The sequence below is a fragment of the Oryza glaberrima genome, chromosome 8 (assembly GCF_000147395.1).
Source record: "Oryza glaberrima chromosome 8, OglaRS2, whole genome shotgun sequence".
Lineage (NCBI taxonomy): Eukaryota > Viridiplantae > Streptophyta > Magnoliopsida > Poales > Poaceae > Oryza > Oryza glaberrima.
Window position 1 is genome coordinate 10,300,965 of NC_068333.1, and position 71,511 is coordinate 10,372,475.

Sequence of the window (71,511 nt, forward strand, 5' to 3'; positions counted from 1 at the left end):
GACTTGGGTTGGGCTGGGAACTTGGGGAGGAATTATGGACTATTTGGATGGGCCTTTTTAACTTCGGAAATTCTGACAAACTTTCCGGAATTTTTCCGACCGATTCTGAGTTCCGACGGAAACTGTTATTATCATATTCGATTCCATTTCCGAAAAAATATTTCCGTTTTCGATTCCGTTTCCGAGAAATTCCGAAAAAATTCCGACTGGCTGATTCCGTTTCCGAAAACAGGTCCGGAATCCGGAAAAATTCCGAACCGTTTTCACCCCTATTTGCGATGAAGTGAAAAAGAACTAAAATCACTTCATAGCAGCACTTATTAGTGTCGTTAATTCATGAGCCAATATGTCCGTCTTTGGAATCTGATCCAACAGGTTGGCCCACTTTCCGGCCAGTAGGACTCTATCGTCTAGAAGCTAATAGCAAATGGCATCTATTCTACTAGTTCGGCATACAGACCGCAATTTCATGGAGCAGCTAGTACTATTATAACCAAACCATATGGAAATGTTGGGCCCCACCTAAATGCAAATTCCTCTCGTGGCTTATCATTCAGAATAGGGTTTGGACAGCGGACAGACTGCAGAAAAGAGGTTGGGCTAATCAGCATGTATGCCCACTCTGTCGTACTGTATCGGAGTCAGCACTTCACCTACTCGCAAGCTGCAGACTCTCCAAAAGAATTTGGGCTGAAGCACAAAGGTGGACTGGTATAGACCTCCGCCTACAAGAATGGGGGAATGCGCAATGGTTGAAGACTGGTGGTACAAAATTTCGCGCATGGTGAACTGCCCAAGGAAGGCCCTTAAATCGATAATCATCCTGGTAGCGTGGGAACTCTGGTGCGAGTGCAATGCCAGAATTTTCAGACAAGTGGCATCTACACCTGCCACCATTATCGCAAAAATCAAAGAGGATGCGTGGGCTTGGATCGTAGCGGGAGCGACTAAGCTAACCGAGATTATTCCAGTGGGAGAGTAGGTCTTTACCTTTTGCTTTGGGCTCGAGTTCCTCGGGCTTTGTAAATAACTTTTTTAGGTTTGTTCTCTTGCTCTATCAATATATAAGAGGTAAAGCTTTTGCCCTTTCTTCAAAATCTTTGGCCAACTTCAGTAGGCTCTGTGTTGAAGAGTGTGTCATGGTAATGGTAAAGTTATGGGAGCATAATTCTTCACTAGGCTTTAAATTAACTGAAAGAGCCCAACCTATGCCATTGAGTTGGTATTGGGTCAACAATATTGCTCATTTCTATAATATGACTAGTTTCTGCAATATAATATTGAGTCGGATATTTTTCAAAACTACCCAAGACTCCAAGATATTTTATGTATTCAAGATTTCTTTCATGTAATTTACTTTTCTTACTTTTAAGAAATAATATTTTTGTGTGGCATATCAGAGAGAAAACCATCTACACAAAAGATAATAAGACAATAGTAAAAATATTTTGTGTAGCAACTAGTATTGGAAAAATGATTCACATAAAAATGACAACACAAAAGTATTGTATTTAAGACATACATAAACTCTATGTTGTATAAGGAGGCTTAAACACTACACCAGATCCTCACATCTCTGACGGGATACCTGTGATGGGCAATCAAAATGGTCACTGATGACCGTTACCTCTGACGGGTCATACGGGATGCCGTCATCGGTGAGGCATCCGGCTGCGACCCGTCACAGGTAACTAGTCACCTGTGACGGGTTAAAAATAGAACCCGTCACAGGTGAGGTTACCTCACCTCAAACGGGTTTAAGTCCTAACCCGTCACATGTGACTAGTTACCTGTGACGGGTCGCAGCCGGACAGCCCGTCAAAGGTGAGGTTTACTCACCTCAAACGGCTTTTAAGTCCCAGCCCGTTTGAGATGACATCTACCACTGTATATATATGTCTCCTCTCCCAGCGGGGCCCACATGAGGAGATAAGGCCGGCCGGCTCCCTCTTCTCCACTTCTGCTCTATCTCTTCCACTTATTCTCTCTATCTCTCCTCTCTTTCTCTGTGCCATGGCGAGGGGAGGCGCGGTGGCGCCAGGCCGGCTAGGGCGGCGGCGGCCCGGCCGCCAGATCCGGCAGGGGCGGGAGGGGATGCGCGGCGACGCCGAGCCGGTGGGGGCGGCGGCGGCGGCCCGGCCGCCAAATCCAGCAGGGGCGGGAGGGGAGGCGCGGCGGCGCCGAGCCGGCGGGGGCGGCGACGGCGGCCCGGCCGCCAGATCCGGCAGGGGCGGGAGGGGAGGCGCGGCGGCGCCGAGCCGGCGGGGGCGGCGGCGGCGGCCCGGCCGCCAGATCCGGCAGGGGCGGGTGATGAACCCTGAGTTCCTCTCGACACTCAAGGCTGTTGTTGGCCCGATCTTTCAGTGAGTTGTGATAACTACGATTTGGGAGAAACGTTGACGATCCGACTACAACCGTACGAGACGTTGTGTTGCGCCTTAGCGATCGATACACCTCTCCGTGGGTTGTTGATCTTGCCGGTGCAGATCAACCCTATTCCTGCAAGCAAATCGAAGAAACAAGCAAGAACAAGATAAAAGCAATCTGATATTGCAAATAGGAATTTAATACAAATGATAAGTTAGGGTTCCGAAGAACAAGCAGACGGACGGTCTAGCCGACACGCGCGCTGCAAGCAAGTAGCAATGGCTAAACTTTAATCTAACAAAACCCAAGAAACTCTAAAGGGGTACCTAATTATTTAAGGAGGTGGGAGGACGACCTAAGGGGACCCTAGGGTCGTGCTCCACCTGGTTGGGGCGCACCCCACATAGGCCCCACCTGGGCCGGGGTCCCAAATGAAGTTACAAGCCCGTAGGCCCATTATAGGCGACGCAGCACCTTGTTCCTGTGATTCCGGCCTCACGAGATGGAATTTAGAGAAGAGGCTGGATCTGTTGGAAAGAGGGCTCCGAGAGCTTTCCATCAAGTACTCACGGGCCGAAAACGGAGGTCGTATGCAGATTCGGTGGCCGTTTGAAGTCATCAGTGTAATAGGTGGCCGAATCGGATTCCTGCACTTGGAGTACTTGATCTCGATATCTTCTTGTTCATCCATGATGTGAGCAATGGTTGCATCCGTGGTAGCCATGGTCACATCATCCTCCCCTTCTTCACGGAAAACCGTCCTCGGTTTTTCCATATGGTGCTCTTCGTGTAGTCCATTTAAAACTACCTGTTTCTTCCAATCACAACAAGACAAACTCGAGATAATTTTGTTAGCAATAACATTTCTCTCTAGCTTGCATGTTTTATCCACATGTACAGGAGGTTCTAAATCTGAACAGATATAAACTCTATGCACCAAATATATTCCTCTATCATTATATTCACCAAAGAGATGAAAAACAGCGTTACTTGGACATGGCAAATCAGACTTAGCAAATAATTTCTCCTTCAAATTATCGAGCTCATGAAAATCAGCAAACTGAACATAGCCCAAAATATTTAAAGAAGATGTCAATTCACGTTCCTCTACTCTATTAGCAATGTGAACAACATGCTTAAAATCAGCGCAGTTAGTATTAACAACAGGAATAGCATGTTCATTCACTAGTTGTGGCATGGATATAAGTGAAGCATTATCGCACAACTCTTCTTTATCACAAGGAATAGCAAGTAAATCAACTTGTGACAAAGGCATCTCAGCAATTGATTCCACTAATGGTTGCTCTACTATAGCATGAAAAGTGGACAAGTGTAGCTCACCTTGAGAATACTCACCTTCATTTCTCTCAGCACCATTTAATTTACCTTGCGAACTTTCTTCAGACATCGCAGGTGCTTCATCCTCTTTCTTCTCAAGAATACCATTCTCCTTTTCTTGGATGTGCTGATCTTCCTGCAAAACGTTAGTAACAGGGGAGACAAAAGATTGCTCCTCCAATATTTGCACATCATCATTACATAAGTATATTGGGAATTCAGAAATAGGAGATAAATCACATTGGTCATGCATCCTCGCCTTTGATATGATCTGACTCTCAATGCTACGAGCAAGCATGAATAGGTGCCCAATATGATTATATGTCACATTATCAAGCAAAACCTGAATTTCAGAATTAAGCCCATTGAAAAATCTACGCATTGTATTTTCATTGCACTCTTGAGACCACTGTAGATGATACAGACCTTAAATTCATGAATGTACTCCCTAACAGTTCTATCACCTTGTTTCAGATGTTCTAATTTCTCCCGAAGAGTATATTTGTAATAAGAAGTCACAAAGCGTTTTCTCATCATGGTTTTCAATTCATCCCAAGTTTCAGGTTTATTACTAACATAAGTCCACCAAAAAAATGCAGAAGAGGTAAACTTATTACTAGCAGCCTTAATCATTTGAGCATCAGAAAAATCATATATATCAAATTCATTATCTACTGCTAGCTCCCAATCAATGTATGCAACAGAATCATACTTTCCATCATAGAATGGTAACTTAGATGCAACTTGTTCAAAATTATAGTCATGTACCTCATATGCATCACGTGGAGAAGTCGTCATATCTCGTCGAAGGTGTAGAAGTCGATGTTCTCGTATTCCCTTACGCAATCCTGCCATGGTTAGTAGCAAACAAGAAACACACACAAGAATATGCACGCTCCTATCAACTACTAGGTAGTGGTAGCTGAAATTTCACACACACTCAAGCTTTTCACCAAGCTCTTACAAGTTCTTACCAAAGCAAGTGGAATGGTGACGTACACCGACTCAACCAAGCACCCCAATGGAGGTTGGATGTATCGATGCCTTGGCAAACACTTGCTGTACGGCTGCAATTAAATCTGTGGAGCTCTAGGTAGGCTTAAATATGTAGCAAAGGAATAGCAAATGCTCAAATCAGAGAACGCAAAGTTGAATAATTGTTCAAAGTCAAGTACCGTGCTGGTCCTAAGCTAGAACGTACTAGAGACGCGAGCCTAGACACAAACGGTTCCACAAAATAGCATCAGAAACAACTCAAGCACACTCTGATGTATGAAAGCAAACTCAAAGATACAACTAATTTTTCCTTTTGCTTCTTTCTTTCCTTTTCTTTCTTTTCTATTTTCTTTTCTTTTTCTTTTCTCTTTTTTTTTCTTGGTGCGGCTTTTCTTCTCTTTTTTTTATGCACCTTTCTGCCTTTTTTTTTCTTTCTTTTTTTTGATTATTTTTTTTACCAAAAACAGACTCAAGGACCTCAATGTAAGATCACAGGGACTCAAATGTAAATATGAAAATTACAAGGACTCAACTGTAAAGTCCACACCAAAATTAAAAATTATAAAAAAATGGAATGCTGAATTTATGCCGGTTCCGTTTTTCCAAACAGATCTCGAAACCGACACCAAACGAAATTTCACCAAGGTGTTTGACACAACTCGGAACTGAGATAACGTGATTTGGAGAGGGAGGAGGGAGTCGGACTGTCACGGCGGTGGTGGGTACGGTAGGTGGGAGGGTTCGGCCTGGCCCTCCACACGTGGAAACCAAATCCAATCAAAAGAAAAAACTTTCCTTTTCTTTTCTTTCCTTTTTTTTCCTTCCACCCCACCGAATCCAAACTGATCTGCTATATTCCTCTATTCTTCCTCGCACACATGCACGGCACAGCCACCGAACAGAAGCTATGCAACTCAAGAACTCAAAAACTAACCGACAAAAACTTCTGAAAACTATGAAAATAGAATCGTGGCAGCGAGCCGATTCCATTTTCGTAGGTCCCGACGACAACAGAGACACGGAGGCGACGACGACTGTGGTATAAAACGTGACCAGAACTCGAAACTCTAAACGGACTAAACGCTAAGACCAGCAACACGACTCGACGATGCAACACAGATTCAACAAAGCAAAAATTGAAAAGAACAATGCAATGGCACAATATGCCTAGGTAAATGATACAATTTTTTTTTGTCTGGCTATTTTCTGGTTATAGGTAGAAGAAAACTCACCGAGAAACGAAAGCTCTAATACCACCTGATGAACCCTGAGTTCCTCTCGACACTCAAGGTTGTTGTTGGCCTGATCTTTCGGTGAGTTGTGATAACTACGATTTGGGAGAAACGTTGACGATCCGACTACAACCGTACGAGACGTTGTGTTGCGCCTTAGCGATCGATACACCTCTCCGTGGGTTGTTGATCTTGCCGGTGCAGATCAACCCTATACAAGCAAGCAAATCGAAGAAACAAGCAAGAACAAGATAAAAGCAATCTGATATTGCAAATAGGAATTTAATACAAATGATAAGTTGGGGTTCCGAAGAACAAGCAGACGGACGGTCTAGCCGACACGCGCGCTGCAAGCAAGTAGCAATGGCTAAACTTTAATCTAACAAAACCTAAGAAACTCTAAAGGGGTACCTAACTATTTAAGGAGGTGGGAGGACGACCTAAGGGGACCCTAGGGTCGTTCTCCACCTGGTTGGGGCGCACCCCACATGGGCCCCACCTGGGCCGAGGTCCCAAATGAAGTTACAAGCACATAGGCCCATTATAGGTGATGCAGCACCTTGTTCCTGTAATTCCGGCCACACGAGATGGAATTTAGAGAAGAGGCTAGATCCGTTGGAAAGAGGGCTCCGAGAGCTTTCCATCAAGTACTCACGGGCCGAAAACGGAGGTCGTATGCAGATTCGGTGGCCGTTTGAAGTAAGCAGTGTAGTAGGTGGCCGAATCGGATTCCTGCACTTGGAGCACTTGATCTCGATATCTTCTTGTTCATCCATGATGTGAGCAATGGTTGCATCCGTGGTAGCCATGGTCACATCAGCGGGTGGGGAGGCGCGGCGGCGCTGAGCCGGCGGGGGCGGCGGCGGCGGCCCGGCCGCCAGATCCGGCAGGGGCGGGAGGGGAGGTGCGGCAGCGCCAAGCTGGTGGGGGCGGCGGCGGCGGCCCAGCCGCCAGATTCGGCAGGGGCGGGAAGGGAGGCGTGGCGGCGCCAAGCCGGTGGGGGCGGCGGCGGCGGCCCAGCCGCCAGATTCGGCAGGGGCGGGAAGGGAGGCATGGCGGCGCCAAGCCGGTGGGGGCGGCGGCGGCGGCCCGGTCGCCAAATCCGGCAGGGTCGAGGGGAGGCGCGGTGGCGGACGACGGATTTGGAGCCGTGGCGCGGTGGCGGCCGACGGCGGGAAGGGAGGCAGCCGAGGCCCGACGGCGGCTGCGGTCTCCACCTCCGCCGCCTCTGGCGGCGACGCCTCCAGCCGCGCCTCCGCCTCCGCCCTCTGCCCTCTGCCAGCAAGTCCTCTTTCACCCATGTATTTTGTCTTGTGTTGTTCATATTGTTCCAATTGTTGCTACTGTGATTGATGATTCTGAGTCCTATGGTGATTGAGATTCTTGTGATTTTGTTTTGTTATTGGGACAACTGCGATGGAACAAAGAAGAATTGTGACGATTTTTTTGATTTGTGAATGCCAAATGCAATCGGTCGAAATGAATGTGATGGTAACCTAGGAGGACGGTGTTTCTCTTTTTTTTTCCCCTTTTTTTCACACCAGTGACGGCCCCAATTAGTTGGGCCATTTGAGGTGACTCTAACCTGTGACGGGTTTTGGTTGGGACCAGACAGAGGTAACTCTCACCTGTGACGGGTTTTAGTTGGGGGCCGTTTGAGGTGGCTCTTACTTCTGACGAGTCTTCACCCGTCACAGGTGACTCAAGTCATCAGTGACCACTAATCTCTGACCGGGAGCTGAACCCGTCAAAGTTGAGGTGCTGACCTGATCCAGTGTAGTGAAAAATCATGATGTTTTGAAACTTCTAATAGGATAAATCGAAGATCTTTTTTTTGCATTCTTGAAAAGTTGTCCACCCGGCTTGTAAAAGAATTGATAAACTCTATGCCAAATCATTGAATCTATGCATACAAATAGTTCTATACACAAAGATGCACTCTCAATAATAGAGAATTTAGTAAAGGTCATGTATTTATCATTGTCCTACGTTTTTTTAGTGTGTCCTCATTGGTGCGTGAGTGTTACTTGCGTGTAACATGGTGTGCACGAGTTTTCCACTTATTTTAGATCAAATTGGCGCCCTTTCACTTTTTAACATAAGTCACTAGGACTACCATAATATATTGGAACATAGATGCGTCATGCACATTTTAACATACGTGAGTTAGCAACAACGATGGTTTATTCAACAACTCATGTATCTTTGAATATATACTTGTCTTAAAAAATATTAAACCAAGACACTGTTTGATTTATAAAGCCCTTTTTAATTTGTAGAGAAAACATAGAAAATTTAGAGGATTTTAATCTTATAGAAAGCCATACAAAGGCATTAGAGCAAAATATTAAATCCTATCTATTTCTTAGAAATTCTTATGAAATGGACAATCTTGTACTCTAACAGAAAAGTTAGCAAAAGCTTCGATCATCGTATAAAATTTCTTGAGCCTATTTTTTTCATTGTTTCTTCCGCGTTTCTCATGTGGTTTATTCAAACTACCGTTCCTTTAGTTTTCTTTGTTTCGTGAATCTTCAGTTTGTACTTGTGCTCGTATCAAAATCTTGTATTCTTTTTCTATTTGTTTATTTTTTTTAATCCTGTGTTGCCTTAAACCCCATTTGGGCTGCAAAGCTTTGTTGGTTACTTTGAAATATAAACATGTCCTTATAAACTTAATTATCGTGAAATTCATTAGTTGTTTGTTCCCATCGGAGGTCGATACAGCGAAAAAGAAGGGGGAGGGCTAATGGGCGGGTGATCGTCCACAGCAATCGCCCCCGTTCCTCCCTCTAACACGCACATTACTTTCTTTCCCTACTGCACCGTAAATTTCCCAAAAAAAACTAGTTACAAAAAAATAAAAAAATAGAAAAATCTAATACCCTTAAAAATATATTCATGTGCATAAACTTTACACTTATAAATATATACCGTAAACTTCGTACGTATAAACTTTTATGTATAGAAATATTCTATATAGAAAATATTTAAATCCAAATTTAAATTTGAATCGGGTATATAAACTTTTAACCTATAAATTTTAGGTGCGTAAACTTTAGATGCATAAACTTTAGGTACATCTTATCTTAACTAATTAAAAGATTCATATTTTCCGATCGTCACCTCGTCCGTGCACTTTTTTGTCCGTCCCCCACCCCAAAAAAAATCCTAGAACACAAATACGAGTCTGCATCAAATTTGGATCCGAATCCTAGAGAAAACACTACTATATAAGAACACAAGAACAAGAACAACATTAACACAAGAACACAAGAAGAAAAGGGGAGGGTGTGCCACCGTCACAGGCACGCATGAACGCTGGCCCGCCGGCGGCTTCCCTCCCACTGGATCCTGTGGAGGGGAGGACGCCGCCGCCGGGCCGCCACTGCCTCCCCTCCCCTTCCGCCATATCCGGGACGCCGGATCTGGCACACCGGGTTGCCGCCGCCTCCTATCCCGCTGGATCCGACGGAGGGGAGGGCGCCGCCGCCGCCGTGACACCGGGCTGCCACCGCCTCCCCTCCCCTCCCGTTGGATCCGGGACGTCGGGTCGCTGCCGCCTCTGCCACCGCCTCCCCTCCCCTCCCATTGGATCCGGGACGTCGGGTCGCTGCCGCCTCCCCTCCCACTGGATCAGTGGAGGGGAGGGCGCCGCCCGTGCCCGCCGCCTCCCCTCCCGCCGTAAGGGAGGGCGCCGCCCACCACCGTCAAGCACCTGCGGGGTCACTGGTAGAGGGAGGGAGAGCGGAGAAGGAGAGAATGAGAGAAGGTGCGCTGGCGGAGGAGATAGACTGAGAGAAAGAGAGAAAGGATAAGAGCGAGCGGAAGAAACGAGGCACGTGGTGGGTGGAGGAAACGAGGCGCGCGGGTCCCACCGCTTTCTCGACGGACGCAAATGTAAAAATCACAGTGTGACTTTCAGGCCATATCCACCGTCTGTCTCATCTGACGGAGGATATTTCCCGCATGTGGTTCCTGCCTTCCTGGCCTCATTATTATTTGCTTGCTGATTCTAATCGAGGATTAATGAATCTAATTAAACAATAACTAGTAATCATAGACGTGCAATGCACGTTTTCCATGTCACATCTAACATCAACCTTACATTTTATGGTCTCCATACATATGCAGGATATTCATTTTCATTTAGTGATGAAATAAAGTTATCCAGCTTCATTTTATTTCCATTCTAGGTCGAAATGAAAAAGAAAAATACAACATATTATTGCATTCAACTAATAATACAACTAACAGTAAATAAATCGCTAAAACAAAGAAGAAATTAAACCTCATTTTATTTCCATACAAAATGAAGATTAAAAAGATATTCACTCATTACAACCAAAACACAAGTGCACATGGAATTCTAATGCGGCGATGAAATTAAAAAAAAAAACACCCTCTAAGGCATATTACTTTTTTCAGCGAAACCAAGGACAAATCAATTCATTCTGTGTAGAGAGACAAAAAAAATTGTATGGATACATGCAACCAATAAGTAATAAGATGGTTGCCCAGGTTCTAGGACATTTAAGTCTTAGATGTATGAAGAATACAAATATTCCCATCCTATTTGAAAAAAAAAAATCAGAAAACGAAATATGGATGGAGGGAGTACGACCTTACAACCGAGTGAAATTTGAATGAGACTAATGAGTTTCGAAACTAATGAGAATATAAAATTATAAATCAATGATTATTTCATATGACTCCAAACAAAAGTTCATCAAGATCACTTTAAATTGATCAAATGCTTTGAATTCTTTAGTTTGAACTGAATGCTTCTTGAACTTGAACGCCAATTCATATAAATGGGACCCATGTCAAACATCAATTTGAAAAATCCATAATTAAGGAACTTACTTAGATATCAACAAATGCTTCTTGAACTTGAACGCCAATTCATATAAATGGGACCCATGTCAAACATCAATTTGAAAAATCCATAATTAAGGAACTTACTTAGATATCTACAAATATTATAACTTACAAAGGTTGAAAATAGTTAGGAACAGGAAAAATTGAAATATATAGCAACCACATGCTTCAGACCTATTTAGCAAAACAATATGCTCTAGCATATTCCACTTTGAATGTCCTGCTTCACTTGGGCTGCAGAGAAGTGAAAAAAGTATATTAAAAACTATTAAAAGGTGGTTTGACCATAATTAAACAAATCAAAAGGCTAAGGCATGGATCAACATTAATCCGTTCATTTGAGTTTAGCTTCAGTGGTGTTTTCCAAAGCTTATAGTTACCATATCAGCCTACATTAAACATAATCATATACCAAGTCCCACCCCTACTATGTTTAAATTTCAAGTAGGGAACAATGCAATGTTCGACAGTGCCACTAAATTAAGTGAAGTGATACCTTCAAATAAATTAGTTCCCGACTGCAACAAACAAACTCAGCCTAAGTGTGTTCTCAAGCCAACACAAAGCACCAACCATAATATAAAATTCTAAGAATAATAAATACAATAGTTAAATCCATAAAAGAAAAGAAACATCAAGCTTGATTAATAGCAACCACGGACACACTACCCAGAAACTGTATCAAAACAAAGAAAAATACAGCTTCATACATACTACAGTAATACAATATCATAAGTTTTTTGCAACTAATTAAAACATCAAGATATAAAATCACTCTGACCTTGACAAGAGCTGCATGCTTGTCAAATAGTTAAAGCTTCTGTTGTCTAAAAAAATGTTTGTCAAACAGTATAATCACGACTAACCACTCTCATCATTCTAATCACCCATCACTCTAATCATTCGTGGATGAAATTTACATTTGTGGAATTTAATTTCTGAATTTAAAATTTTCTTCATACAAAATATTTTAGTTCCAGTCTATCAAGATATGGCTACTTCTAAAGATTTGATTCCCATTTGCTCCTATAATTTTCGGATATAGAATAATTCTAGTTATATATGATTGTCAGGGTTATGGATACCACATACCTAATAGTAATTGACTAAATATCGGCAGGACCCACCACATATTATACGGAAACTACCTTCGGATATAGGAGGAGTTCCGCATAAGGAAGGATGAATAGAGTTCTACATACTATGCAAATATATCCTAGTACCAATGATCCCCATTCTATGCAAATACCGGAATCGCGACATCAAACATCGACAATGATGAAACCTAAACCTGACTAAATAAGTAGAGCATGTTTATCCTGGAAGGACCCATGTGATATTTGTGAAAAAAATATTGACTTGCATTTAATTGTAGCATCCTGCATGCATGTGAAGGGAATATTTCACCATCATCCACAGTTGCAGCCTACATTGAAGAATGGGAAGTGCTAACCAAAAAGGAAAAAATGTTTCTCAAACGATGGGAAATTTTTACCGGTTGCACCTCATAACGTTGGTGTATATATTCACCATTTGGCATTAGATGCATTTGACCATTGCCAACAGGGACTCCTTGCATGCTACCGTTTGGTTCACCTATGGATGGTGTCAACTCACTGTCTGCAAGCAGTAAAAATAAAACTTGAGAAAATTTCAGAATGATTCTTTTTATGAAAATATGAAATTATTCCCTTAAGGTTGTGGGTTTGAGAACAACTGGGGCACATCACTGCAGCTAATTTCTTTGGACAGCATATGAATTCTTACAAGTTACAAAGACAATTACTTTGTAGCATTGCCAGCTAGTCGTGCATTTCATATAAAATATGACATCATCTCATACGAATTAAAAAATTATAGAAATGTCAAAGTTGAACAACGCTAAAATGAAAATGTTTAGTTGAACTAAGGATGGCAAGAGAGCACTTATATAATACTCATATGTAATGCAATATAGTGGTGACCTTTGTTGGTTGATTCACATTTGAATGTCAGGATATCATCGCCATCCATGTTTGCTCACCCATCTGCACCAACAACAGAAAATACCAATCATGTGTCCATAAGAAAAACACAAAGATCATCACCCATTACAGAGGGACGCAGATTGGAAAAAAAGCAAGCAAAGAATATATATTCAGAAATGCACATATAAACTGTTCTAAATTATAACTACCTGATATCCTCCCCTCTTCTGTAAATTGCTCCTAATTCTTACTGTATGCAGGTTAATATCGATTTGGAATTTCTAATCCCTAGGGGAAAAATTAAGGGAAAGATTTGGAAGATGAGAATCACCTTGATTTATGCATATTTAAGTTTGGTTCAATCATGCCTATTGCTGCTTGCCAGCTCCTTGCCCTCTTTGGTGAATTCCTTCTTGTTCAGAGCAAGATGCATTAGGCGCGCCAGGACTGTGTCAGTAGTTTCCACCATGGCCAGCTGTTGGCGATGACAACTGCGAGCAACATCATGGCACATTCATTTGCAGTAGATTTGCAATCAAAATTGGCACTAACCCAAGAGATCGCTAGGGTAAATACCTAGGGTTGGAGAACGTCTCTGGTGATCAACAAGGCTCAAGGCTGTCCGCCAAATGGGACGCGGAGAGGCACGCAACAGCGACCACACGGTGGAGTGTGCTGAAGCCTGCAGCCCTGGCGGTGAGGGACCCAGGCAACGGCAACAATAATCAAGCAGGCTGCGGACTCACGGTGGAAGGGCTCGGGGTTGGCAGCCTTGGTGGTGAAGTGACCAGATCCGCTTGGCCTTGGCAGTGGAGTGGCCCATAGTGGCGTCCTCGACGACGGTAGTGCTCAGGGGGCATCGAGAGCCAGTGAGGCCGCAGCCGTGCGAGATTGGGCAGCACGGCCGTCCGGCATTGGGCGCGGAAGTCAGCTGCTTGTGCATCGAGCGGAGACCACGGTTGAGGACTGAGCACAGGGGTGTCGATGGTGGAGTTGATGCGTGTCGAATCAGCGGCGGCGGCTAGGGACGACCTTGGCTCCGTCAGTGGCAGCGGTGGTGGATGGGAGGAGGACGCGGCGGACATGCCGGTGGTGGGTGGGAGGAGGACGTGGCGGCGATGGGGAGGAGGAGGACGCGAAGGTGGTGGGAGGAGGTGATGCAGCGGTTGTGGGTGGGGAGGAGTAGGACGCGGCGGCGGTGGCGGGTCAGGGAGTGGCAGGAAGGGGGATCGAGAGCTGAGTCTTCGCACGATGAAAGGGAACCCCGGCGAAAATCACGGTGGAGATAGGATAGAGTTGCTGTGGGTAGGGTGAAATCGCGGTGGACGGTAGGGATCAGAGCGATGTGGATGGACGGTAGGGATCATAGCGATGCGGAGGGATCACAGTGATGCGGATGGACGGTAGGGATTGATCCGGGTGATTTGACATGTAGGATTGGAGAGGTACAACTGTTCTTTTTTATATTAGTGTGTGTATATATATATATATAAAGTCAGACGATTCGCGTCCTTTCTCGGCTGATGAGCGTTTATTTAAAAAAAACACTCATAACTTACTATATATATCGGTATCTTATAAAAGATTTTCCAGTTTTTATTAAGAACCAGTATATATAGATATTTATATGGTTGGTTTTTGAGTTTATAAATATATTTATATTTGTATTTTTAATATAAATATAGATGTCGGATTTTAAAAAATCATGATCTACTACTCCTAGAAAAACAAAACTCAATGGACTTTTTATTTTTGAACCATTTTAATGCACGAGGAGTTTTTTATGTCTCAGCAAGAAGAGAAACAAATCTACCATCTGAATAGCCGATACATATAACAACATAACAAACGATATGCATAATCTGCACACCATTTTGTACACCTATCGAAAAAGCATTGATCGATAACCCATAAAATGTTTGAGGCGATTTTTCCACTCGTGCATGCATCCGTGAATCTCATCGACTAGGTGTGAACGGAGAAAACATGTGCAATCAGAATCTATAAAATGCAATGGATGCATGGTTCTAAGTGGGTTGATGGTCCGGTTAATGATAGGAAATGTTAAATAATATAGCTAGGGGTACTTGGCCCTGTTTTTCCTAGACTAATATAATTTGTGAGCACACTTTTAAACACCTTGATCGGATACGATCCATTTGAATGGTTGTACTCTAGCTTTACAATTAAATCAGACTAACCATTAGAGAACCCTCTTAAGCATAGCATATACTCCTATAAATAGGATATTTATATATGTTGATCAGTATGTTATATAGGAGTATAAATAGAATATGAAAATTCTAATTTATATTAATGAAACAGAGGCATCCGTTTAGGATTAATGAATCAGATTTCATATGTGGGCTAAAAACGTTTTTTCAATTCCTAACTAATTTCAGTTGTTTTTTCATTTACATTATTAGTTTTAGCACTATTTGATCCACTAAAATTTTTTTATTGTAACTTATAATTTTCTCTATATTAGATTATTTATAGCTAAATTTAAAAATGGGATTAAATTACATAACTTTATTATCGTTCCGGACAAAGTTATTTATTTGTAGTTGGAAAAAGTACGAATTACCCCCTGAAGTATTGGGTGAGTATGAATTACCCCCCTAAACCTGAAAACCAGTCATTTTTCACCCTCAACTATCGATACCGGATAACCCCCCCCCCCCCCCGAGCAGTTTTGTAATCGGTTTTTGTCTACGTGGCAGTCCAGTCAGCAAGTTTTTTATTAAATAAAGGATAGGGCCCACCTGTCATGACATAATATTCTCTCTCTCTTTCCCTCTCACCCCCTCTCTCTCTCCCGTTAGATGCCAGCGGCTGCGGCTCGCGCGCCAGCGGCAGAGCGGCGGGGCAAAGCAGCGGTGGCAGAGTGGGCGGAGCGGCGGCGGCCGAAGCATGCCGGCAATAGCGGGGCGAGCAGAGAGGAAGGAGGTGAGGAGGCCAGGGAGCGGGCTGAGGAGGGAGGAGACCGGCGAGGAAGCGTGGAGGCCGAAAGAGTCGTCGGAGTCATCCCCCAGCCGTCGCCGTCGTCGTTCGAGCTGCTCCCGCCGGAGTACGATGAGTCCAGGCTCCCCTCCGCTGTCCCCTCCTCCTGCCGCCTCGAGCTCCGGTGGGCGCGGTGGGGTGTGCGCGCCGACCTCCCGACGGCCCGAGAGAGAGGTATGAGAGGAGGGCACTTCGTCGCCCTCGCCACTTCGCCGCCCTCCGCTGCGACAGGGGGGCACGAGCGACGTCCGGCCCGCCGGCCACCGCCGCCTCTCCACCACGCCCGCCGCCTGCCCTGGCCCCACCACTCCCTGCCGCGCCCGCTGCCCGTCCGCGTGACACTACCGCCGTGACAGGGGGGCACGGGCGGCCGCCTCTCCACCACGCCCGCCGCCTGCCCCGGCCCCACCACTCCCTGCCGCGCTCGCCGCCGCGCTCGGCGCCCGTCCGCGCGCCGCTGCCGCTGTGATAGGGGGGCAGGGGCGCTGTCACGCCCGCCGCCCACCGGCCGCCACTCCACCACGCCTGCCGCCTGCCTCGGCCCCACCACTCCCCGCCGCGCTCGCGGCCCCGCTCACCGCCCGTCCGCGCGCCGCCGCCGCCGCGACAGGAGGGCACGGGTGCCGTCACGCCCGCCGGCCACCGGCCACCTCTCCACCACGTCCGCTGCGCCCCAACCCACCCGCCGCTTGCCCCGGCCCCACCACTCCCTGCAACGCCCGTCGCCGCGCTCGCCGCCCGTCCGCGTGCCGCTACCGTCGCGCACTGCCCGTTGACGCACGCCTGAGAGAGAGAAGGGGGAGGGGGAAGACTGAAGAGAGGTAATGACAGGTGGGCCCTTGTGTGTGTGTTTTTTTTTGCTGATTGGATTTCCACGTCGACGCTACGTGTATGCCACGTAGGAGCAAAACCGCTTAGTATTGAGTCGGGGGGGGTAATTCAGCCGGTATCAATAGTTTGAGGTGTAATGTATCCGGTTTTATGGTTCGGGGGGTAATTCGTACTGTCACAATAGTTCGGGGGTAAAACGTAATTTTTCTTTTGTAGTTCAATATTGTTGTTTATATGTTTATACTTTCTTCATCATTTATGCCCAACTATAGAATATCATTTAGGATTTTAATTTATGCCAATGAATATTATTTAGCACTCGTTGCAACGTACGGATATTATGCTAGTAAACTTAAAAAAGATAAACTATATGGAGAAAAAAAAAAGAAGAAAGTAGTGGGAAAAAATCGATCGCCCCATGCGAGCGCTAATTAGCGATCTCGAAAAGAAGCGCACACACATATGCCACGCATTGACGCATGGCACGGGACATTGACAACTGATGCCGTCCCGGAGACCGGGCGCGTCGATACAGCTAATACCCGACCGCAACGTGGCGCGCTGACGCTAAAAAAAGGTTGCGTGAAAACGGGAACGCATTTGCTTTCACAGTGGCGCTACGCTACTGTACGCGCAATCCCGTTCCCTTCCTATTGATAAAATAGGAAGGAATCGTCATCTTCATTAGCGTCCTCAGTAGTACTCCCCACCATCACCGCAGCACAGCAAGAGGCGTAGTTGCGCCAGCCATTCCCCCTTCCATTATTCATCCTCCACCTCAGTACAACTCCGGAATTCTCCATCCAAATCTCAACCATTCCACCTCGCGTAGTCGCGCCGCATCTCGCATCGGGGAGGGGGGAGGGAGGGGAGCAGGCGATCGATGGCGGGGAACGACTGGATCAACAGCTACCTGGAGGCGATCCTCGACGCGGGCGGGGCCGCGGGGGAGATCTCCGCCGCGGCGGGGGGAGGTGGAGATGGAGCGGCGGCCACCGGGGAGAAGCGGGACAAGTCGTCGCTGATGCTCCGGGAGCGGGGCCGGTTCAGCCCCGCGCGCTACTTCGTCGAGGAGGTCATCTCCGGGTTCGACGAGACCGACCTCTACAAGACCTGGGTCCGCGTAAGCGCGTCTCGCCTCTCTCACTCTCCGTGCACCCGTCGTCGCTGCCCTTGTTTTCGCTGATCTGCCCCAAAGTTTTCGCTAATCTCGCTTACTCTGCTTTTGTCTGTTTAGACGGCGGCGATGAGGAGCCCGCAGGAGAGGAACACGCGGCTGGAGAACATGTCGTGGAGGATCTGGAACCTTGCCAGAAAGAAGAAGCAGGTATATGCATGTTCCGGTGAATCGACAGATGAGCCACTTCTCTTATTATCTACTCCCTCGTCCCAAAAAAACAAACCCTGGTTGTCCTGGGTTTCCCTTCTCTTATATGAAATTTTTTTATAATTAGTATTTTTATTATTGTTAAATGATAAAACATGATTAATACTTTATACGTGACTTGTCTTTTTAATTTTTTTCATAATTTTTTCAAATAAGACGGACGGTCAAACGTTGGACATGGAAACTCAGGGTTTGTCTTTTTTTGGGACGGAGGGAGTAAATATTTTGCCCAGCATACTGCGCCTTTAATAAACATTTCTACGACAGTTACATTGTATAGTGACGCTGGTTTGACTGGGGGGAGTGTCAACTCTCTGCACCCTGGCCTTGGCATGGAGATTGTGTTAACTGCCGTTGGTAAAATACTGCTAGTTGTGGCCTTATGGGTTGTTACCATGTTAGCCTTTGTTGCATGCAGGGAATACTTCATGCTACTTGTGCTGCATTTGACTTGACTCTTCTGGTGGTGTTGTAGATTACCATGATAGTATCGTGGGTATCCACATTTTGTCTCAAGTGCCTGCTAGCTGTGTGTTATTATTTTTTTTTTTGCTGATTCTAGTATTTGCTAGAAAATCTGTCTTTTGGTGTATCTGGAGGAATTTCTCTCGTGCCAGAGAACACGTACATATCCCTGCTTGAGGAGGTACACTGTACAAGTGTGTATGTACAAGAGTGGAACTCCATTGTGTATCTTGGCGTTCAGGTTGAACGAAGTTGCTTTAGCTGCATTGATTGTTTATATATTATATACATCAAATAAAAACAGATTAGTTGTGAATGAAACTATATGCATGTTCTTGCCTTTCTCTAATTTATACAGTGCAGTTTTCATCCAAATAGATGGTTTCATGTCACTGCTTAAACTAGGGTACTACCTGCTGATGAGTAGGATTATAGTTGTCATGTAGTTAACTAATGTTTTTCTTTCTAGGTTTTCTAATGCAATTCATGATGCTTAAACCCATCACGTGCGACAATGTTATGTTATGAGAATGCTTTAGTGAACAGCTTGAACTGGTAATTTTTGCAGAATAATATTATCAACAAAGTTTTGAAAAAATATTAAATTAATTATTGTGCCTAGTTTTGACACCTACAATACTTTGATGGTTGAAATTCACCAGCACACATGCAAATGCAAAATTCCTTTGGAAAGGATGGACTATTTGTTACTGACATTGTTCTAAAAATTGTGCATCTAGATCACTCTATCAGATCTGTTACTGATAAAATTGCTATTTCCAACCGTCTCCATTATTCCACACTGAACTGACTAGACCTGTGTCTGAAACCATATTTCATCAAATTTCCGGACAAATCTAAAGTGACTTGACCTAATGGTGTACTTGAGTTTTGAGCAAAGAAGATAATTTCAAAAACGTTATTATTGTTCTTTATTCTCCAGCTGTAAATGTTAAGTGTTTCTGTTACATTAAAACTTGATAAAATTCCAGCATTTTGTTTCATTACCGAGTTTTAATTTGCTTAATACAGATTGAAGGTGAAGAAGCCTCCCGTTTAGCTAAACAACGTCTTGAGCGTGAGAAGGCTCGTAGATATGCTGCTGCCGATATGTCTGAAGACCTATCTGAGGGTGAAAAGGGAGAAAACATTAATGAATCATCATCTACTCATGACGAGAGCACAAGGGGGAGAATGCCTAGGATAGGTTCAACAGATGCTATTGAGGCATGGGCAAGTCAGCACAAGGATAAAAAGCTATACATTGTTCTGATAAGGTATGGTGCTAATTGTTCTGCTCTTGAGATGATATTGATCTTGGTCTATTTGTTCTCTTTTATATTCAAGGGCGTATCGTGCTTTGGTGCATGGAATAGATATAGAATCTGTCCATCAGTCAATTGGTTAGTGTTTGTATATTTTGTTATATGTGACCATGGACGTTTTAGCTTTATATTGTTCTTTTGCTAAGCTTTGTTTTTATTGTTCATTCATAGTTAATAGCTTAGTGCCTGTATTTATCCATTTCATCTGTGACCCCTCTTATATTTGGTGCTTTAGCTATCAATTTTGTCATGAGAAAATTCCTTTCTCATACTCTTAAGTAGTAATTATTATTCCGTAGAATGGTAATTATTTAGGCAGGATATTTTTCCTGCACTCTTACCTATAATGTCATAGGCCCAGATTTATAACTTAGTTTCAATGTATGCATGCGTATAGTTTCGTCCTTACTGTACCTAAAATGATAACAACTCACTTTCTAAGAAACATATGGAACCCCTAAAATGATAACAACTCACTTTCTAAGAAACATATGGAACCAACTGGTATGCATGGGCCATATGGGTCACTGTTTCCAAAATCCAAATTGTTCAAATTGGCTCTAGTGTTCCACCCAACCCTTTCCAAAAGTTGTAGTACTTGGCAGCACAAACATGGTAAATGGCTAGAACTGGCCCATCAGTACGCATTTGCATGCATCTTTTCATATTTTGAAGAGCACAGGTATATGCAAGACATGGTCGCTAAGGCTTGATCATGCTACATGTATTTAATACAGGATCAGTGCCTTTTTAGTTGAATTAATGCTGCTTTCACACTTTTCTGTAAAGAATTAGTAAACAAGTTTTACTATTCAAATATATTACCATTTCTTTTTCTGAAATAGGTTTTGTCCTTTGCGTGAATGAGTGGATCAAGATCCACACTCACGCATGCACAATACTGATAATAATGGAATTCCTTTAAGCCTCATGAATCTTGTGAATTATACTTCCGTCCCTGCTTGCATTGCTTGCCCTTTTTTTTTTGTTTATGTATTTCATGAGGCCTCATAACTACTTCAATCATCCTTCCTTTTCTGCCCTTTTATATTGCTATTCTCAAACAGTTTGCATGTTCCAGAGTAGACTGGTAGCATGTGATTATAATGCTTTAGTTTAGTATCTTGTGGAGTCATGGTTTGAGAAATGTTTGATTACCTCTACTACTTAAAAAGTGGAGTTTGTGTTGTGATTGTGTGGTCTATGCATAACATTGAAAATCTATCTTGGATGGATCTATGTTGGTACATGTGTCATCCATAGTCCATAGGATGGCCAATGGCCAGTTGATGTGGTTTGAATTATGTTTGCAGTTTTGAAGGCATGAACATAATTGCTTTTCCCCATCTCTGTGTTTATAATTTGTTTTATATTTATTTGAGATCAGTAGCAACATATATGGTGTTTTTATTTGAGATGCAGTTGCTGCATATTGGCTCTGTGCTTGCACTCGTATTACATAGTAGTCTGAGGAAGCTTAATGCTAATCTATTTGTTCTGTTGCCTGTTGTCCTAGGATGCAATGTGAGTCTAACATTTTAAAATTTTGACCTGTGTACATAAAAGCCTTTCAATTTGTCACATGGAAATGGTATTGATAAAAAGTAAGAAAAAATTGGTTCTCTATCATTGAGAGTTCACGTTTTTAGATTTATAGCTCATGTCTTGGAGGATTTATCATTGTCCAACGTGAAAAATAAAAACAAATGCAGTAAGTATTGTTTTTGTGATGTTGCTAGACTTTATAGCTATACCTCAGAAACCAGTTGATTTTTTATGTGCTTTTTCATGTGGACATTATTTGCATAAAAGCTTTTCTCCCTTTCTTTAATCATTGCTATTTTTTTTTGCAGCATTCATGGTCTTATACGTGGTGAAAATATGGAGCTTGGGCGTGATTCAGACACTGGTGGTCAGGTGCTTAAATGCGTCTCCTGTTTTTCATGTCAATGCTTTTGTGTCATCTTGATATTTGTGCCTGATTTTGTTATACCTGCTTGACATGATTGTTATTTTGTCTGCTGGTTACCTTCAGGTTGGAGTATATTCCAACAATGTTTGAGTTTTACTAATTAGTTGATTAACGTGCAGGTCAAATATGTTGTAGAACTTGCTCGGGCATTAGGTTCAACACCTGGAGTATATAGGGTTGATCTTCTGACAAGGCAGATTTCTGCACCTGATGTTGATTGGAGTTATGGGGAACCTACAGAGATGCTGAGTCCAAGAAATTCAGAGAATTTTGGGCATGATATGGGTGAAAGCAGTGGTGCTTATATTGTGAGGATACCTTTTGGACCAAGAGATAAATATATCCCCAAAGAGCATCTCTGGCCCCACATCCAGGAATTTGTTGACGGTGCACTTGTCCATATCATGCAGATGTCCAAGGTTCTTGGAGAACAAGTTGGCAGTGGACAGCTAGTATGGCCTGTTGTTATCCATGGACACTATGCCGATGCAGGTGACTCTGCTGCTTTGCTATCTGGGGCACTCAATGTCCCAATGATATTCACAGGTCATTCTCTTGGCAGAGACAAGTTGGAGCAACTTTTGAAGCAAGGGCGTCAAACCAGGGATGAAATAAATACAATATACAAGATAATGCGTCGAATTGAGGCTGAGGAACTTTGTCTTGATGCATCTGAAATCATAATTACAAGCACTAGACAAGAGATAGAACAACAATGGGGATTATATGATGGTTTTGATTTAACCATGGCAAGGAAACTTAGAGCAAGAATAAAGCGTGGTGTGAGCTGCTACGGTCGCTACATGCCTCGTATGATTGTAAGTACATCTGCATCAACTCTTTTCAGTTTGAATGCAGTTCATTGCTTTAACAATAACATTTCTGATGTTTATTGTTTTATTAAATTATTAGGCAGTTCCTCCTGGCATGGAGTTTAGCCATATAGTGCCTCATGATGTTGATCAGGATGGTGAAGAAGCTAATGAAGATGGTTCAGGTTCAACAGATCCACCTATTTGGGCTGATGTGCGTGGTTCCTTTATATTCTACAATAGGATATCTAGGAATAACTTTGGTGATGTGCCACATGAGATCCTTGCTATATTTACTCGCTATCTTGTTTGAAATATTTTCAGATAATGCGATTCTTCTCCAACCCTCGCAAGCCCATGATTCTAGCTCTTGCTCGTCCAGATCCTAAGAAGAACATCACTACACTGGTCAAGGCATTTGGTGAACATCGTGAATTGAGAAATTTAGCAAACCTTGTGCGTGAGCTTGTCTAATGTGGTTTGCCTAGTTGCCCTCATTCTTATTTTTCTCATTATCTAGTGGTCTAGTTAGTAATGAAGCTTCTATGTCCTTTCTAGGTGATCATTCTTTTTGTAGTATTTTTTATACTCTCTAGATGATGCTTGTTCTCTTCATTTATTTTTTCTGCAGACACTTATCATGGGTAACCGTGATGTTATTGATGAAATGTCAAGCACAAATTCAGCTGTTTTGACATCAATACTCAAGTTAATTGACAAGTATGATCTATATGGCCAAGTGGCATACCCCAAGCACCATAAGCAATCTGAAGTTCCAGATATTTATCGTTTAGCGGCAAGAACAAAGGTAGTCAAATATTATATCTTCATATGTTGAAATGTTTCATATGGTTTCTGCAATAAGTATTCTAGTGGACTCTTGACATGTGGTTCTTGAGATTAGTTGTATGGTGATCCAGATAAGTGTTGACAATAGGATTTATGATGAGCCATATGCATTGATAGTTACATAATTGTCATTTTGGATATTTGCTTCCTTTTACCTATCCCAGTTTTACTTTCAGCAAGGAACTGATTATGCTGCTTCTATGCTTCTTTATGCCAGCCTCAATCACATCTTCATGTTTGAACTAATTATTGTTTGAATCTTATCAATTTCAGGGGGTGTTTATCAATTGTGCTTTTATCGAGCCATTTGGACTAACCTTGATTGAGGTTATGTACTGCTGTGGGATTTCCTGTTGTTGCTCAACTTTATATGTGAATTAATATGCTTATGCAATCTTAACATCTTGTTGGTTGGCAGGCTGCTGCTTATGGTCTACCAATGGTTGCTACTCGAAATGGTGGGCCCGTTGATATACATCGGGTACTGTGGCCCAATCCTTATTATACATTTTTGCTGAAACTAAATGCTCCAGTTGTTGGTGTCATACATATTTCTCTTATTCTGATCATGTTTGTTTGTTCAGGTTCTTGACAATGGTATTCTCGTTGATCCCCACAATCAAAATGAAATAGCTGAGGCACTTTATAAGCTTGTTTCTGATAAGCAGTTGTGGGCACAGTGCCGCCAAAATGGTCTGAAAAATATTCATCAATTTTCTTGGCCTGAACATTGCAAAAACTATTTGTCACGGGTTGGTACACTCAAGCCACGACATCCTCGATGGCAAAAGAGTGATGATGCTACTGAAGTTTCCGAAGCTGACTCACCTGGAGATTCCTTGAGGGATGTTCATGATATATCTCTTAACTTGAAGCTTTCCTTGGACAGTGAGAAATCAAGCACAAAGGAAAATAGTGTAAGAAGAAACCTTGAGGATGCTGTACAAAAGTTGTCAAGAGGTGTTAGTGCCAACAGAAAGACAGAGTCTGTTGAGAATATGGAGGCTACCACAGGCAATAAATGGCCATCTTTGCGAAGAAGGAAACACATTGTAGTCATTGCTATAGATTCTGTGCAAGATGCTAACCTGGTTGAGATTATCAAAAATATTTTTGTGGCTTCAAGCAATGAGAGATTATCTGGTTCTGTTGGTTTTGTTTTGTCAACATCCCGAGCAATATCAGAGGTACATTCTTTGCTAACATCTGGGGGCATAGAAGCTACTGATTTTGATGCCTTCATATGCAACAGTGGTAGCGATCTTTGCTATCCATCCTCAAATTCTGAAGACATGCTTAGCCCTGCAGAGCTCCCATTTATGATTGATCTTGATTATCACACTCAAATTGAGTACCGTTGGGGTGGAGAAGGTTTAAGGAAGACACTAATTCGTTGGGCAGCAGAAAAAAGCGAGGGTGGTCAAGTGGTACTTGTAGAAGATGAAGAATGTTCATCCACTTATTGTATTTCATTTAGAGTGAAGAATGCTGAGGCTGTATGTTTCTTTTCGTCCTGTTAGCCACTTCTCATAGCCTTCTGATTTTCTCGGACATTTTGTAAGTTACCTGATGTTTTATGATTTTCATGTGTTTCAGGTACCTCCTGTGAAAGAGCTTAGGAAGACAATGAGAATTCAAGCACTGCGCTGTCATGTTTTGTACAGTCATGATGGTAGCAAGTTGAATGTTATTCCTGTTTTAGCATCACGATCGCAGGCTCTAAGGTCGACTTTCTTTGTTCAACTGCTCTTCCATTTTTTCTCCTCATGTTGCCATGTTCCTCATTGGAGCAAAATATTATACTCAGTTTTCCACTAAATAAAGTTTACATATAATTTTCATTCCGCAAAGTAAACAAGTAAAGACTTAGATAACATATATTTTTTATTGCTATATTTGGTCATATATACTCCCATCAATATTTATTTTTGTGAGTGTTAACATCATATACTCAGTTTTCAATTCTAAAGTTTGATCACTGTCTTTCCTGATAATAAATCCATAAAAATTAAATGTATAACTACATGAACGTATTTTTATGAAAATGTACTAATCATTTTTTTCATGTATAAAATCTAACCTTTTTGCATATAGTAGCAAGTTAAGATTTTGAGGATTAGCCTAAAGAGCGAAAATTAATCTTAGTGGAAATCTGTCACAAACAATATTTTGTTTGTTCTTGTAAGAGCATGTATTGTAGTCCCGTCTGAACATGCAAGCCATTATTGACTTTTCATGGTCCCCAATCAAAGACTTTGACAAAAGTTCTGAATTGTGCTTTACCAGTAAAAATAATAGGATTTTGCTAGACAATTTTAGTACTATTTGTTCTCATATACTCCCTCCGTTTCAGGTTATAAGACATTTTGACTTTGGTCAAAGTTAAACTGCTTTAAGTTTGACCACGTTTATAGAAAAAAGTAGTAACATTTTCAACCCAAGACAAATTTATTTTGAAAATATATTCAATTATTGATTTGATGAAACTAATTTAGTATTATAAATATTACTATATTTGTCTATAAACTTAGTCAAACTTGAAACAGTTTGACTTTGACTGAAACGGAGGGAGTAGTCAATTTATATGGTCGAGATACATAAATGATTGAAGTTTTAGGATCGTGAGTGCACAATTTCCAGGGTTACCATAGGAACTAACAGGGGATTCATATAAACAAAACAGAAGTTGGAATTGCAAAAAAATAGTTGTCTTGTAGTGTCGCCATAAAGTCTGAATATGTCTTTGAGAGCAATCGACCTCTCATATTTCAGCATGAAACTTATGCAGTATCATCTATCAACTTTGTTTTCAGCCTTTTCAGCTTCCCTATACTACGGATGTGACAATCTATGTTTGCTCTCTTGTAGGTATTTGTATATAAGATGGAGGGTAGAGCTGTCAAATATGACAGTGGTTGTTGGTGAAAGTGGTGATACTGATTATGAAGGACTATTAGGAGGCGTGCACAAGACCATTATTCTCAAAGGCTCATTTAATGCTGTTCCTAACCAAGTCCATGCTGCCAGAAGTTATTCATTACAGGATGTCATATCCTTTGACAAACCAGGAATTACTTCAATCGAGGGATATGGTCCAGATAACCTTAAGTCAGCTCTACAACAATTTGGTATACTGAAAGACAATGTTTAACTTTGAGAGGAATCAAGTAGGTATGCACACACACTACTATACTAATCTTGAACATCGTTTCACTATTTTGATTACTCAACTGAAGTAGCTTTTGAATTTCTGTAGACTTAAATTTCAAATTCTTCCTTGGTTGGTTGATCTAAATTGCCATTGCCTAGAAATTTCTCAACCGTAAACTTCTTAAATTTGCGATGTCCATCAATTAGAAATCTTGCAGTACCTTGTACTCCATCGGAGTACTTCATCACCATCTATAACTCTATATTAAATATATCTGTTAATTTTCAAGGGTTACTATGTGTGATTTGAGTGTACCAACCAGTTTAAACTGTAAGGGAAGGCGTGGTTACGCTTCAACAGTCTCAGACATATATGAGGCTGGGACTTTATCTAGAAATGGTACCAATATTTTTTTTTGTTATTGTGTGAATACACCCTATTATTTTTTGTACACCAATTATTTAAACAAAAACTAAGTTAGGAAAGTGGGCTATTTACTTGTACTCCAACAATGGACCATTTTGTTTTGTCATAGTGAGATTTACTCTTTCTATTCACAAATAGATCACATCCTAGAATGCATGTGGTCAGCTTCAATTCAATAATATATGCAAAAGTACTAGGATTTTATATGTCAAAAATATCAATTGTAGATTTTGTTATAAAAAAACCTTACATACATTACATTCTTACAATATTTTTATGTAGATATGATTTGAAAAAACAATGATCACATATAATATTTTTATTAGACTTAAAACCTTAGTTATCAATTATTACTCCCTCCGGTAAAGATAACTCGATGTTTCGACAGCCAAAACCTATCAAACTCAAGCCATTTTCTTTGTCCAAAGCATCAAATAATACCATCTGGAGGTAGTAACAATGAAGCTACTGATCCTCTGTCATGGGCGTTAGGCCAGGAGGTCAAGGCCCACGACCAGGGAAGAAAATTACACAAGACCCAAGTCCTTTACCAAGTCAAAAGGACTTCGTTACTAGCGTGGCACGTGTTATGTGGGAATCTCAACGCAATGAGTCTCTCTCCCAACACTTCTCTCTCTCTCGTTGAACCCCTTCCATTCTCAAACTATTCGGCGAGGAGTCGAATCGAGCTGTGGGTGCAGTGGGCGAGCAGCGTCGAGATTGCCTCATAGCGCTAGGCGAGCAGCATTCAGCTCACTAGCTCAGCCCCTACCACAACCACCACCACCTCAGGCTGGCATAGCGCGAGCTCTCATGTGACTGCTTTATCTTTGCAGGATAGTTGGGTACTGTTTTTTTTCTTGCTTTATTAATTTTTTTTGAGAAAATTGATCAATCCTTCAACAGTTACCTGCATGATGAAAATATGATTATAATTTCGTTAGCTTTTAAATTAATGGAGCCAATGGACTCTGCTGCTAGCCACCGTGCCCACGGCAGTTTAGTTGGAGCTCTAAGACGTTGCCTGGAGAGCGGCTTGCTAGCCATGTCTGTCATGACGGGCCTGACTTTGATGCTGCTCCTAGACTTGTGGCCCCTGCAGCCGGAGACGTGGAAATCGACTTTGGGTGTGACCTGGAGTCCTGGACACCTCACCAAAATCACAAAAGATGGTTTAGACACGGGAGATGGAAGAGAAGGGATGGGAAAGATAGGGTGTTGCTTTGAGATTCACACATAACGTATCATGCAAGCAGCGTAGTCTTTCGGACTGGATAAAGGACTTAGGTCCTGTGCAATTTTCTTCCCATGACCAGCCGAATACCTGCCCAGGTAGACGCTACCTGTGCGACCCCACGTAGTGTCGATTCAATTAGTGTATCTTTGTTAGGCGATAAGATTAGGTGGAGTCCTTAAGTCAATTGTAATCAAGGAATGAATCAAAATATACTCAGGCAACCTTTAGGCAAAATATGAATCTCTTGAGTTCTTCTCGCCAACCTTTAGTCTTCACTCATCCCAACCAAGCTCGGGTGTGTGGGTTTCCTACCAACCTTTACTCAGGACTCTTTATCCTCTCCTTAATATAATGATACACAGATCTCCTGTGTGTTCAAGGCAAAAAAAAAGCCAACGTCGTCTGGCTATCTTACCAGCGGTGTTTATCCCCCAATAAAACCTTGCCTATAACACCCATTATAGTGTTGTGGATGCCACAATTTGACGAAACTACTAATGTTGGCTTATTTGCATCATCTAAGATCTCGACACCCATGTATCACCTTAAGTTTAACGAAGCAAACAAATTAAGTATTTACAAGTTTTCATGCCTAAATAGCCCAACAAGATGTGAGGTCATCAGACACATCAGATGCTGGACAGAAAGGGTAGGATTGTGACGAGAGGGAGCTGGGCTATTTGTTTGCCGAGGCTGCATTGTGAGGAGTGCTCAGCGCGACTGAGCAGATTGCTTGGTACAGTAAAGAGGTCTCGGCGCTTTTAGTTCGGGGTTTGATTGATAGGAAGTTATGCTCTCAAATATACAGCTCTGCTTTTATTTTGTCACCTTCTGTTGTGTTGTCAATTATTATGCTTTTGAAATTTGAAAATCTAATTAGCTAGCACTTCTCAACTGAATGTCATCCAACTAGAACTGATTTATTTTATTTCATTTTATTTATCTAGTTATGGTAGTGCATGTTCTACATTTGTTGTTGATAGAACAAATAGTCCAACTGCAGTGGACACTGTTTATGATTTTGAACACAGTGCTGTCCGATGTGTTACATCCAGTTCTAGATTCGTTTTTTATGAGAGTAATTGATATTTATTTATGATCTATACGCCTATACCTAGTTAAACATGTATCTACTTCACCTACCTAAAATGGACCGTACTAATCTTAACTTTTTAAAATAACTTAATCTTACATGTATCTCTATCTCAGAGCAATATAACTTGAACTACAAACTTACTGGGTCTTAGCCTGCGGAACTCCTAAAATTCCTCCGCCATCCTTTGATGCAAGAGGATTTAATTTGGTTTAGTAGTTGTCTTTTGAAACAAAAAATGGGCCGTCACACAACGCTGAAACGGTTAATAATACTATTTGTTTGACTTATTCTAATTTTTTGCAGTTTCGAGTAGCATTTATTCTACGTGATCGAGATTGAGAAACGAGCAGTAGGGCTCCCTCTCTGCGGTTCTATATCATCTCACACGGCACCAATAAGCTTTGCACCCTGGTGAACATTGGGCTATCGTTCTATGGCCCTTGCTGCACAACCAGAGATGGGGGATACAGACTTGCTTCTGTTTATCCAATGTAAAACTGATGATGATGAGTTCTCTAACTGTATAGTATATCGCAATAAGGCCGGTGCTTACAGAAGGCACTGTGTGCGTAACATTGTTTTGTTGCTCAATCGGAATATTTTGAAGTATTGCTTGGGTCCGGTCGTCCGGAGACTCCGGATATGTTCACCTGTTTGAGGTTTCACCGTTTTGGTTGGTTCGTCTCAGCTCTCCTTCAGACTACTGTAAGTTCCCGACAAATGTTCACTGATATAAAAACCAAATACACAACCCTCCTAGGCCAAGCGGTTCATGCCTTCATGGTTTCTGTGAATCATATGACGCAGATATCCTCATCCCATTGCAAGATATATTTTTTTTAGTGAAAATTAACAAACTAGAAAAACCAAATTGAAAAACTATACCCTACAAAACACGTATTCTTTAGATCCCGTTGCAATGCATTCCAAGGGCATAGCCACATCGCACTATATTCAAATATTAGTATTCTACGATAACAAACAATGCGGGGATTTAGTTTTTTGTTTTGTTAACTAAATCTATGATAGCTGAACGGTCAATGCGGTTGCCTTTTTTTTTTTGGCCTTTTTTTTTCTGTCTTGAAAACTCATGTACTACCTCCGTTTCATATTATAAGACTTTCTAGCATTGTCCACATTCATATAGATGTCAATAAATCTAGACACATATACATGTTTAGATTCATTGACATATATATAAATATGAACAATGCTAAACAATCTTATAATATGAGACGGAGGAAGTATTTATCTATGCTTTCTATATAAGTGAGACCACAAACAGGCACTACGTCTAGTGACATCATCAAAATAGTTTTAACTGTTGGATCGACAAGTTTTTCAGGATTAACTGTTAGATAAAAGTCCCCTCCACTTCTTCACCAATTAAACAACGTCATTAATCACCACCCTATCTAAATGCTATATATTTAATCAGGTACTCAATTGGACAATAATACAACCAAGATATCATATCATATTTACTATTCCCAACCATCATTCAATCAATTTTATATACATATACTAATAGAAATATATGTATATACAAGAAAATAGATATGTTCTATTTTCTTGAGAATTGCTTAGTAATTTCCGCAGGAATCACTTAGTTCAATATATAGTATTGAGTGATTTAGACCTCTCTCAAAGAGAGATTCAGTTGCTCTTAGTAGAACAAGCAGGTAGAAGTATAACACAACTTGCAAAAGATTCTTGAAATATGCAGATAAGGACTCCAAAAGAAAACAGAAAAGCAATCTAGTCCTCGTTTCGCTTCTTCTCCTGATTCAGTGACCTAGACAATGAAGCCGACAACGGCTACGGCGAAAACGAGGTCGACTGCAAAAGATTGCATCGAGCCGCAATACAGGCCTTGCAAAATCGGATGTTGAAGTGAACTCTATGAATATGAGAACTTTCGGTCGAACCTTGGAGATGCCTCGTCGGAGACAAGGGCATCTATCAGGGTTATGGATAACACATGCCCAATAGTAATCGACTAAGCTCGGCAGGGTCCACCATATACCAAGTCTTATATGGAACCGCATCTCGTATATAGAAGGAGTTTCCGATAAGGAAGGACAAATAGAGTTCAAGTTGGAAACGACCAGGACTACTTGGATCGTATCCATATTTTTCTCTCTAGTTCTACTTGTCTATGGGTATAAATACAAGACCCCCTAGGAGGAGAGGGGACACACAAGCTAGAACAAACCAATACGCCGCCAAACATCGACATCAGAATTAGCCTAGACAGACCCAATTTGGTGCATGCGGAGGCCGACAAGGGGATCTAGCGCTACCTCTAATCTCGACGAGTTCGTACTTGAGGAGGAAGACTACCCTGTCGTCGACTATGTGTTGGTGATCCATGCTGCCAAGTCAACGACAGCTAGATAGGTTATCCCAATTATTGTACTTGTATGATTCGGATGAACAAAGAGCAACACCGGCTTCGGCCAATAGGAGTAGGGTTGTTACCTTCTTGTGAAGGGGCCCAAACCTGTATAAAAATCCTTGTCTATGTCTCTTTTACCTCAATCTCACATATACCCTGGTACCAACGACTCCCATACCATGCAAATACCATAGTCGTGACCTAAAATGTCGACAGTGGTGCGTCAGGTAGGGGAATTTTGGTGCTCCAAGGTTTTGATGAGATGGGTTCAAGAGATGGGTTCAAGAGATGGATTCTCTGACAACAAACTAGTCGACGACTTCGGTTGCCTTCAGGTGATCGAGAGATGCCTACTCCTGGTTTTCGACCAGTCGGTTGTAGTGATTTCTCTCCACCTATTAGTTCTCTTCAGGTGATTGAGAGATGCCTCCTCCTAGTTTTCGACCAGTCGGTTGTAGCGATTTCTTGCCACCTATCAGTTCTCTTCAGGTGATTGAGAGATGCCTACTCCTGGTTTTCGACCAGTCGGTTGTAGCGATTTCTCGCCACCTATCAGTTGTCTATAGGTGATCGAGAGATTCCTACTCCTGGTTGTCGACTAGTCGGTCATAGCAATCTCCCGCCACCTATCACTCAACTTCTATTAGTCTAGACGACGACTACAACTGGTCTTTCGACCAGTGACGTAGCGGTTCTCGCACCTCAACTCCTAGTGGTCGAGGTATGATTACAGCTGGTCTTCGATCAGCGGTGTAGCGATTCTCCCACTACCTCTATGATTTGTTGAATACAACTACACACTCGGTCTTCGCCTTGTGTGGTAGTGACCTCATCAACCCATTTGCATCAAATTCTATAAGTGTTTGTATGTGCAATATTTTTCCGTTGATCCCCTTTTCTTATATCGCCCTATCTTGAAGTCGTCCTATCATTCCTTTACGCTATTCTAAATGCATATTAACTAAGCCGTGTAATCGGGAATTGGCTTTCCCAACTTCATGGCTAGGGGCTAGGATTTTGTTAGCTTCAACTTGGTTTGTTATAAGATTTAAGCTGCCTTTGTGGAAAAATGACTTTTCCATAAAGACAGGTGAGGGCTAGGAAGTGCACCATACTCCAATTATTGAGTACAGCTTTAGCTAGAATACTCTTTTATTGTCACATGCAAATTCAATTTATTTTCAATTTTCAAATTCATATTATATCGTGTTACCCTTGAGCGTTCGCTCGGGGGCTATTTGTATCTAACAATTTGTTTTGAGTTTTGATTTCAGGAATGTCAGACTTCAGGGCTTTGTCGCGGACTTTACAACTACTCGATTACTCGAGAATGGTTGGTGGAGTTCGACAAGGATTACGGAATAAAGTAACGCTGTACCCGCCGAGACAAAATTTTCTGACTTCAATCCAAATTTTTGATTACGGCAAGATAAGGAATTAAGTCACATTCTCCTCACCTCCTCGGTTGTCCGAGAATGGTTAAGCGAGCACAAAAACTGATATTCCAAGGTCTTCGGTTGAGAGCATCAAGTCGATCATTTGCATTGAAGTCGGAGGCTTCTGTCAGGGTTATGAATAACACATACCCAATAGTAATCGACTAAGCTTAGCAGGGCCCACCATATACCAAATCTTATATGGAATCGTACCTCGTATATAAAAGGAGTTCCGGATAAGGTAGGACAAATAGAGTTCAAGTTGGAAACGACAAGGACTACTCGGATCGTATCCATATTTATCTCTCTAGTTCTACTTGGACAAGGGGACATCTATGGGTATGAATACAAGACCCCCTAGGAGGAGAGGGGACACATAAGCCAGAACAAACCAATATTCCGCCAAACATCGACATCAGATCCAATCTGGTGCCTACGGAGGCTGATAAGGGGGATCTAGCGCCACCTCTGATCTCGATGAGTTCATCCTTGAGGAGGAAGACTGCCCTGTCGTCGACTATGTGTTGGTGATCCATGCCGCCAAGTCGACGACAGCTAGATAGGTTATCCCAATTATTGTACTTGTGTGATTCAGATGAACAAAGAGCAACACCAGCTTCGGCCAACAGGAGTAGGGTTGTTACCTTCCTGTGAAGGGGCCTGAACCTGTATAAAAATCCTTGTCTCTGACTCTTTTACCTCAATCTCGCATATACTCTAGTACCAACGATCCCCATATCATGCAAATACCGTAGTCATGACTTAAAACGTCGACAACATCAAACCAGTAGCAACAACCCCACCGGAGATGATTTGAAAGAACGGCGCCACTTCATCGTTGTGGAGGAAGAAGAGTTCCCACCACAAGGCAAATCTGTTTGACATGTGGATCCAAACACCAGTACAAACCTCCATAGCAACCCTGCGAACAGCACAAAGCTCCGTTTAACTTCTTTCGAGTTGTATACAAAAGGGGAAGAAGAAAACCTAGAACGAGATAAACTCGATATATAATGGGTATAAACCCGATAGCACTTGGCAAACCGTGACATAATATAATGCATGTAGCTCTAGGCCAACCACGTCATAAAAATGATACCAAATTACACCTGACTTCTATGGAGAAAAAACCAGTTTAGAGAAGTCATGAAAGCATGCTATTGGCCAGTTTTAAAAATTACTGTGCATAGCAATGAATTTTAATAAAAAAGTTCTTTTTTGCAGCGAGCAAAGGAATTTTGAAGGTATTAGGTTAACACAGTGCATATATCACAAAAATGAGTATGCTTAAGTCCCTATACGACATACAGCTCCACCACACCTGAAAACTTGGGCTACAAACATATTTACCTTTCCCCAAAATATGTTCACCGATAACCTTAAGCGTGTAGCATGCATTTTAATCTACTCTCGAGAGACAAATCTCCCGGATGGTGTAGACTAAGTGCATCTTATCCGAGTGGCTTCTGATCCAAGTGGTTATTTCTTATGGGATATACCGAAGTAAATGTGATAATTGAATACTGACTAGTGCAAATACTCGGCTAGTGACCCTCGTGGGGCATAACAATTGATTGAAAGCTCGAGTGTAGGAGATAGGCTCATGGCCATGAATTCCTATTGGCAGTAGTAGAGGAAACATATGGCAAAGACGAGGTCACTCATAAACAGTAGCGGTGTCGGCCAACCATGAGGGCAAAGCTATCTGTTGGCGGTGACGTAAGAAACCAGCAGAGGCAGTAAGTGGCAAAGAGCCAAAGATGAGGTCACGCATCATTAGCGGAGGCAGTCTATGGTGAAGACGTAACCTCCCATCAGTGACACGACAAAACCAGACGGTGTAGAGGAGTTGTCACCATGAGTCCATGTTACTATTTTTAAACGACATCTTTAGAAATATGAATTCCTAAAGAAATATGAATTCCTAGCACGGATATACCATTGTAGCATTTCACTCGAAAGTATTCTAAGGTATCGTATTTATTCAATCGCAAGGGAAGATTTATAAAAGAGAGAATTCTGCTAATATCTTCGTACATACATATCCTTGCGGTGATTTTTCGTCCGACACCCCCTTCCCCCCCTAAAATCCCAGTCGGAATTCCATATCACACAAATAGAATCCCACATTGAGCACACCTCCTCTTCAAATCCCACATCATCACAATCGTCACAGGACCGCCTTCGTCCGTCGGCGGTGCGCACCAGCAGCCCCCGCCCTCGAATCCCAATCGCGAGCCAAAAAAAAGAAAGTCCGATTCAATCGCCCGTCCCCGTCCCCCCCCCCCCCCTCCCAAAATCTCACATTACACAAACCCCCCCTCCCTAAATCCCACTCGGAATCAGACAAATAGAATCAGAGACAAGAAAAACTGAAGCATATACACACAAATTTTATCCAAAAATTCCCATACAGCTAGATCGAAGGGGAGGGTGCCGCCGTCGCAGGTACGCCGGGCCGCCGCCGGCTCCCCTCCCGCTGGATCCAACGGAGGGGAGGGCGCCACCGCCGCTGGGACGCCGACGGGCTGCCGCCGCCTCCCCTCCCGCTGGATCCGGCGGAGGGAAGGGCACCGCCCTTGTTCGCCCCCTCCCCTCCTGCCGGGAGGGCGCCGTCGCCTGCCACCGCCCGCCACGGTCGAACCCTCCCGCAGCCCCATGGCAAGGGAGAGGAGGCGAGGGGCGGAGAGGCGTCGCCGCCCGTCGCTGCTCTCGGCCATAGCTCCCCGGCTCGTCGCGGACCACTGCCTTGGCATGGGGTCGCACGTAGAGGGATAGGGAGAGAGGAGGTGCCACGGCTGAGTCGCCGGCTCGAGGGAACGGCGTCGTCAGCTCGGGGGAGGGCGCTGCCGACTGGGGGGTACGGGGAGCAACGCCGACATGGGGGGAGGGACGGAGATGGAGGGCGCCTGCCGCTGAGGAGAGAAGAAGAAAAAACAAGAGAGAGACTGTATGTGAGAGAGAAGAAAGAGACAACAGGCACCGGATGAACCGATGAAGAGATAAGTCTGAGTATGGATCGGTGGACCAGTTGCTTGTTGTGCTTCCCAACCTCTCTCTCTCTGCGTCGCATCGGTTTGATCAAACAAGCCTACTACCATACGAGTATATATGGATCCATCCTCTTTACAAAATTATGCTCACTAAACAGGAATAATGTGATGTTTGGATCCAGTACTAGGGTGTGTTTAGTTCACGTTAAAATTAAAAGTTTGGTTGAAATTGGAACGATGCGACGGAAAAATTAAAAGTTTACGTGCGTAGGAAAGTTTTGATGTGATGAAAAAGTTGGAAGTTTGAAGAAAAATTTTGGAACTAAACTCAGCCTAAAATTTAAAATTTAAGTTCCTGTCACATCGAATTTCAGATCTTTTTCCTTCCCTATCTGCTCTACTTCTATTTATTTTCACTGTCTATATCTAGATATTTGACCTCAAATGCAATTGATAAATGGAAAAAATATTTTCTCTAATATAATTTTGAATTTTAATTTAATTTTTAAAACATAAGTTTAAAGTTTTCTTTATGTAGTTTGGTTTTCAGCATTGTTTTTTAATTCACTAATAACACATATATAAATGTTTTATCTGTAAAATATATTTTGATCGCTAATAAATCATTATAGCTATAATCAAATTTGGGCTCCCAATGAGGACAACCATAGATAGAGTACAAGAAAAATATAAGAAAAATATAATTTTGATATGCCACGATTTAGATGTGTCCATCAATTTAACTTTAGGCATTTTTATCTGGTAGCAACACGAGTATATTTTCACAATTACATTGCATAGAGTAATGTAATTGTGAAAATATAGAGGGTATTGGGGTACGTTGGAACGAGGATCTACGTAATACGACATCAAGCAAACGAAAGACAAGGATTATACTGGTTCAGGCCCCTTGATAGGTAATACCTCTAATCCAGTTTGTATGAGATTATATGATGGAAATCACAGATTACAAAGGGAATAATAGAACTCGATGATACCGATGAGATCGTAGTCGAGTTGGTTCGACTAGATCACCTGGTGACTTGGCTCCTGTAAGCTCCGGCTTCGTAGGCTGTGGTGGATGTGTTGGCAGTGAGATTCGATGCCTTAGGTCCTGCCCAGGGGGTCCCTTTTATATCGTGGGTCAGTTGATCTCCAAGTAGGACTCGAAGATATCGAACCCCACACGGTATGGCAAAAACCCAGTCTTGTCCGAGTAGAACTCCTTCCATCCGTGGATTCTGTATCTATTACGTGATAGATTTCCTTAACGCATACAGAAACTATCCGTATACGCGCTGGTATACCATATCAGTATACAACGTATATCCAAGGACGTAGGGTATACCTTATTCGTAACCCTGGCAGTAGCCCCTGACTTCTGCTTATATGAACTCATGCAACCGATCACGACTTCTGTTGTTGGAATCGTTGTCGTTCTCATCTGGTCGATCTCGGTGTGAGAACCGTAGAGACAAAGAGTTATCGACAACATCGTACAAAGTTCAACGGTCATGAGTGAATTTAAATTGAAGTCCGAAAACTGCTGCGCGTAACGGACCCAGAATTTTCCGACGGCAATCTCTCTCCTTTCCTTGGAATACGCACCGTCGGTAGTGGGCTTATTTAAAGGAGTTTTGGGGATCCATTTTGAAGTCCGTTTGCCACATAACTCTCCAGTCTTCAAGCACCCTTCGTCTTCTCCGCTCCCGCAGAGAAAACCCTAGCTTGCCTCTTTCACTTTGCTTTGTTCCCCGGCGATCCTCCAGCGACGATGGATCTCGACAAGTCCACCTCCACCACAGCGTCCCTGAAGAAGTTGCAGGACGACGACACCCTCCCTGCTCGCGGGACCATGCAGAGGGAGATAGGAGGTACTGAACTCGAACCCATCTTGGGCAGTATGGTTGCGGTCGAAGATTACATTTCTTGTGGTTTTCTTCCTCCGCCTTCCGAATTTCTTCTTCTCGTCTTGAACTTCTATGGTCTTTCCTTGCTTCAGCTGAACCCCAATTCCATCGCATTCCTTAGCATTTTCTCCTATCTTTGTGAGGTCTACATTGGGGTAAAGCCTTTCCTTGATCTTTTCCATTTTTATTATGAGTTGCGCTGGATGGAACCCAAAAAGGTATCCGGATGTGTCGGATTCCGACTACGGGATGGCCTGAAGTCGCGATATATCCCTTTCCAGTGCCCCTCTTCTCGCAGCAAATGGCGAGCGAGATGGTTCTATCTTCAGATAGAGAACTCAGATCCTGTTGTTGTTGTCTTTGAAGAACAACCAGACAAGATCATTGAGTGGACCGCCAAACCCGACCTGACTCCCTCCCTCCAATCTTTCATCGACATCATTGATGACCTCCGAGTACGGGGGTTGTCGGGGTACAAAGTCGCTGCCGACTTCGTAGGTAGGCGGATCCAACCTCTCCAGGCCCGCGCCCACCCGGCCTTTGACTACTCTGGGCCGGAGGATGCAACCCGGGTTTCTCCTCGGGGTATTTTTCTTGTAATCCAGATTTTGTTCCGATGTGCCTGTTTCCCCTGACTTATCGAGTTCCTGTTCTCGATCTACAGGTTTGGATAGCGACACCGTGGCACGCCGCGTCGACCAGGTGATGATCAGTGGCCCTGCGATGGCGAGCGACATCCCCGTCCCTGTCACGACCGGAAATAACCCAACGGGCGTTCCTTACGTGCGTGTATTATTCCTTGTCCCAAGAGGCAAGGTACACCAGAAGTTGATACAATTCAGAGTTTAATAAGCGGAAGCGTAAATAGTTAATTATTACATGGGCAGCGACGGCCCAGCACACTCAAAGACAACGAAAAACAGCGGAAGACTAAGGCGACGACCACAGGCGCTTGATGGCAGGCACGAGCTAGACACCAAAGCCTTCATCATCCAGGGGCTCCTCTTCTGGGTTTGGGAAAAATTGAGCAAGACTGAGTACAACCACCGTACTCAACAAGACACACCCACAAGTGCAGCATAAATGCAAAGGAGTACAATGGAGTTATAGTATAGGGGTTAGGTTTTGCAATAAACAGCATTTAAAAGACCCTTAGTTGCTCAAAGCTAAATTTAAAACACGATCCTAGAACTATTTAATATTATTAAACAAGGCCGTGAACCCACACGAACCTGCCTTAACCCAAGACCTACGATGATTCAGACCGAACTGGCAACCCGACCCTGGGTCCCAGCTCGTCCCAAGCCAACCCAGGCCAACCATTCCACATTTTAGTTATTAAGCAGGTTTTAAGAATTAAAAACACTAACTTGGGTACATTGCTAGGCTTGCCCATAACCGAGGGCGCGGCTATTCGAATAGGTTTTACTCTGATCAGAGGTGTACATCTTTACCCACAAGACACGTCTTCCTCACGTGCAACCACGTGCCACATACCACCACGGCATATGAACGGAAGACATGACATAGTTTCCAACCCATCCTAGCCATAGACAAGAGTACCGACCCAACCCACCTACGGCCGGAACCCCCGGACAGGTAGGCAGAATTGAGCCCCTAGCAGCAGGACACCAGCCCCGTGCTATGACATCTCGACTACCGGGCCGCAGCCCGTGTAGCCTTCATTTGTCCTAGAGATGTCCATCGACCCCCGACTTCGTCCATCTCCATCCGTGTACTTTTGTTTATAACCAGACTGAGCTACAAACTAAGCCTTACCCACTAGACACGTGGAAGTACGATAGTGCTTTGCAACAGAGGCCCGAAGACCGGTCCTTATGTGGCCGAGGTGCTACTATCAAAACCATGCACCCCGAGCCCAGCCTAAAACCATTTTGGGGGTTTTGAATAGAGGGGGAGGTGTGCATCCAATTCCACAATAATCCAACCATTCCAATATGTCCAGGTGATATGAATATTCCCAAAGTCTAGAGTTATAAAACCACCTAATGTTGCCTAATTAATCAGCGAAGCATCTACCTAAATTCTTACTAGTGGAACCATGAATAGAGTGCCCACTAGTTGGGGTTTTGTTTATTCTAGGGTGAACAAGGTAATAATAACAATAACAACAATAATAAGGTCATAACAAAGGTAAATAGGCATGGCTAAATAAAACAGTGATAACGCGGGAATTTAAATAAAGCGATAATGCAATAATTTAAATCAAAGTAATTTCACAAAGTGGGATCCAATATGTTCAAAGAATGATGTGTCTTGCCTTGCTCGCTTTCCCAAACGTCGGCTTCAACCTCCACGAAGAGCGGATCTTCCGAAGCTGTAGCGTCTACACGACCAACGGAAAAGAAAAGGGCTTTTACTCTAATAAACTCCATATAACAAGCAGAAACAAAGCACAAAAATGGGTTCTTGACTTCTTAAGGAAAAATTAGAGACTTGAACGGTCCAATTCCGAGTTCAAATGGCCAAGTTATGGCCATTTGAAGTTTATATGCTCTTTAAATGAATATTTACGAATTTCTTTATTTAAATTTTAATTTAAAAATATATTTATTGCGTCAGCCGGGAGAGAGGGCGCGCGGACCGGGTCCACGGGAGTGGGACCCACACGGCAGCCTCACGGTCCACGGTGGACCGGGTGCACCCGGCTCACACCGGCCGGCGCCGTGGGCCCCACGCGTCAGCCGCACCCGAGGGCGCGGGCGGCTGAAGGCCGGGCCCCACGCGGTAGCCGCTAGGCGCGCCCGGAGGCGGCCACGTCGGCGCGGCCGGCGGGAGGCGGCGCCCGCGCCCCTATGGTTGCCGGCGGCGGCCATAGGCACGGCGGAGCGGCGGCCGAGAGAGGGGAGGGAAAGGGGGAAACGAAGCGGCGGTCCTTGGCTCACCTCGGGTCGACGGCGACGACGGAAACGGCGACCGGAGCGGAGGAAGGCGGCGGCGCGGCTCGGGTGGACGGGGTCGACGGCGCTCCGGCGGTCGGCGAGCGAAACGGAGGGGTGGACGAGGTCGGCGAGGATGCGGCGAAGCCGAAGGAGGCGGCGCGAGGTGGGAGGTGGTCTGGGGCGACGACGGCGGCGGACCGGAGCTCGGCGGCGACGGCGGAGAGAGAGAGCGACGGCGCGAGCTCGATTCCGGCGAGGAGAGAGGGCGGTGAGTGGCGGAAACGGTGGTGGGGAGCTCGGGGAGGGTTTATATAGGGTTGGGAGTGAGAGAGGGCGGCCGGAGGAGGGGGAACTGGGCGCGGGACACCCGGCCGCCATTAATGGCGCCGGCGAGGTTAGGGGAGAGGTTTCTAAACGAATCCGAGGGAGAGAGGGAGGGAAAAATGGGGGAAAAGGGGGAGGGGATCCCGGGGAATAATCCCCCCACTTTAATGCACGCGGGGACGGCGGGATACGGCGGAATCGGCGGCGGCGGCGGCGCTTGGCGCAGGCGGGGCGGCGGGAGCGGCGGGAGGAAGGGGATGACGGGTGGGCCCCACCCGTCAGTGAGGGTGGCGGGCGGGCCCGCCCGTCAGCGGCGCGCGCGCGGGGAGGGCCGAGTAGGCTGCGGGGGAGAGGAGAGAGGGGGAGGGAGATGGGCCGAATTCGGCCCATTAGAGGGGAGAGGGTGATTTTTAGGGTTTTCTTTTTATAAAACCTTTTTAACTTTGTTTATTTCTTAATAATTATTATTTGTGCTCTGAAAATTCCACTAAAATTTATTTACACATTTTAGGCTTTTAGGAAATATACAAAAATCCTCCAAGCCCTATTTGACTTTTAACTTTGCACATTTTAATTTTTGAAGGCTTTCACAAGCATTTTAATTATTCTAGGCATAATTTAGAGGATGTATTTTAGGGTCGATTTGGGACGCGACAGTCCCTCTTTGCGAGAAGGGTCCGGCCGAACGCGAAGCCGCGATCAACGTGAGTGTACTCAATGACTCCTTTATCTTTTTCTTCCAGGATCGCGTTGTGACTTCATGTTACGCAGGCTATCCCTTTGACAGATGTCATCGGGCCGCTTGCGGATCATCAGGCAGCGGCGTCATTGAAAGAGGGCGTCGCGAAGAGGGCGTCGCGAATAAGGCGTCCGACGTTGCTGCTGCTGCTACCACAAGCGGCAGCAACGTTTCGAAGAAGGGGAGGAAAATTCTCCTTTGTACTCGGGACCCGTCGGAAGGCGCCTAATCCGTCGGTAGGCCTCTCTGGTTTTCTTTAGCGCGTAGTCGGAATGTTTTGACTTCACACGATGTTATCTTGCTTAGGCCTCGGACGCGTCTCCCCCGCCTCAGCGAAGGCAGAGGCTGGTGACGATCGGCGAGAAGTAAGTAGATGTTTCCGAAGTCTTTTCATTCACGAAACCTTGATCGCCTGATTTTATGAAAGAGTGGAAATTCTTTGCAGGGTGGCGCGGGCGAAGGCGGCGCAGGACGGTTCCGGGGCGGCCTCCAGCGCGTCCCCTGTAGTAGCCTCGACTGATGTCGTGGTCGTGACTAGGGATCGGGAGGGGACGCCAAGCGGCCCCGCCGGCGGCCTTGTGCCCGCTCGGGGCCCGCCTGCTAATGCCCTCACCTGGGGGAGCTCTAGGCCGAGATCGAGGAGGCCAGGGCGGCAGCGTCGTCGGCTAACCAACGCGTCGACAAGCCAGCACGAGACCTGGTGGAGGCCCGCGAGGACCTCCTGAAGATGAGGGAGCTGGTGGCTGGCAACGAAAGACAGCGGCAAGGACTCGAGCACCGGATGTTGGAGCTCAAGAACAACTTGTCAGAGATCCGCGGCTCGCTGCGGGTATCTTACACCGGCCTACACCAGCTCGCTGGGGAGTGCGGCGTCACGATCACCATCCTGGCGAACCCCGACGAGTTCTCGCTGACGTCCTCGCTTGTGGAGCTGGCTACGGCGATGGAGGAGATCCCCTCCAAGCATGCAACCAGGATCGGTGAGGAGACGTCCAACGGGATCTACACTGGGGCGTGCCACGTCCTCGCATGCGTGAAGCTGGCCTATCCCGACCTTGACCTCAAAAGGGCTCTGGATCGGGGGGCCGCCGATGACACGCGCAAGGGCGTGATGGAGGAAGTCAGTGACTTGGGGGAGTCTGTTCTCCCCCTTTTTGAAGAGTAGGATTCTGTTTGCCTTGTACCCCTTAACAAACATGCTGTAAAAACTTCTGCGGGTTCGAACTGCTTTTATGTATGCAGTCGTTTCCTTTGTTTTCTTAGCATGTGATTCCGAGCACTTTGTTGTCATTGTAGAGATGTCGACATCGAGGATGTCCAGCAGCACGGGCAGCCTGAGATGCCGGTGGTCATCCCGACACTTGCACTTGAGCCGTATGTGCAGCAGGAGGATGTCGCAAAGACTGTTCGTGGAGACGAACACGGCGATGACGTCCTTAAGTTTGCATTTTTGGCTTTACTTCCTTCACTCTTTTGTTCGGATTGACTTAGTTTGCTGTGTTCTCGGGAGACAAGAACAACTTGACTCAGTCCTTTCCATGCTGGGCAGACCTCGAGAGTGCGTTGGTCGACCGAGATCGTCGAATCCAATACTGGAAGACGAAGTTTGTGGTGGCCGAACTCGAGAAGACCTTGACGGGAGTGAAGAAAGACCAGGCTGTGGAAGCCCTCCAAGGTCGCGAGGTATGGTTCAATTCGTAACTCAGGAGCTGCTGCATGGCAATGGCTGGAGTCTGTAGGGAGCTCTGAGTTCCTCGCGGGAATCCCGAGGAGTCGGTGGCCGGGTACATCTCATGGTTGAATGGGGCCTGCACACAGCTCGAAGGGATCGGCAAGCGCATCGACGAGGCCCTGAAGCAGGAGTGTCGTCGGTCGAGCCGCTATGCCGGAGGGCATGTGCTGGCCTGTATCCGAGATCACCGCCCGCAGCTGCAGCTCGAGTTCCTCCACGAAGGGTTCTAGCGTTCTCGGAGGACTCCCGCAGAGATTGACCAACTGGCGCAGTCGATGGCGCCGCTTGCCGAGAAGGTCTTTCAGTCCATGGATTGGCGTTGGCCGTCCTGGTAGTCTTTGTGTCCTGTAGAAAATATCTCAAGGAAACATGTAATATATTTTGGAATATTTACAAATTGTAAGAGGTACTTGTGAAATAGAAAAGAAATCTATCTAGCTAAGTTTTCTTACTCTGGATATGTTGTGTATGAGTGTTTTCTCATTTTGCGACTTTGATCAGTCACTTGAGTCATACACTCTCCCTAGCTCCCAGCCTTGTCGTCGGAGAAATGTTCTCGGAGGATAAAGCTCTTGGACCCTTGACCTGCCTTGGTTGAAAAAGCACTAACCCTAGCCCCTAGCCGTGAAGTTGGAAAACTCAATTTCCGATTACACGGCTTGGTTAATACGCACGGTGAGAACTCTTACATGACCAGATCTTACATGGTCGTTTGTTTCTACATGATCCGACAAGGCCTTATCCGCTCTGGTCGTCCCCAGCCAAAGTTCCCTTAGGTTCCTCAGAGGCCTTGTCAAGACAGCGTAAAGGGACATGAGGATAGGTTTCAACACTAGGTGTCGTCGTGGTAAGGGATCGTCGGGAAGGAACACTTTGACCGTAATCTTTACCTGAAATCAACTTTATTGAAATCGTAAGATGTCTTACAAATATGAATACTATTGATTTATACATAAAATTTATGTCACACCCTAAAAATCCCCAAATATATAAATTGATGTTTAATTGGAATTATTAGAAATGATTTTAAAAGCTAAATACTAAATTCCAATATAAAAGTGTACTAGATAAAATTTTATTAAATACTTCATTTGACTCTATAGTTCCTAGATTTTTCTGGGCTTTATTTGAGCCAAGGAAGTATTTTTAATAAATGGAATTGCATTTCATGAATAATTTAAATTGAAAAAGGTTTTAAAAGTCCCTCTTTTGGCTTTGGGCCGAAAGTCGGCCCAAAACCCTCTCTCTCTCTCTCCCCGGCCCAAGTCAGCGCGCAGCCGCCGCTCTCCTCTCTCTCTCCCGCTGACAGGTGGGGCCCACCTGTCAGGGCCGTCTTCCTCCTTCCAAATTCGTCGCGCGAAGCCGCCGCCGCCCCTTCCAAATTCGGCCGCGTCTTTCCCGATCTGGTCAAATTGGTAGAGGGGAAATGATCCCCTTGATCTCCTCTATCTTTTCTCTTATAGAAACTTCGTCTAATTTTGTTTGGAAATCGTCGGATTCGAGTTTGATTCGGATTCGTCTCTCTCCTCTAACCCTAACCTTTCCTTCTCGTCGCCGGCCGCCGTGGGCCTCCATCGCCGCTGCCTAGCCCCTATAAAAGGACCCCCGGGACCTCTTCTATCCACCGCCACCCTCGCCTCAGCTCGCCGCCGCCTCTAGTGCCGTCTCCGTGTTAGCCCTTGCGCCGCCGTCGCCGCCGCGAGTCCAGCCGTGCGCCGCCGCCGCTCCGGTCATCGTCGTCGCTCGAGAAGGCCACCGTCGGGATCGCCAAGTCGTCGCCATCCTCGTCCACCCCTCCGTCGCTGCCGTTTCTCGCCGGAGCACCGCCGTCGTCGTCGACCCGATCGTCTCCGCCGCTTCGACCTCGCCGCCGTCGCCGTCCGTTGACCGTCCGCCGTCGTCTGTGTCATCGGTGAGTTCGCCGTGTCGCCCGCTACCCGTAGGTGCCCTCCGTTTGCACCGCCGCGCCGTCGTTCGCCGGCGAGCATGCATGGCCGAGCCGCCGCCGGTGGTGACGTCATCGCCGACGTCAGCGCTGACGTTGGCCGTAGACCCGCGGTAGATCAAGTCGATCTCGGCCGTTCGTTTTGGATTAGATCGATCTCGGCTGTTCATTCCGTAGACCGTCGCCGTGCACCCGGTCCACCGTAAACCCGAGCCGCTGACGCAATAAATCCTTTTTCCTTTTCAAAAATAATTCTTTATTGCGTCATAATTCAATTAAAATCCATATAAATGATTTAATCCGATTTAATCTTTAAAAATTCATAACTAATTCATCTTAGCTCGGATTTAGTTGGTTCAAGTCTCTAAATTTTTCTAAAATTGAGATCTACATGTTAAAAATATCCACATGTACTGTTCATGATTGTTTATGTGCTGTTTTGGTGATTTTGTTCTTTTCTGCTTTGATTCCGACGTTCCCGGAGAGTCCGAATTTGCAGGAGAAGACTTTGAAGAGTTCCAAGGCCAGCAAGGCAAGTCACACAGATCCCAAACAACCCTTTGAGCATGTTGATCCCGTTTAAAGCTATTGTTTCTATTCAACTATTGTATTTATTTTTGAATGTCATTGGGTGGGAATAACCTATTGTTTTTGTTACAGCCTTTTGCTATTGATTACCTATTCTTTGTCACTTGGTTAATAATTGGATTAGCTTGAACATTATATGGTTTTAGCTAAAGTGTTTAGGATGCTTAGCCATGTTTAGAGACACTAGCTCATATAAATGGGATACTTATGATTCACTATTATTCAATGATGGCTTAATGGTAGCTCACGATGGTTGATCGTGATTGGTTAATTAATCAATTTGCCAACTAAAACCTGATAATGGTTGGTTGTGAGTACATGGTTTTGATGGTCGTGCTCATGACAATTAAGGACCGGTTCACGATTTTCGGTTGTGAAACATTAACCGTGCCAACCACAAGCCAACGTGGGCAACGGTTTTACTTTCTGTATAATATAGTTCATTGTAGAGCACCAGACTGTGAAGTGGCGGAGATAAGCCCACGGGGGTCGCTAGGTTGTGTCTTGTGGGTACAGTGGTACACCTCTGGCCAGAGTAAAACTATTCGAATAGCCGTGCCCGCGGTTATGGGCGGGTTTAACAATGTCGTTCGTGATTAGTTTCACACCTCTCACCATAATAAGTGCTGCTGTATTTGGTAATAATTTGTTTAGCTCCTGGTTTGGAATGGTACATTCCTGGTTTGGAGATAGAACTGTGCAGCCGGGAATGGTTGTTCAGAATGGTTGGTCCTATGCAACGGGTATGTTGTATAGTGTTGGATTAATATTGTTTAATTAATACCTTACTGTTTTATTAAATTCTGAAATATTTATTAAATGCCGTTTATGAAAATAAGACTATATTATGTCATCCTTTGTTATCCCTTGCATTTGCATATTTGTTGCGTGGCTTGCTGAGTATGTCATATACTCACCTTGCAATCATTCATCAGAGGAGGAGTTCTACAGTGATGCTGATGGTGTGGAGGATTAGGCGTAGCTCTGGTCAAGCTTCTTGTGGGATGGAGTCGTCTGCGCCGTTTATCTTATTTTCCGCTGCTTAGAACTTTATTGTTTGAGAGGAACTATCTACCTCTGTAATGACTTTATATTCGCTTATTAATTAGAGTAATAATTGCACTCTATTATCAATTTGTTATTGTGTGCCTCGGCTGATTCCTGGACGAGGGTTTACACACATGTAAGCGTTTGGAATTTTGGATAGAAATTCCGGACGTGACAATTTACCTAATTGATCAATGTTCCAGGAATTTGCTAACTCGCGACCATCGCCATCTGCAATCTTGAATGCACCTGGCCGTAAGACTTGCGTGATCGTGTATGGTCCTTCCCACTTGGGTGAGAGCTTGTTGCGCCCTGCTTGGCTTTGAACCCGTCGGAGGACATAATCGCCGATCGAAAGTGTGCGTGCTCTGATGCGCTTCTTGTGGTATCAGCGAAGAGCTTGTTGGTAGCTGGCTGCTCTGATGGCAACTCTTTCTCGATGTTCCTCGAGTAGATTCACATCGTCGCTTCGCTGCTCCTCCTGGTCCTCGTCGGAGTACTGTACTCATGTGCTCTGATGTCGTAGCTCCGTGAGGAGCATAGTGTCACGACCGGAAATAACCCAACGGGCGTTCCTTACGTGCGTGTGTTATTCCTTGTCCCAGGAGGCAAGGTACACCAAAAGTTGATACAATTCAGAGTTTAACAAGCGGAAGCGTAAATAGTTAATTATTACATGGGCAGCGACGGCCCAGCACACTCAAAGACAACGAAAAACAGCGGAAGACTAAGGCGACGACCACAGGCGCTTGACGGCAGGCACGAGCTAGACACCAAAGCCTTCATCATCCAGGGGCTCCTCTTCTGGGTTTGGGAAAAATTGAGCAAGACTGAGTACAACCACCGTACTCAACAAGACACACCCACAAGTGCAGCATAAATGCAAAGGAGTACAATGGAGTTATAATATAGGGGTTAGGTTTTGCAATAAACAGCATTTAAAAGACCCTTAGTTGCTCAAAGCTATTTTGTAAACACGATTCTAGAGCTGTACAATATTATTAACCAAGGCCGTGAACCCACACGAACCTGCCTTAACCCAAGGCCTACGATGATTCAGACCGAACTGGCAACCCGACCCTGGGTCCCAGCTCGTCCCAAGCCAACCCAGGCCAACCATTCCACATTTTAGTTGTCAAGCAGGTTTTAAGAATTAAAACACTAACTTGGGTACATTGCTCGGCTTGCCCATAACCGAGGGCGCGGCTATTCGAATAGATTATACTCTGATCAGAGGTGTACATCTTTACCCACAAGACACATCTTCCTCACGCGTAACCACGTGCCACATACCACCACGGTATACGGACGGAAGACGTGACATAGTTTCCAACCCATCCTAGCCATAGACAAGAGTACCGACCCAACCCCACCTACGGCCGGAACCCCCAGGACAGGTAGGCAGGACTGAGCCCCTAGCAGCAGGACACCGGTCCTGTGCCATGACATCTCGACTACCGGGCCGCAGCTCGTGTAGCCTTCATTTGCCCTAGAGATGTCCATCGACCCCCGACTTCGTCCATCTCCATCCGTGTACTTTTGTTTATAACCAGACTGAGCCACAAACTAAGCCTTACCCATTAGACATGTGGAAGTACGGTAGTGCTTTGCAACAGAGGCCCGAAGACCGGTCCTTATATGGCCGAGGTGCTACCATCAAAACCATGCACCCCGAGCCCAGCCTAAAACCATTTTGTGGGTTTTGAATAGAGGGAGAGGTGTGAATGCAATTCCACAATAATCCAACCATTCCATGGTGTCCAAGTGATATGAATATTCCCAAAGTCTAGAGTTATAAAACCACCTAATGTTGCCTAATTAATCAGCGAAGCATCTACCTAAATTCATACTAGTGGAACCATGAATAGAGTGCCCACTAGCTGGGGTTTTGTTTATTCTAGGGTGAACAAGGTAATAATAACAATAACAACAATAATAAGGTCATAACAAAGGTAAATAGGCATGGCTAAATAAAACAGTGATAACGCGGGAATTTAAATAAAGCGATAATGCAATAATTTAAATCAAAATAATTTTATAAACTAGGATCCAATATGTTCAAAGAATGATGTGACTTGCCTTGCTCGCTTTCCCAAACGTCGGCTTCAACCTCCACGAAGAGCGGATCTTCCGAAGCTGCAGCGTCTACACGACCAACGGAAAATAAAAGGGCTTTTACTCTAATAAACTCCATATAACAAGCAGGAACAAAGCACAAAAATGGGTTCTTGACTTCTTAAGGAAAAATTAGAGACTTGAACGGTCCAATTCCGAGTTCAAATGGCCAAGTTATGGCCATTTGAAGTTTATATGCTCTTTAAATGAATATTTACGAATTTCTTCATTTAAATTTTAATTTAAAAATATATTTATTGCGTCAGCCGGGAGAGAGGGCGCGCGGACCGGGTCCACGGGAGTGGGACCCACGCGGCAGCCGCTAGGCGCGCCCGGAGGCGGCCACGTCGGCGCGGCCGGCGGGAGGCAGCGCCCGCGCCCCGATGGTCGCCGCCGGCGACCACTGGCACGGCGGAGCAGCGGCCGAGAGAGGGGAGGGAAGGGGGAAAGGAGGCGGCGGTCCACGGCTCACCCCGGGTCGACGGCGACGACGGAAACGGCAACCGGAGCGGAGGAAGGCGGCGGCGCGGCTCGGGTGGACGGGGTCGACGGCGCTCCGGCGGTCGGCGAGCGAAACGGAGGGGTGGACGGGGTCGGCGAGGATGCGGCGAAGCCGAAGGAGGCGGCGCCGAGGTGGGAGGTGATCCGGGGCGACGACGGCGGCGGACCGGAGCTCGGCGGCGACGGCGGAGAGAGAGGGCGACGGCGCGAGCTCGATTCCGGCGAGGAGAGAGGGCGGTGAGTGGCGGAAACGGTGGTGGGGAGCTCGGGGAGGGTTTATATAGGGTTGGGAGTGAGAGAGGGCGGCCGGAGGGGAAGGAAACCGGCGCGGGAGGTCCGGCCGCCATCAACGGCGCCGGCGAGATTTGCGGGGGCAAATCCGCCCGTTTGAACGCGAGAGAGAGAGGGAAAAATGGGGGGAAAGGGAGAGGGGATCACGGGGAGTGATTCCCCCCACTTTATTGCTTGCGGGGACGGCGGGAGGCGGCGGGATTCCCGGCGGCGGCGGCGCTAGGGCGCGGGGAGGCGGCGGGAGCGGCGGGAGGAAGGGGATGACGGGTGGGCCCCACCCGTCAGCGAGGGTGGCGGGCGGGCCCGCCCGTCAGCGGCGCGCGCGCGGGGAGGCGGCGAGTGGGCCGCGGGGAGGAGGAGAGAGGGGGAGGGAGATGGGCCGAATTCGGCCCATTAGAGGGGAGAGGGTGATTTTTAGGGTTTTTCTTTTCATAAAACCTTTTTAACTTTGTTTATTTCTTAATAATTATTATTTGTGCTCTGAAAATTCCACTAAAGTTTATTTACACATTTTAGGCTTTTAGGAAATATACAAAAATCCTCCAAGCCCTATTTGACTTTTAACTTTGCACATTTTAATTTTTGAAGGCTTTCACAAGCATTTTAATTATTCTAGGCATAATTTAGAGGATGTATTTTAGGGTCGATTTGGGACGCGACAAACCTACCCCCCTTAAACGGAATCTCGACCCCGAGATTCGGATGAACTGGCGAAGAGATCTGGATGGGCTGCCTTCAGCTCGTCTTCACGCTCCCAAGTAGCTTCTTCCTCGGCGTGGTTGCTCCATTGGACCTTGCAAAAACGGATTACCCGATTCCTGGTCCTGCGCTCCATGGTGTCCAGGATTTTCACTGGTCTCTCCACGTAGGTCAAGTCTTCGCGAACTTCAATCTGCTCTGAGTCGGCCTGCTCGGACGGTACTCGAAGACATTTCTTGAGTTGCGACACATGGAACACATCATGCACGTTGCCCAAGGAAACGGGCAGCTCCAATTGGTAAGCAACTTCTCCGCGTCGAGCAATGATGCGGAAAGGACCCACGAACCGAGGAGCGAGCTTCCCTTTCGCTTGAAACCTGTGTACACCTCGCAACGGCGTTACCCGGAGATACACAAAGTCATCCACTGCGAATTCCAGGTCACGGCGTCGGTTGTCTGCATAACTCTTCTGCCGAGACTGTGCCACCTTTAGGTTTTCCTGAATGGTCCTGACCTTCGCTTCAGCTTCTCTCAAGATATCGGTCCCGAATACTTGGCTTTCCCCGACTTGGTCCCACAATAGTGATGTCCTGCATTTGCGGCCATACAACGCTTCGTATGGTGCCATCTGTATGCTGGCTTGGTAGCTGTTATTATAGGAGAACTCGGCGTAGGGGAGACTCTTATCCCATGTCTTCCCAAAATCTAGGACACATGCGCGAAGCATATCTTCGAGGATCTGGTTCAGACGCTCGGTCTGCCCATCTGTCTGCGGGTGGTACGCGGTGCTGAAATTTAATCGGGTTCCCAACTCTTCTTGGAGTTTCTTCCAGAAATGAGAGGTGAACTGGCTTCCCCGATCAGATACAATTTTCTTGGGGACGCCATGCAGACTTACGATCCTAGCGAAGTAGAGTTCAGCTAGTTTGTTCCCTCCATAGGTGGTCTTTACGGGAATGAACCGTGCTACCTTGGTTAGTCGATCCACGACTACCCATATAGAATCATATCCGCCTTGGGTTTTTGGAAGTCCGGTGATAAAATCCATCCCAATTTCATCCCATTTCCATTCTGGCACTTGTAGAGGTTGGAGGAGTCCGGCCGGTCGTTGGTGCTCGGCTTTGACACGCTGGCACACATCACAAAGGGCCACGAACTCTGTGATTTCCCGCTTCATACTAACCCACCAATATTTCTCTTTCAAGTCCAAGTACATCTTCGTGCTACCAGGATGGATGGAGTAGGGACTTTCGTGAGCTTCCTGAAGTATCAACTGCTTAAGTTCCCTGACGTCTGGAACGCATACCCGATTTCCATTCCATAGGGTTCCGTGTTCATCCTCTGTGAAACCAGCGGCTTTACCCTGTTTCATATTCTTGAGGAGCCCATGCGTATCCGGATCATTCTTCTGAGCCTCGCGGATTTGATCGAGCAAGGTGGGCTTGGCTTCCAATGTAGCCAAGAATCCACGACCAACTATGCTTTGGTTCAGGGCTTCCAACTGTTGATTAAGTTCCGGTGGAATGCCACGGACGCCAAGAGTGTTGCAATGGCTTTTTCGACTTAGAGCGTCGGCGACTACGTTGGCCTTGCCAGGATGATAGTGGATCCCCACATCATAATCCTTGATGAGTTCTAACCATCTCCTCTGCCGAAGATTCAGATCCGACTGAGTGAAGATGTATTTCAAACTCTTATGATCAGTATATATTTCACAACGATTTCCAATGAGATAGTGCCGCCAGATCTTTAGAGCATGAACCACAGCGGCCAATTCCAAATCATGGGTAGGGTAGTTGCCTTCATGAGGCCGCAGCTGGCGTGAGGCATAGGCTACCACATGACCTTCCTGCATTAATACGCACCCCAAACCTTGGCGCGAAGCATCACAGTACACCAGGAAGTCCTTACGAGTATCCGGTAAGATTAACACTAGCGAGGAAACCAGCTCACACTGCGGACTCCACACAAATTTTTCTTCTTTCTTCAACAACTGTGTCATGGGTCGAGCGATTTTGGAGAAGTTCTCGATGAATCTCCGGTAGTACCCAGCCAAACCCAAAAAGCTGCGGACTTGAGGGACCGTCTTGGGTTGCTTCCAATCGGTGACGGCGGTCACCGTTTCGGGATCCACAGCAACTCCTTTAGCAGATATCACGTGCCCTAAGAACTTGACTTCGGACAACCAGAACTCACACTTGCTAAGCTTGGCATACAATTGATGTTCCCGCAGCTTTCTCAACACCAGACGGAGATGCTGCTGATGGTCTTCCTCTGATTGCGAGTACACCAGGATGTCGTCAATGAAGACCACAACGAACTTATCCAAGTATTCCATGAACACTTTGTTCATTAAGTTCATGAAGAAGGCAGGAGCATTAGTCAGACCGAATGACATCACTGTGAATTCATACAGCCCATATCGCGTGGTGAATGCGGTCTTCGGGATATCTTCTTCACGAATACGCAATTGGTGATATCCGGAGCGAAGATCGATTTTAGAAAAGACGGTGGCACCTTTGAGCTGGTCGAACAGATCATCGATCCGAGGAAGAGGGTACTTGTTTTTGATAGTGACTTCATTGAGAGCTCTGTAGTCAACACACATCCTCTTTGTCTTGTCCTTCTTTTCCACAAAATCACGGGAGCACCCCAGGGGGAAGTGCTCGGCCGAATATACCCCTTTTCCTTCAGCTCTTCCACTTGCTTCTTGACTTCGGCAAGTTCATTCGCGGCCATACGGTAGGGCCGCTTGTACAGAGGAGTTGTTCCTGGAGCAAGATCTATCCGGAACTCGATCTCCCGCTTGGGCGGCATACCGGGTAGTTCTTCCGGAAACACGTCACCGAATTCACTGACGATGGGGATTTCTGACAGTCCTATCTGATGAAGTTCCGAACTGCCAACAGAGGTTGGGGGTGCAAAGAACACAACTGGTTGTTCCGGCCCTCGGTACAGAGTGACAGTGCGCCTTGCGCAATCCACTACACCTTGGAATTGAGCCAACCAATTCATCCCAAGGATCACATCCAAGTTCTTGGTGTCCAGAAGAATCAAATCCGAGGGAAAAGGGATTCCCTGGATGTCTATAGGAACGGCTGGGCTATAATACTTTGCTGTCATATCCCCTCCAGGGGTGGTGATGAGCAGAGGATTTCTAAGCCGTTCTATCCCCAGTTGATTTCTTCCCACGAAAGGCACAGATATAAACGAGTGGGAAGCTCCAGAGTCGAACAAAATGGTAGCAGGAATGGAATGAATGAGGAACGTACCAACGATGACGTCCGGAGTCGTCAGCATATCCTTGGCAGTCACGTGGTTCACACGACCCCGAGCGACGTCCTTACCACCGTTGTTGGGGCGGGGAGGCGCTTGGCCTTGCTGGCGCTGCGGCTTTGGGCATTTATCCGCAAAGTGCCCGGGCTCGAAGCAGTTGAAGCACAGACGCTGCTGACCTTGAACGTCTCTGCGGCCTTGACCAGGTTGCACAACGGGCGCAGGAGGACGGGGTGCACGGGTACCTTGCTGACTCTGCTGTTGCTGCAGCTGTGGGACGCGCACCACGAATTGAGGTCGGGGCGCGGAGAGTGGTTGCTACTGCTGCTGCTGCTGCGAGGAGGATCCCCCTGGATAGGGATTGGTGTAGCGGACCCTTTGGTTAGCCCCCTGTTGATTGCGGAAATTCGCCAAGCGACGCTTGTGCGACTCCAGTTCCTTGTGCTTGGCTTCCAAGCGGATGCTCTTGTCGACCAGACGTTGGAAATCCAGATAGTCCCCGGAAACGAGACGCACCGATAGCTCAGGGTCCATTCCTGCCAAGAACTTCTCCTGCTTTTCCTCATCTTCCCGAACATCCTCCGGGGCGTACCGGGCCAGGTTGTTAAACTCATGCAAATACTCCATCACAGAGCGGTTGCCTTGCTTCAACTCCCGGAATTCCCTTTTCTTAAGGGCCATGACTCCGGCGGGCACATGGGTCCTCCGAAAAGCGGCGGTGAAGCGGGCCCAGGTAATAGGCTGCCCCTCTGGCTGTGTAGCCTGGAAGTGGTCCCACCATAGAGATGCGGGCCCCTGCAGTTGGTGAGCGGCAAAGATGACTCTCTCCTCATCGTTGCACTGCACGGTGTCTAACTTCTTCCCCACGGCATGCAACCAATCCAAGGCATCCACGGGGTTATTGGAGCTAGAGAAGGTAGGCGGGCGGATGCGAAGGAACTCGGCGAGCTTAGTATGTTGCGGGGGTGGTGGTGGAGGTGAAGCATTATGCTGTGGTGGATTTTGGATGTGGTGGAGGAAAGCAGCCATCATGTTGGCCTGCTGGGCGAGGATTTGGGTGAGGAGGGTGTTGGTGTCTGGTGGTGGCGGTGGAGGCGGGGGAGGAGGGGGAGGTGGGCTGCCATGGTTGTTGTGGTTGCTGCCTTCGGGTTGGTTGCCATCACCGGTAGCAGCACTTCTCCTGGTTGTCACCATCTGAAATACCCCATACAGAACCAGCCAAGAGAGAGAACAGACTATTAAAACTAATCACCCACGACTACCATAATTCTTGAATTTATTACTGCTATTGAAATGGGTTCATTAAGGTTCAAGTTGCTTAAGCAAATAAAATAAAGACAGGCTCCGACACAGTCATACCACACACCGGTACAACCATGCCCCACACGACTCCAACAGGAAGACAAACGAGAAAGAACACACGCGCAAGCCTACTAACTGCTCGTCTACTTCTGCGACGGGCCAGGGCGGAAGGTGAGCAGCAGCGCATCCTCCGTGCTACCAACGCCGGAGGCTTCCCCCTCCTGAGGAAACACGGGCGCGGGCTCGGCACGAGGCGTCTCCACGAAGCAGGTCCACGCCAAGGACTGACGAACCAGCTCAGGCCTGGAGGTGCTCTTGCGGGCGGTGATCTTCTGGCTGCGGCAGACGCGGCGGCGCTTGGGACGGCAGACCTCTCCCTGGGCGACCTTGAGCTGACACAGCTGTGCCTCCAGCGCGTCTAGGTCCTTCTTCAGCTGCAGATTCTCCTGACGCAGCTCCAGGATCTTCATGTTGTTCTCGACCATCCCACGGCGCACCATATGATGGAAGTCGATACGGGCCGCATCGTACGCCTCCACCATGCGCGCCAGGTGCATGATGGTAGCGTCATCCTCCGAGCTAGCATCCCGGAAGGTGGCGTAGTCGCGGGCTCCTCCGCGACGCGGGTGGTAGCGGTAGGGCGAGTGCTGCAACTCGTCCGGGTAGCGCTGGTGAAGAGTGCCGATGGCGAGGAGTGCGGCGTTCTGGCAAGCGGCGGAGAAGGAATCTCCTCCCGCGGTGACTGCCAACGAAGTCCTCTCGGGAGAGCCAGTGAGGATCACTGCAGTGACCTCCCAAGCAGCGTGGGGCTCTGCATCGTCACCCTCCTGCTCCGGGAGCTGCTTGCCCTGGTAGTCCACTCCATGCGGATATCCCAGGACAACGCACATGCCCCGCAGCTCCAGAACAAAGCCGGTCAGGTCCAGGCCACGACGGTTGATGCTGCCGGCCATCTACAAGCAAGGACAAAAGAGATAAAAATATTTTAGAGATCAGCTTTTGATGACAAATGAAGCAGCAAGACAGAGAGAGACTAAAGGATTTTCACAAATAAGAGAGGATTTTTATTTCGAAAATATTGCTAAGGCTTGGGATCTAAGGCTCGTCCTAGGGTCAAGGGGGCTCTGATACCAACTTGTCACGACCGGAAATAACCCAACGGGCGTTCCTTACGTGCGTGTGTTATTCCTTGTCCCAGGAGACAAGGTACACCAAAAGTTGATACAATTCAGAGTTTAACAAGCGGAAGCGTAAATAGTTAATTATTACATGGGCAGCGACTGCCCAGCACACTCAAAGACAACGAAAAACAGCGGAAGACTAAGGCGACGACCACAGGCGCTTGACGGCAGGCACGAGCTAGACACCAAAGCCTTCATCATCCAGGGGCTCCTCTTCTGAGTTTGGGAAAAATTGAGCAAGACTGAGTACAACCACCGTACTCAACAAGACACACCCACAAGTGCAGCATAAATGCAAAGGAGTACAATGGAGTTATAGTATAGGGGTTAGGTTTTGCAATAAACAGCATTTAAAGGACCCTTAGTTGTTAAGCAGGTTTTAAGAATTAAAACACTAACTTGGGTACATTGCTCGGCTTGCCCATAACCGAGGGCGCGGCTATTCGAATAGATTATACTCTGATCAGAGGTGTACATCTTTACCCACAAGACACATCTTCCTCACGCGTAACCACGTGCCACATACCACCACGGTATACGGACGGAAGACGTGACATAGTTTCCAACCCATCCTAGCCATAGACAAGAGTACCGACCCAACCCCACCTACGGCCGGAACCCCCAGGACAGGTAGGCAGGACTGAGCCCCTAGCAGCAGGACACCGGTTCTGTGCCATGACATCTCGACTACCGGGCCGCAGCTCGTGTAGCCTTCATTTGCCCTAGAGATGTCCATCGACCCCCGACTTCGTCCATCTCCATCCGTGTACTTTTGTTTATAACCAGACTGAGCCCCAAACTAAGCCTTACCCATTAGACATTTGGAAGTACGGTAGTGCTTTGCAACAGAGGCCCGAAGACCGGTCCTTATATGGCCGAGGTGCTACCATCAAAACCATGCACCCCGAGCCCAGCCTAAAACCATTTTGTGGGTTTTAAATAGAGGGAGAGGTGTGAATGCAATTCCACAATAATCCAACCATTCCATGGTGTCCAAGTGATATGAATATTCCCAAAGTCTAGAGTTATAAAACCACCTAATGTTGCCTAATTAATCAGCGAAGCATCTACCTAAATTCATACTAGTGGAACCATGAATAGAGTGCCCACTAGCTGGGGTTTTGTTTATTCTAGGGTGAACAAGGTAATAATAACAATAACAACAATAATAAGGTCATAACAAAGGTAAATAGGCATGGCTAAATAAAACAGTGATAACGCGGGAATTTAAATAAAGCGATAATGCAATAATTTAAATCAAAATAATTTTATAAACTAGGATCCAATATGTTCAAAGAATGATGTGACTTGCCTTTCTCGCTTTCCCAAACGTCGGCTTCAACCTCCACGAAGAGCGGATCTTCCGAAGCTGCAGCGTCTACACGACCAACGGAAAATAAAAGGGCTTTTACTCTAATAAACTCCATATAACAAGCAGGAACAAAGCACAAAAATGGGTTCTTGACTTCTTAAGGAAAAATTAGAGACTTGAACGGTCCAATTCCGAGTTCAAATGGCCAAGTTATGGCCATTTGAAGTTTATATACTCTTTAAATGAATATTTACGAATTTCTTCATTTAAATTTTAATTTAAAAATATATTTATTGCGTCAGCCGGGAGAGAGGGCGCGCGGACCGGGTCCACGGGAGTGGGACCCACGCGGCAGCCTCACGGTCCACGGTGGACCGGGTGCACCCGGCTCACATCGGCCGGCGCCGTGGGCCCCACGCGTCAGCCGCACCCGAGGGCGCGGGCGGCTGACGGCCGGGCCCCACGCGGCAGCCGCTAGGCGCGCCCGGAGGCGGCCACGTCGGCGCGGCCGGCGGGAGGCAGCGCCCGCGCCCCGATGGTCGCCGCCGGCGACCACCGGCACGGCGGAGCAGCAGCCGAGAGAGGGGAGGGAAGGGGGAAAGGAGGCGGCGGTCCACGGCTCACCCCGGGTCGACGGCGACGACGGAAACGGCAACCGGAGCGGAGGAAGGCGGCGGCGCGGCTCGGGTGGACGGGGTCGACGGCGCTCCGGCGGTCGGCGAGCGAAACGGAGGGGTGGACGGGGTCGGCGAGTATGCGGCGAAGCCGAAGGAGGCGGCGCCGAGGTGGGAGGTGGTCCGGGGCGACGACGGCGGAGAGAGAGGGCGACGGCGCGAGCTCGATTCCGGCGAGGAGAGAGGGCGGTGAGTGGCGGAAACGGTGGTGGGGAGCTCGGGGAGGGTTTATATAGGGTTGGGAGTGAGAGAGGGCGGCCGGAGGGGAAGGAAACCGGCGCGGGAGGTCCGGCCGCCATCAACGGCGCCGGCGAGATTTGCGGGGGCAAATCCGCCCGTTTGAACGCGAGAGAGAGAGGGAAAAATGGGGGGAAAGGGAGAGGGGATCACGGGGAGTGATTCCCCCCACTTTATTGCTTGCGGGGACGGTGGGAGGCGGCGGGATTCGCGGCGGCGGCGGCGCTAGGGCGCGGGGAGGCGGCGGGAGCGGCGGGAGGAAGGGGATGACGGGTGGGCCCCACCCGTCAGCGAGGGTGGCGGGCGGGCCCGCCCGTCAGCGGCGCGCGCGCGGGGAGGCGGCGAGTGGGCCGCGGGGAGGAGGAGAGAGGAGGAGGGAGATGGGCCGAATTCGGCCCATTAGAGGGGAGAGGGTGATTTTTAGGGTTTTCTTTTCATAAAACCTTTTTAACTTTGTTTATTTCTTAATAATTATTATTTGTGCTCTGAAAATTCCACTAAAATTTATTTACACATTTTAGGCTTTTAGGAAATATACAAAAATCCTCCAAGCCCTATTTGACTTTTAACTTTGCACATTTTAATTTTTGAAGGCTTTCACAAGCATTTTAATTATTCTAGGCATAATTTAGAGGATGTATTTTAGGGTCGATTTGGGACGCGACACATAGCTTCTGAGCCATACACGAGGAAGAATGGTGTCTCCTTGTTGGACGTTGTCGGTGTGGTACGCACGGCCCATAGGACGGAGGGGAGTTCTTCGACCCACTTCTTGTCGTGTGACATGAGTCTGTCGTAGACACAGGTCTTGATCCCTTGTAGTACTATGCCGTTTGCCCTCTTGACCTGTCCATTGCTCTGAGGGTGAGAAACTGAGGCAAATCACATCTTGAATCCCAATCCGATGCAGTAATCCTGGAAGTCGGCACTGATGAACTGGGAGCCGTTATTTGTTATGATGCGGTGAGGCAATCCATATCTGTAGAATATCCCTTTGATAAACTTAATGGCGTTGTCGGCCTTGATTTCCCCCGTGGGCGTCGCTTCAATCCACTTGGTGAACTTGTCGATCGCCACGAATAGGAACCTGTAGCCACCCTATCCTCGTGGGAATGGTCCGAGTATGTCGAGCCCTGTCACGACCGGAAATAGCCCAACGGGCGTTCCTTACGTGCGTGTATTATTCCTTGTCCCAGGAGGCAAGGTACACCAGAAGTTGATACAATTCAGAGTTTAATAAGCGGAAGCGTAAATAGTTAATTATTACATGGGCAGCGACGGCCCAGCACACTCAAAGACAACGGAAAACAGCGGAAGACTAAGGCGACGACCACAGACGCTTGACGGCAGGCACGAGCTAGACACCAAAGCCTTCATCATCCAGGGGCTCCTCTTCTGGGTTTGGGAAAAATTGAGCAAGACTGAGTACAACCACCGTACTCAACAAGACACACCCACAAGTGCAGCATAAGTGCAAAGGAGTACAATGGAGTTATAGTATAGGGGTTAGGTTTTGCAATAAACAGCATTTAAAAGACCCTTAGTTGCTCAAAGCTAAATTTAAAACACGATCCTAGAACTATTTAATATTATTAAACAAGGCCGTGAACCCACACGAACCTGCCTTAACCCAAGGCCTACGATGATTCAGACCGAACTGGCAACATGACCCTGGGTCCCAGCTCGTCCTAAGCCAACCCAGGCCAACCATTCCACATTTTAGTTATTAAGCAGGTTTTAAGAATTAAAAACACTAACTTGGGTACATTGCTAGGTTTGCCCATAACCGAGGGCGCGGCTATTCGAATAGGTTTTACTCTGATCAGAGGTGTACATCTTTACCCACAAGACACGTCTTCCTCACGTGCAACCACGTGCCACATACCACCACGGCATATGGACGGAAGACATGACATAGTTTCCAACCCATCCTAGCCATAGACAAGAGTACCGACCCAACCCACCAACGGCCGGAACCCCCGGATAGGCAGGCAGAATTGAGCCCCTAGCAGCAGGACACCAGCCCTGTGCTATGACGTCTCGACTACCGGGCCGCAGCCCGTGTAGCCTTTATTTGTCCTAGAGATGTCCATCAACCCCCGACTTCGTCCATCTCCATCCGTGTACTTTTGTTTATAACCAGACTGAGCCACAAACTAAGCCTTACCCACTAGACATGTGGAAGTACGGTAGTGCTTTGCAACAGAGGCCCGAAGACCGGTCCTTATGTGGCCGAGGTGCTACTATCAAAACCATGCACCCCGAGCCCAGCCTAAAACCATTTTGGGGGTTTTGAATAGAGGGGGAGGTGTGCATCCAATTCCACAATAATCCAACCATTCCATGGTGTCCAAGTGAGATGAATATTCCCAAAGTCTAGAGTTATAAAACCACCCTATGTTGTCCTATTAAACAGCGAAGCATCTACCTAAATTCATACTAGTGGAACCATGAATAAGATGTCCACTAGTTGGGGTTTTGTTTATCCTAGGGTGAACAAGGTAATAATAACAATAACAATAATAAGTTCATAACAAAGGTAAATAGGCATGGCTAAATAAAACAGTGATAACGCGGGAATTTAAATAAGGCGGTAATGCAATAATTTAAATCGAAATAACTTTATAAACTGGGATTCAATATGTTCAAGGATGATGTGACTTGCCTTGCTCGCTTTCCCAAACGTTGGCTTCAACCTCCACGAAGAGCGGATCTTCCGAAGCTGCAGCGTCTACACGACCAACGGAAAATAAAAGGGCTTTTACTTTAATAAACTCCATATAACAAGCAGAAATAAAGCACAAAAATGGGTTCTTGACTTCTTAAGGAAAAATTAGAGACTTGAACGGTCTAATTCCGAGTTCAAATGGCCAAGTTATGGCCATTTGAAGTTTATATGCTCTTTAAATGAATATTTACGAATTTCTTCATTTAAATTTTAATTTAAAAATATATTTATTGCGTCAGCCGGGAGAGAGGGCGCGCGGACCGGGTCCACAGGAGTGGGACCCACGCGGCAGCCTCATGGTCCACGGTGGACCGGGTGCACCCGGCTCACACCGGCCGGCGCCGTGGGCCCCACGCGTCAGCCGCACCCGAGGGCGCGGGCGGCTGACTGCCGGGCCCCACGCGGCAGCCGCTAGGCGCGCCCGGAGGCGGCCACGTCGGCGCGGCCGGCGGGAGGCGGCGCGCCCACGCCCCTATGGTCGCCGGCGGCGGCCATAGGCACGGCGGAGCGGCGGCCGGGAGAGGGGAGGGAAAGGGGGAAACGAAGCGGCGGTCCATGGCTCACCCCGGGTCGATGGCGACGACGGAAACGGCGACCGGAGCGGAGGAAGGCGGCGGCGCGGCTCGGGTGGACGGGGTCGACGGCGCTCCGGCGGTCGGGGAGCGAAACGGAGGGGTGGACGAGGTCGGTGAGGATGCGGCGAAGCCGAAGGAGGCGGCGCCGAGGTGGGAGGTGGTCCGGGGCGACGACGGCGGCGGACCGGAGCTCGGCGGCGACGGCGGAGAGAGAGAGCGACGGCGCGAGCTCGATTCCGGCGAGGAGAGAGGGCGGTGAGTGGCGGAAACGGTGGTGGGGAGCTCGGGGAGGGTTTATATAGGGTTGGGAGTGAGAGAGGGCGGCCGGAGGAGGGGGAAACGGGCGCGGGAGGCCCGGCCGCCATTAATGGTGCCGGCGAGGTTAGGGGAGAGGTTTCCAAACAAATCCGAGGGAGAGAGGGAGGGAAAAATGGGGGGAAAGGGGGAGGGGATCCCGGGGAATAATTCCCCCCACTTTATTGCGCGCGGGGACGGCGGGAGGCGGCGGGATTCGCGGCGGCGGCGGCGCTAGGCGCGGGCGAGGCGGCGGGGGCGGCGGGAGGAAGGGGATGACGGGTGGGCCCCACCTGTCAGCGAGGGTTGCGGGCGGGCCCGCCCGTCAGCGGCGCGCGCGCGGGGAGGGCCGAGTGGGCCGCGGGGGAGAGGAGAGAGGAGGAGGGAGATGGGCCGAATTCGGCCCATTAGAGGGGAGAGGGTGATTTTTAGGGTTTTCTTTTTATAAAACCTTTTTAACTTTGTTTATTTCTTAATAATTATTATTTGTGCTCTGAAAATTTCACTAAAATTTATTTACACATTTTAGGCTTTTAGGAAATATACAAAAATCCTCCAAGCCCTATTTGACTTTTAACTTTGCACATTTTAATTTTTGAAGGCTTTCACAAGCATTTTAATTATTCTAGGCATAATTTAGAAGATGTATTTTAGGGTCGATTTGGGACGCGACAAGCCCGCAGCACGAGAATGGCCAAATAAGAGGGATAGTCTGTAGCGCTTGCGCTGGTAGCCTTGTATGCTTGCTGAGGAATTGGCAGGCTTCACACCGCTGAACCATGTCGCAAGCACCTTTGAGCGCGGTCGGCCAGAAAAACCCTTGTCGGAAGGCTTTCCCGACTAATGTCCGACCGGCGGCGTGTGACCCGCAGATCCCTTCATGTATGTCGAGGAGGAGATGTTTGCCATTGTCGAACGAGATGCATTTGAGGAGTACCCCGTTTGGCGCCTTCTTGTATAGATCGTTGCCGATCATACAGTAAATCTTGGCTTGTCGGGTTATTTTCTCGGCTTCTGCATCGTTCTCGGGCAACTCGTCACTACTCAGGAACTTGATGAGTGGGGTCCTCCAGTCGTCTGTGGTCTCGATGTCGGCAACAGCGCGTTCTGCCTCTGTAGTCCCTGAGCCGATGTCGGGGACGACTGTGCTATCTTCGTCGTTTGCCGCTTTCAGCGATGGCTTCGTCAGGACGCCCAGGAAGGTGTTCGAGTGGCTCTCGTCTGGACGCACGCCATGCTAGGTCGTCTGGTTCGGTGTTGTCCTTGCGGCATACGTGTCAGACCTCGATCCCGTCAAACCTTTTTTCTAGCTTGCTGACTTCTGCGAGGTACTTGGATAACTCAGGGCTAGAGCACTTGTAATCTTTGTGCACCTGGTTTGCGACTAGTTCGGAATCCGCTTTCACGATTAGTCGCTCGACTCCTAGTGCGACTACTGCTCTTATCCCAGCGAGTAGTCCTTCGAACTCGGCTATGTTGTTGGTTGCCCTGAAGTTGAGGTGAATTGCATGCTTGAACTGATCTCCCGAAGGTGACGTCAAGATGAACCCTGCCCCTGCTCCTTGGCTATTGAGTGCGCCGTCGAACGCCATTGGCCATGTCTCGTTGTCGGTCTGACCGTCTGACCTGTTGTCAGGCATAGTCTAGTCAGCTACGAAATCGGCGAAGACCTGGGACTTGATGGCTGTTTGTGGCACAAAGTGAACATCAAATTGGCTTAGCTCGACTACCCATTTCGCGATGTGGCTGACAACGACTTTGTTTCTCACGACTTCACCAAGAGGGAAGGAGGAAACAACTGTGACTCTGTGGGCTTGGAAGTAGTGGCGTAGCTTTCTTGATGTCATGATTACTGCATAAAGCAGCTTTTGGATCTGTGGGTATCTTGTCTTTGCGTTGTGGAGAGCTTCGCTGACGTAATAAACTGGTCTTTGCACCTTTTCTCTCTCGACAACAATGACGCTCACAGAATATGGTGTGGCGGCAATATAATGGAATAATTCTTCATTAGGTTGGGGGGCAACAAGTACAAGGGGATTTGACAAGTACAGGGCATCTTCGACTTCCTGTGTCCACACAAATTTGTCTTGTTTCTTCAGCAGAGCAAAAAGGGTTGTCCTTGTTCTCCCATCCTAGCGACGAATCTGCTCAATGCCGCCATGCATCCAGTTAGCTTCTGGACTTCCTTAAGTCTTGTGGACGACTTCATGTTCTCGATTGCCTTGATCTTCTCGGGGTTTGCTTCGATCCCTCTTCTAGAGACGAGGAATCCGAGTAGCTTGCCCGATGGTACTCCGAACGTGCACTTCTTTGGATTGAGCATAAGGTGTTATCTTCGGAGGTTGTCGAACGTTTCCCGAAGATCATCGATTAATGAGTCGCTTGTCTTGGTCTTGACAACAATGTCGTCGATGTAGGCCTCGACATTGTTCCCAAGCTGATCGTTATGTGCCCCTTGGACCGTGCACTGGAAAGTATTTCCTGCGTTATTAGTCCAAACGGCATCTTAATGTAGCAGAATACACCAAACGACGTGATGAATGCTGTCTTCTCCTCGTCCTCTTTTACCATGCTGATCTGGTGGTAGCCGGAGTAAGCGTCAAGAAAGCTTAACAACTCACAATCGGTTGTTGAGTCCACCAATTGGTCTATTCGAGGAAGAGAAAAGTGATCCTTGGGACACGCCTTGTTAAGGTCGGTGAAGTCAACACACATCCTCCATTTCCCGTTGGCCTTGTGCACCATGACTGGATTGGCTAGCCACTCTGGATGGAGAACGTCTCTGATGAAACCAGCTTTGAGAAGCTTGTCGAGCTCTTCTCGTATGGCTTGTTTCCGGTCTGGTGCAAATCTCCGCAGTTTTTGTTTTACAGGCTTGGCATCAGGTCGCACCATGAGTTTGTGCTCAATCACCTCCTTGGGGATCCCCGGCATGTCGGACAGCTGCCAAGCGAATACGTCTGCATTGTCGTGTTGGAAGGTGATGAGCGCGAGTTCTTATTTCTCATCCATTGACGCCCCGATCTTGACAGTCTTGTCGGGGTTGGCGCTGGAGAGTGGAACGATCTTGATTGCGCCATCTGACTTCGGCGTCTTGTTTGTTTTGCTCACTTTCTTGGGTCGCTCAGCTGTGGCGGGTGGGTTGGGGGTGTGCTCAACCATGTCGAGGTTCCGCTTGTCGCACTGTACCGCCAGCATCGCGTTCCCTTGAATAGTGATTGTTCCCTTTAGTTCAGGCATCTTGAGTACTTGATACATGTAGTGAGATGCGGCCATGAACTTCGCGAGTGCAGTCCTCCCGATGATGGCGTTATATGCTGTGTGGAACTCAGCAACATCAAAGGTGATCTGCTCTGTTAGGAAGTTGTTTGCTTGGCCGAAAGTCACAGACAGCGTAATCTTGCCCAATGGCTTGGACGATGACTGAGGAGTGATTCCGTGGAAGGGCTGATCGGTGGGCGTCAACTCGCTTCGTGGGATCCCCATTGCATCCAAGGTGTTGGCGATGAGTAGGTTAATGGAGCTGCCGCCGTCGATTAGAACCTGTGCGGCTTTGATATTCCGAATAGTGGGCTCGACCACGATCGGATATCGCCCTGGGATGACAGCGGTCTTGGGTGGTCGGCCTCTGAGAACTTGATCTTCTGCTCTGACCACTTCATCGTGGGTGCAGCCCCCTGCCATGTTGAACAAACTTCACGCTCCACTTTCTTGTACTCTCGCTTTGAGGAGTACGCCGTGGAACCTCCGAAGATGTGTGAAACATGGAGGTCCTGAGTAGCTGCTTCAGCGGCCTTCTCGACTACACGTACTCGCTTGCCCTTCTCCAACGCCAGTTGCTTCGCCAGCGTCTTTTTGAAGACGAAACAAGTCTCCAAGGAGTGCTTGTCCGACTTGTGTATAGGGCACCATATTTTCTTCGTATCGTCGCCTTGTGGGTCTGGGTGTTTGGGTGGGTCTGCATATTCTGCAGCGAGGACCTCTGTTTGAGCTTTCCGTTTCCCACTCCTGCGACTATTCTTTTTGCTTGACTCAGGTGCATCCTTGGCTGGTTTCTTCTCTCCCCCCGTCTTTGGCTTGTCGTTCTTGCGTCTCAGGGCGTCATCCGCGTGAGCGCATCGATCGACAATCTCGAATAGCTTACGAGCAGTTGTGATCCGTCTTGTCGCCAACTCCTGGGTGGTGTAGCGATCTCGGACGCCAGACTTGAATGCATGGATTACGGAAGCATCAGTGATCTCGGGGATCGTATTTCTGCACTCATTAAAGCACCGAATAGTCCCTCAATGATTCGCCTGGATTTTGTGTCAACGCGTGTAGGTCGTCCTCGATTGCGTGGCGCTTGTATGTTCCTTGGAAGTTGGCGACGAACTGCTGCCACAGATCTGTCCATGAAGAAATCGAGTAGGGCAGGAGGTGGACTAGCCATGAATGTGCAGATCCTTTCAACGCCGCCGGCAAATACTTTGCCAATGCGTTGTCAACTGCTCCGGCAGCGTAGAGTATGTGGAATAGACCTGAAGGAACTCCTCAGGGTCGGTGCTTCCATCGTACTTCTCTATCACTCCCGGTCGAAATCTCTCAGGCCATCGGACATCTCGTAGAGCACGACTGAAAGCCCTGCACCCGCCGCCGGGGGCGGTGGGTTGTCGGCGATCATATGTCCTCCGTGGATGTCTGTCTGATGACGAAGATGATGAGGATGATGACGATGATGATGAGTCACTCGGTTCCGGTGTGCGATTACAAGGATGAGACCCGGGTTCTCGAGAATCCTGTCATCGCCCACCGTTGTTGTTCCGGCGCTGATCTCCGTCGTCGTCATCATTACGGCGGCGTCCTCGACCAGTATCACCCTGCATCTGCTGTTCGCGATTATCGTGTTCGTGGCGGTTGTGGCGATTATCACGGTCTTGGTTCTCGCTCGGATGTCATCCTTGCTCTTCGTTCTCGCGACGTTGCGAAGAGGCGATGTTGGGAACGATTTTCGTTGTTTCGCGTGCGTCGTGCTTCTCGGCGACCATTCAGGTGGTCACGGAGATCATTGGTGCCACGAGGCGGAGGGGTGGCTTGACGAGGTGACGCCCGCTGCTCAGGCAGTTCGCCATTGTCACCGCCGGTTGGCGGTTGTTCTGGCGGTACCCTAGCAGCGGCCTCCTCGAACGTGTTGTTGAGGTTGGCCACTGATTCGCGTAGTCGTTCTGTCCACTGTTCGAGATCATCGTTTAGAACGGGATCATAAGGAGTTTCCCTTAGTATTGCGTTGATGGTACTAATGTGCTGGGCCGGGGTAGCCACTTGATCCTCCGCTTCCGTGTTGCCGCCCCTGGACGTGCTGGTCCCATCGATAGCGTACACGTCGCGCGGTGTACTTGTCGATGATGAGGCCTGGTCTTCGAGCAAATGTAGAACATACGGCTCGTGGGGATCGATATCGATTACCCCAACGAATCGATCCGAGATAGCTGCCGCTCCTCGTTCCTTGTCCGTATCTCTAGGAGAGATTTGTGACTGCTGGACCTTAGGAGGTGACGTCCTCATGGCGCTGAGAAGAACCTTGTAGCTTGAGAGGTCATGATTCTTCGTCTTGTGGATAGGACAATAGACATCACGGGTTGGAGAAATACGTTGAATTCCACGCTCTCTGTAGGCACGGATTTCGGCTTGTACGTTGAGAAGAACCCAGCAAGCTTGCAAGGTGTGTTTCCTTGTTTTGTGAATAGGACACCAGGACCTTGTCGCCTCGGAAGTTGTCCTTGTCGGCTCGTACTTCTTGTCGGAGGGACAAGATTGGGTCGCATTAGGATCCTTCTCGGGCTCAGACGTTGTCGATGTTCCGTTTTCCGCTTCTGCGGGAGGATCCTTCGACATGGAGTCTGTCAAGGTCATAACCACGTCGCTCTCGCTTCCGGCCATTGCTGGGCCAGTCGAGATCGGCATCGTGGTATAGACTGGGAAAACAATTTCGCCGACTTGGGTCCACACCAGTATCGTTGAGGTCGAAGATCCTTGGTTGATGCCGGGGTTGGCGTTGTCGTCGAGAAGGCTTGAAGTCATAGTAGTAGAACCTTGAGCACCAAGCCCCCTACCTGGTGCGCCACTGTCGACGGGGGATACCCGTAGACCGGATATAGAGGGTATTGGGGTACGTTGGAACGAGGATCTACGTAATACGACATCAAGCAAACGAAAGACAAGGATTATACTGGTTCAGGCCCCTTGATAGGTAATAGCCCTAATCCAGTTGGTACGGGATTATATGATGGAAATTAAAGATTACAAAGGGAATAATGGAACTCGATGATACCGACGAGACCGTAGTCGAGTTGGTTCGACTAGATCACCCGGCAACTTGGCTCCTGTAAGCTCTGGCTTCGTAGGCTATGGTGGATGTGTTGGCGGTGAGATTCAATGCCTTAGGTCCTGCCTAGGGGGTCCCTTTTATACCGCGGGTCAGTTGATCTCTAAGTTGGACTCGAAGATATCGGACCCCATACGGTATGGCAAAAACCTAGTCTTGTCCGAGTAGAACTCCTTCCATCCGTGGATTCTGTATCTATTTCGTGATAGATTTCCTTAACGCATACAGAAACTATCCGTATACGCGCTGGTATACCATATCAGTATACAACGTATATCCAAGGACATAGGGTATACCTTATCCGTAACCCTGACAGAGTGTGAGGGCCTTGAGTCGCCCATGTAATAAAGTACTTTTATGTTTCCACAAGTGTGCCTTGTAATAAATCAACAATGTCTATGTGTACCTTGCCTCTTGGGAGGAGGATTAATGCACCGAGCGTTTGGAAATGGTGTATATTTCCGGGCGTGACAGAAGCACTGGATGCGCTGCATCTCCACGCGCCGTCCATCGGGGGGAGGGGGGCGGAGGAGGAGGGGGATGCCGCCCGTCGCGGAGGTGGAAGGGGGAGGGGGAGGGGGAGGGGAGGGCGGTGGAGGATGAGGTGAAAGAGGAGGGGGCCGCCGCCGCCGCCGTGGTGCGCCGCAGCTGCCTCCGCCGACAGCCGCCGGCCGCGGGAGCACGCCAGATCTGCCGGAGGGGAGGGCGCCGCCTCCTCCTGGCAGCCGCCGGTGGCGGGAGCCCCCCGCCACCCCCTGCTCTGCTCGCCGCCACCGCTCGCGGGTGCTCGTCACCTCCGCCAGCCGGCCACCAGCCGCGGGAGCCCGCGCGCCTCTGCCAGGGAGGGAGAGAGACGAGTGAGAGAGACGGGGGAAGGGAGGGAGATCATAGAGAGACAGAGAGGGAGGCATTCGAGAAGGGCCGGGAGGGATCGATACAAGTAGATATGGCTGGGAGAGATACTCGGCTCCGTCTCGGCTCAAAGGTATAGGTGCCAGTTCTTTAAATAACCGATACCTATAATATATTATAGGTACCGGTTATTTTAAAAAACAGGCATCTATAGTATAGGTGCCGGTTCTAGCGTGTATAAAGGTGCCGGTTATATATTTTTTTCCATCGTGGGGAGGTGGGAAAAGCTATGTGCCGGTCCCTATGAAGGTTCTCGTAGTAGTGGCAAGATCCTACGGCGAAGAAAACGTTAAATACCCCAAGAAAAAAAAAATCGGCTGACAGATATTTAGCGAAATCGTTGACGTAGACATATACATGGAGTATATGAACACAACTACGACAAAGTTCTGCCCAGTAAAAACGGCCCAACGAATCTCTGACAGTCACGCAGGAAGCCTGCATCTCCCCAAAGACCCACTTATACCTACTCTACCATCATCCATGAGGAGTAGCCCTGAGCCCCTGACCCGGTCTCCATCTTCTGGCTGGGTCTATATAATATAACCATCACCCAGGGCGTCTCTCTCAATCAAACCATCACAAACACCAACTGCAACTGGAGTAGATAGCGCTACCTCTCTCCAGGCTGAAAGCTACTTGCCATTATCATTGTTCTTCCAGCCATGGATCAGCTGCTGGCCCTGGCGGTGGCAGTCCCGCTGTTTGCTCTTGCCAGTGCACTTGCTGCTGCCTCTGCTACGCCGGTCAACAAGTCCTGCCTCAATGGTAGCACCGGCGCCGCCGTCAGCATAGGGTACGGTGGTGCCAGCGCTAGCGCTGGCGCCGGCGCCGGCGTGTCTCTTGGCACCGACGCGTACTGGTTGGCCTGCCCACTTGCCGAGGAGATCGTCCGAGACGTCGTGGAGAGGGCTGTCGCCGCCGACCCCCGCATGGCGGCGTCCCTCCTCCGTCTCCACTTCCACGACTGCTTTGTCAATGTGATTTTCTTTCTGTTTGCCGCGCTACATGTGTGAAGTGGTCGTCACTCGTCAGGGCCATTGATGTGAGCATGTCGATGTGTGTTTTTTGCTAGGGCTGTGATGGCTCCGTGCTCTTGGACGACAAGCCGTTATTCATCGGCGAGAAGACGGCCGGGCCGAACGCAAACTCGCTCCGGGGATTCGAGGTTATCGACGCCATCAAAGCCGAGCTCGAGAACGCGTGCCCGGAGACCGTCTCCTGCGCTGACGTCCTCGCCATCGCCGCGCGCGACTCTGTCGTGGCAGTAAGCCATATCTACCTAATAGCCAAGCAGATATATACCACGCATGTGTGTAAACCATCCAAACTGTAATTGTTGCTCACGTTGTGGTTGTGTCTTTTTCGAATGATCAGTCAGGCGGGCCGAGCTGGCAGGTGGAAGTCGGCCGGAAGGACAGCCGCACGGCGAGCCTGCAGGGCGCCAACACCAACCTCCCGGCGCCCACGTCCGGCGTCGCCACCCTCGTGCAGAAGTTCCGGAACGTTGGCCTCTCGGCCAAAGACCTGGTCGCTCTTTCCGGTAACCAAGGCTCCTCCATCTTCGAATTCGAATACGTTACAGATAGCTCGCATATGTTCATGGATTGCGTCCATGCATGACGCAGGCGCGCACACCATTGGTAAGGCGCGGTGCACGACGTTCAGCGCACGCCTCGCTGGCGTCGGCGCCTCGGCCGGCG

At 47.3% G+C, this 71,511-nt stretch overlaps 2 protein-coding genes and 2 long non-coding RNA genes across 7 annotated transcripts in view; 2 read left to right on the forward strand and 2 right to left on the reverse strand.

The window, feature by feature from the left end:
* Positions 1-10,814: 10,814 nt before the first annotated feature.
* Positions 10,815-14,052, reverse strand: LOC127781223 (uncharacterized). 3 transcript variants are annotated; one of them, XR_008018946.1, is made up of 5 exons: positions 13,358-14,052; positions 13,113-13,272; positions 12,779-12,841; positions 12,319-12,434; positions 10,815-12,240 (listed from the first exon to the last, which is right to left on the reverse strand). It is a non-coding gene; the product is annotated as an uncharacterized LOC127781223 (long non-coding RNA). The 3 variants fall into 3 exon arrangements; XR_008018945.1 differs by having other exon boundaries at positions 10,815-11,048; positions 13,358-14,051; XR_008018944.1 differs by having other exon boundaries at positions 10,815-11,048; positions 12,310-12,434; positions 13,358-14,050.
* Positions 14,053-17,280: 3,228 nt separating this feature from the next.
* LOC127782356 (probable sucrose-phosphate synthase 4) lies at positions 17,281-29,944 on the forward strand. Of its 2 annotated transcripts, none has more exons than XM_052309528.1 (14): positions 17,281-17,738; positions 17,853-17,942; positions 19,500-19,744; positions 21,646-21,709; positions 21,884-22,582; positions 22,677-22,790; positions 22,901-23,032; positions 23,208-23,384; positions 23,699-23,752; positions 23,844-23,906; positions 24,010-24,921; positions 25,022-25,149; positions 26,294-26,592; positions 29,639-29,944. In XM_052309528.1, the coding sequence occupies exons 1-13, from the start codon at positions 17,499-17,501 to the stop codon at positions 26,574-26,576; spliced, it is 3,201 nt and encodes a 1,066-aa protein (XP_052165488.1). In that variant the 5' UTR covers positions 17,281-17,498; the 3' UTR covers positions 26,577-26,592; positions 29,639-29,944. The 2 variants fall into 2 exon arrangements, with proteins under 2 accessions (XP_052165488.1, XP_052165487.1); XM_052309527.1 differs by having other exon boundaries at positions 17,282-17,738; positions 26,294-26,596.
* A 3,181-nt stretch (positions 29,945-33,125) lies between these two features.
* Positions 33,126-35,730, reverse strand: LOC127782357 (uncharacterized). The gene is made up of 2 exons (XR_008019166.1): positions 35,584-35,730; positions 33,126-34,091 (listed from the first exon to the last, which is right to left on the reverse strand). It is a non-coding gene; the product is annotated as an uncharacterized LOC127782357 (long non-coding RNA).
* A 34,664-nt stretch (positions 35,731-70,394) lies between these two features.
* Positions 70,395-71,511, forward strand: part of LOC127781622 (peroxidase 40) — a 1,888-nt gene continuing 771 nt past the window's right edge. The window contains exons 1-4 of the mRNA XM_052308607.1: positions 70,395-70,788; positions 70,884-71,075; positions 71,186-71,351; positions 71,437-71,511. The exon at positions 71,437-71,511 is cut by the window's right edge and continues 771 nt beyond it. Of these exons, the coding sequence (XP_052164567.1) occupies positions 70,474-70,788; positions 70,884-71,075; positions 71,186-71,351; positions 71,437-71,511 (748 nt within the window). The 5' untranslated portion in view covers positions 70,395-70,473. The remainder of the gene's footprint in view (positions 70,789-70,883; positions 71,076-71,185; positions 71,352-71,436) is intronic.

Bases quoted from the DNA above. Each gene is read 5' to 3' on its own strand.
- LOC127782356 (XM_052309528.1), top strand. From the start codon at position 17,499: ATGGCGGGGAACGACTGGATCAACAGCTACCTGGAGGCGATCCTCGAC. The intron at 21,710-21,883 runs GTGCTTAAATGC...ATTAACGTGCAG, and splicing joins ATTCAGACACTGGTGGTCAG to GTCAAATATGTTGTAGAACT. The intron at 23,753-23,843 runs GTTATGTACTGC...GTTGGTTGGCAG, and splicing joins TTGGACTAACCTTGATTGAG to GCTGCTGCTTATGGTCTACC.